Source organism: Dasypus novemcinctus, chromosome 13 (genome assembly GCF_030445035.2).
Source record: "Dasypus novemcinctus isolate mDasNov1 chromosome 13, mDasNov1.1.hap2, whole genome shotgun sequence".
NCBI classification, from domain to species: domain Eukaryota; kingdom Metazoa; phylum Chordata; class Mammalia; order Cingulata; family Dasypodidae; genus Dasypus; species Dasypus novemcinctus.
This window is the reverse complement of record NC_080685.1, coordinates 26,721,759-26,793,847: the sequence shown is the minus strand read 5'-3', so window position 1 is coordinate 26,793,847 and position 72,089 is coordinate 26,721,759. Positions and strand designations below refer to the sequence as shown.

The 72,089-nt window shown below is 39.8% G+C and overlaps 1 protein-coding gene across 1 annotated transcript; it reads left to right on the top strand.

The window, feature by feature from the left end:
- Positions 1-14,103: 14,103 nt before the first annotated feature.
- Positions 14,104-65,991, top strand: TCHHL1 (trichohyalin like 1). The gene is given in 7 exon segments (XM_071207285.1): positions 14,104-14,241; positions 14,813-15,711; positions 15,787-16,469; positions 56,897-57,000; positions 57,351-57,437; positions 60,726-64,077; positions 65,750-65,991. Coding segments are annotated over 7 exon segments (5,505 nt in total).
- The last annotated feature ends 6,098 nt before the right edge of the window (positions 65,992-72,089 follow it).

Here is a 72,089-nt window from a genome sequence, read left to right as displayed (position 1 = left end):
GGTGCCTACGAGTTACCTCCTGAGACCCTCTGGTTGCTCAAATGTGGCCAGTTTTGAAGCCAAACTCAGCATGTAAATGTGTTGCCTTCCCCCCAGCGTGGGACATGACTCCCAGGGATGAGCCTCCCTGGCACCAAGGGATTACTACCAAGTACCAGCTGATGATGTAACTAGAAAATGACCTAGAATAAAAGCATCAACTTGGACCAGCAGAATATCTCAATCTACATATAATACCAGGAGTTAAAAATACTTTTTGACCTGAATCAAAGGGGGAAATGGAAAAGACAAATGAGTTTATATGGCTATGTGTCTCCAAAAAGAGCTGGGAGATTATCAGAGGGGTTGCCCTTATGCACACCTCAGCAGAGTCCCAGAGACAGATAAAGTAGATACAACCCTGGGTATTGGTTCTTCTGAGGGCTACAGAGACCCACAGGTTCTATGGTCATGGCAGATGGAGTTCAGTGCCATGTCAATTGGCCCTACTTTGGAGTTTGTGTTTCTGTGTGATGGAGCTGGACTCAGATGTGATCTTTGTTCACAAGCCTTTCCTGTTACTTTTACTGGAACTGTAGTTGAAGCTGGGGTTTAATATATACCCAGGGGACCTGAATCTCTGGACTGACCATGTAACAGCCAGGCCCTGACCCTCAACAGACTTCAGCTCCTACACTCTGGTTTATTGGGCTTAACCCACTCAGCTAACATGGAGTTGAAGAAGGTCAACCACCACACCAGGGAGCCAAGAATGCCTACAGCTGAAAGCAGGAGGATTGCATCCAGCATCCATGTGGAATCTAAGGCCCCTCTTGATATAGATGTGGAGTGGACACAACCATTCCAAGGTCCACAGGATGGAGGAATAGAATATGGATTAGAGTGGACTTACTGATATGCTATTCATGAACTATTGTGATTAGTAATTGAAGAAAATATGGCATTGTTGTGGAGAAAATGACCATGGCTGCTGGGGGTAGTGAGTGAGAGGGAGAGATGTGATGTGGGGGCATTTTCAGGACTTGGAGCTGTCCTGGGTGGTGCTGCAGGGACAGTTACTGGACATTGTATGTCCTCCCAAGGCCCACTGGGTGGAATGTGGGAGAGTGTGGGCTATGATGTGGACCATTGACCATGAGGTGCAGCGGTGCTCAGAGATGTATTCATCAAGTGCAATGAATGTCTCATGATGATGGATTAGATTGTTGTTAAGGGGGGAGGAGTGGGGTGAGGGGGGGTAGGGGTTTTATGGGGACCTCATTTTTTTAATGTAATATTTAAAAAATAAATAAAGACCAAAAAAGGCAAAAAAAAAAAAAAAGAGGAATTAGGATATATGTCGATACAACATACCAAAACTTATGGGATGCAGCAAAGGCAGTGCTGACAGAGGAATTTATACCTCTAAATGCTTACATTAAAAAATAAGAAAATTTTCAAATCAGAGACTTAACCTCTAAACTTAAAAAAAAATAAAAATTAAGAGCAAGCTATACCCAAAGTAACCAGAAGGAAGGAATACCAATGATTAGAGCAGAAATAAATTAAATAGAGAATTAAAAAAAAAACAATACAGAAAATCAACAAAACCAAAATTTGAGTCTTGAGAAGATCAATAAAATTGACAAACATATAGCTAGACTAAAAAAGAAAAAGAGAGAGAGGAAAAGACCCTGCTGAAATAAGAAGAACATAAGTGGATATTATGAACAACTGTACACCAAAAAATTAGACAACCTAGATTAAGTGACAAATTCTTAAAAACAAATAACTATATACAGACTCAATAAGAAATAGAAGATTTCAACAAATTGATCACTAGTAAAGAACTTGAATCAGTAATCAAAAAGTTCCCAGCAAAGAAAAGCCAAGACCAGATGACTTCACAGGGTAATTTTACCAAACACTCCAGGAATAATTAACACTAGTCCTGCTCAAACTCAAGAAAATTGAAGAGGAGGAAACACTCCCTAATTCATTCTATGAAGCCAACCATCACCTTCATACCAATGCCTAATAAAGATACCACAAGAAAAGAAAATTACAGACCACTATCTCTTATGACTATAGAGGCAAAAATCCTCAACAAAATACTAGTAAATTGATTCCAACAGCATATTTAAAGGTTTATACATTATGATCAAGTGGTATTTATCCCAGGTATGCAAGGGTTGTTCAACTCAGAAAAATCAATTAATGTACTATACCACATTAACAGAATGAAGAGGGGGGAACCACATGATCTTCTCATTTGATTCAGAAAAGGTATTTGACCAAATCCAGTACCTCTTCTTGATAAAAACACTTAGAAAACTAGAAATAAAAAGAAACTTCCTCAGCATGATAAAGGGTATATATGAAAAACCCCTGTTTAGGATCCTACTTAATGGTAGAAGACTGAAAGCTTCCTGTCTAAGATCAGGAACAAGACAAGGATGTCCAATGACACTGCTGTTACTCAACATTGTACTGGACATTCTAGTCAGAGTAATTAGAAAAGAAAAAAAAATAAAAGGCATCCATATTGGAAAGGAAGAAATAAAACTTTCTCTATTTGCAGATGACATAATCCTATACACAGAATACCCTGAAAAATCCACAACAAAGCTCCTACAGCAAAAAACTGAATTCAGCGAAGTGGCAAGATACAAGATCAACACCCAAAAATCAGTAACATTTCTATATACTAGCAATGAACAATCAGAGGTAGAAATTGAGAGGAAAAAAATCAATTTAAAATAGCAACTAAAAGAATCAAATATTTAGGAATAAATCTAACCAAGAATGTAAAGGACTTATACACAGAAAACTGCAAAACATGGCTAAAAGAAATCCAAGAAGAACTAAATAAATGGAAGGATGCTCCATGTTCATGAAGGAAGACTAAATATTGTTACGACATCAATTCTACCAAAAATGATTTACAGATTCACTACAATCCCTATCAAAATTCCAGTGAACTTCTTTGCAGAAATGGAAAAGTCAATCATTAAATTTACATGGTTGTGTAAGGGACCCCAATTTGCCAAACATCTTGAAAAAGGACAAAGTTGGAGGACTCATATTTTCTGATCTTAGAACTTATTACAAAGCCACAGTGATCAAAATAGCATGGTATTTGCACAAAGACAGATATGTAGAAAAATGGAATTGAATTGAGAGCTCAGAAATCAATCCTCACATCTATGACCAACTGATTTTTGACAAGGGGCAAAGACCACTCAATTGTAAAAGAATAGTCTCTTCAACAAATTGTACTAGGAAAACTGGATCTCCATTCATGAAAGAATAAATGTGTACACTTACCTCACATCATATACAAAAATCAACTCAAAATTTTTCAAAGACCCAAATATAAGAGCCAGAACTATAAAGCTCTTAGAAGAAAACATAGGAAAACATTTTCAGGACCTGTGCTAAATAATGGTTTCTTAGACTTTATACTCAGAGCACAAAGCAACAACAGAAAAAATAGATTAATGGGACCTCATCAAAATTAAAGTTTTTCACCTCAAAAGGCTTTATTGTGAAACTAAAATGACAATTTATACAATGGGAGAAAATATTTGGAAACCACGTTTGATAAGTGTTTAATCCAGAATATATAAAGAAATCCTTTAACTCTACAACAAAAAGACAAACAACTTATTTTTTAAATGGGCAAAAGATTTGAATAGACATTTCTTCAAAGATACACAAATGGCCAAAAGCACATGAGAAGATGCTCAATATCATTAGCCACTAGGGAAATGCAAATCAAAACCACAACAGGGGAAGCAGACGTGGCTCAAATATGGGAGGTCCTGGGTTCAAACCCAGAAACTCCTGGCCCATGTGGTGAGCTGGCCCATGCGTGGCACTGCCACATCCAAGGAGTGCCCCACCATGCAAGGGTGAGGAGTGCACCTCATATTGAGCCACCCCACACACACACACAAAAAAAACAGCCTGCCCAGGAGTGGCGCTGCACACACAGAGAGCTGATGCAGCAAGATGATGCAACATGGGAAGTGGACTTGGCCCAGTGGTAAGGGCATCTGTCTACCACATGGGAGGTCTGCAGTTCAAACCCCGGGCCTCCTTGACCCATGTGGAGCTGGCCCCGTGCAGTGCTGATGCACGCAAGGAGTGTCCTGCCACACAGGGGTGCCCCCCGCATAGGGGAGCCCCATGTGCAAGGAGTGCACCCTGTAAGGAGAGCCACCCAGCGTGAAAGAAAGTGCAGCCTGCCCAAGAATGGTGCCACACACAATGAGAGCTGACACAACAAGATGACACAACAAAAAGAGACACAGATTCCCATGCTGCTGACAACAACAGAAGCAGACAAAGAAGAAGATGCAGCAAATAGACACAGAGAACAGACAATCAGGGTGGGGGGGAAGGGGAGAGAAATAAATAAATAAGTCTTTTAAAAAAAAGATGATGCAACAAAAAGAGACACAGATTCCCGATGCCATTGAGAATGCAAGTGGACACAGAAGAACACACAGCGAATGGACACAGAGAGCAGACAATGGTGGGGGGGGGGGAGAAATAATAGAAAATAGAGAGTTAAGATTTAAAATGTACAGAGTTTCTATTTGAAATAATGGAAAAGTTTTGGTAATGGATGGTAGTGATGGTACTACAACATTGTGAACATAGCACATTGAGTTATTTATTTGAATGTGGTTAAAGGGGAAATTTTAGGTTGTATATATGTTACTAAAATAATTTTTTTTAATCTATGGAACTACACAACATGCTGAACCCTAAATTAAACTATGGACAAGTTAATAGTGTCATTATAAAAATTTGCCTTTATCAATTATAATAAATGGATCACACCAATGCAAGGTATTATAATAGGATGGTATATGGGAATCCCGTATATGCATGATGGTTCTGTAAACTCTCAACTTTTCTAATAAAAAAATCTAGTTAGGAAGATAAGTTTAGACATATTAAAAACTTACTACACAAATGTTAATTTGTCCTCTCTATTTTATAATTAGTATGTAAAACAAATTTATTTTATCAAAGTAATTCATAATATAATTGGTAACACATCAAACAGTATCAGGAAACATGTCAAATAAAAGAATCTTCCTGCCCACACCCCTTGAAACCCAGTCCCATTCCCCAGAGGAAAAATCCTATACTTTTTAAATTTAGTTATTCTTGTGGTAGTAATTTCTGAAATTATAATTTTTTTTCTTTTTTTAAAGATTTATTTTCCCCCTTCCCCTCCTCCCAGCCTGCTGTTTTTACTGTCTGTGTTGTCTTCTCTTCTCATTTTCTCTCCTCTAGGATTCACCAGGACTCGAGCCTGGAGACCTGTGATTGGGAGAGAGGTTCCCTGTCAATTGTGCTACCTCAGTTCCTGGTTTCTGTGGTGTTTCACCTTGACTCTCCCCTTGTCTCTCTCTTTCTCTCTCTCTCTTTTTATTATATTTGTCTTTTTTTAAAAAGATATAGAGATCACAAATAATGTTACATTAAAAAATATGAAGTTCCCATATACCCCACAACCTATCCCATCCCACTCCTCCCACATCAACATCTTTCATCATTGTGGCACATTCATTGCATTTGGTGAATACATTTTGGAGCACTGCTGCACCACATGGATTATAGTTTACATTTTTGTTTACACTCTCCCCTAGTCCATTCAGTGGGTTATGGCAGGATATATAATGTCCAGCATCTGTCCCTGCAATATCATTTAGGACAACTCCAAGTCCCAAAAATGCCCCCACATCACATCTCTTCTTCCCTCTCTCTGCCCTCAGCAACTACTGTGGCCACTGTCTCCACATCAATGATACAATTTCTTTCATTGCTAGAGTCACAATAGTTCTATAGTAGAATACCAGTAAGTCCACTCTAATCCATATTTTATTCCTCCATCCTGTGGACCCTGGGTTGGTGGTGTCCATTCCACCTCTAAATTGAGAGGGGGCTTAGATCCCACATGGTTGATGGATGTGATTCTCCTGCTGGGAATTGTTGGTACTCCTGATTCCCTGTTGTGATGTTGACCATCTTCACCTCCCTGTTAGCTGACCTGGGTAAGTCCAACAAACCGGACAGTAAGAGTTGCAACTCTGCTGAGGCTCAGGGCCCAGCTGGCACATGGTCAGTCCAGAGATTCAAGTCTCCTGAGTATAAACCAACCCCAGTGCCAACCACAGGTTCAATAAAAGTGACAGAGAGCCATGCATGGAGAGGTCACATCTGAGTACAACTCCATCACACTCAGGAACACATATTCCAAAGTAGGGCCCACTGACAAAGCACTGAACTACAGGGCCATCTGCCATGACTGTAGAACCTGTGTGCCTCCATAGCACTCAGGAGCACCAGTACCTGGGGTTGTGTCTACTTTGGCTGTCTCTAGGATCCTGCTGAGACATGCATAAGCACAACTACTCTTTTTGAAGTCTCTTAGCCATATAAACTCATTTGTCTTTACCATTTCCTCCTTTTAATCAAGGTCTTTTTCTGGTTGCATCACCAGCTGGTGATTGGTAGTAATCCCTCAGCACCAGGAAGGCTCATCCCCAGGAGTCATGCCCCACACTGGGGGGAAGGTAATGCATTTACATGCTGAGTTTGGCTTAGAGAGTGGCCACATTTGAGCAACATCGAGACTCTCAGGAGGTAACTCTTAGGCACCCTGCAGCTCTAGACCTAGTTGTAATTTCAGGCACACAGGTTCATAAGCATAGTGATCAGTATCAAGGGCTCATCATTGGGCCATCCTTCTTCACTGGTCTTTGCCCTTGCTTTTGGGGAATTATTGTTTTTCCATTGGGGAATGTGACAGAGCTCCCCTGCCTAGGCACTCAGCACTCCCTCAGGTGTCATTTGTAACTCTAACAACTATGACAAAACCCAATGAATATCCAAACATTTTTATATACATTATATACATGTCCTGGAGAACTCCTTCCCAACCATGTGTCCCCCACCAATAACACCCCACACCAGTCTTCCTCCCTACCATAGTTGAACCCCTCTGTGGCCCAAAACGTCTTCAAAAATGAAGCTTAATATACTACCAAATTCAATTAATAGGAAAATTAAATAGCAATGATGGGTTTAAAGATTAGAAATAGAATACAAACTAATTTAGAAAAACTAAAATAAAGTAAAAAACAAATTGGGGTATTAAAAAAATGAAAAATATCATAAAACTTTGTTTTTGACATTTTGCCTTTCATCACTGTAATAGGTGTTGCCCTGTATGTACAGTAGCAAGGCAATTTCTTTCATTCCTTTCTCAGTGTCTACATCCTTTTTTTAAATTCTCATTTTGTCTTCAAAAAAATTTTAGACCACAGTAAAGTCATTTAAATGATACATCCACTGATAGTTGAAGATTTAAATCACTTATGCTACCCTTCTCCTCCCCCTTTCTCAATGTTCGATATTTTCATTACTTTAATTTTTTTATCTGCTACATTTCTATCTAAATAACATTTAATTTTCTTTTTCCATCAGCTTTTCATACTATCGCTTACACTTCTACATTTACAACCACAACCAAATATACCATGCTTTTTCCATAGATACTTAGAAACCAGTAAAAGTCTGCATTTCTGTGTTAAGTACATAGGCATAGGAGTAAGATTGCCTGAGAACAAAAACTGGGTTTACCACTTATTAACTGTGTAGCCTTGGTCAAGATACTTGACCTCTCTTTACCTCATCCTTCATGTTCTGAAATATCCAATGACATATCTAAGTGAACATTTCATAACTGTTTCAAAACCTGAAATCTCTAGGAAATCTTCTTCTATTAATTTTTGAAAATTATATCTCCTCTATTGTTGCCTATTTTACTTTCTGAGTTTCCTATTAGGAAGTAGAAACCCCTGAGTTGATTATGTATGTTTCTTATCTTTTCTCCCATATCTTACCTTTATTTCTCTTTTTTTGCCTTATAAGCTAGGACCACATTGTCTGATAAGGTAACCACTAGCCACATATGGCTATTTTCACTTAAATTTAAATTAATAAGTATTAAGTAAAATTAAAAATTTAGTTCTTCGGGCACACTAGCCCACATTTGAAAGGCTTGAGAGCCACATGTGGCTGGTGGCTATCATATTGGACAGCGAGAATATCTAAAGTTCTGTTCGATAGAACTGTGGTAGAAGAGCTGTTCTGGAAGATTTTGTCACCTTTTTTATGCAATTGAATTTTTAATTTCAAGAATTATTTTTTACCTAAAAGTACTTTTATGCCCTCTTATTGCCTCTTTTCAGATCCTCTGATCTTGTTTCGTTTAATCTTTTGAAGTAAACTAATTAGACTTTCTGACTTCTCTTACGTTTCCTGAACTATATCTATTTTCCTCTGGAGTCGGTTTTTCTGTTTATCTTGTTCTTTCTCTTCTTTCCTACTGAATTATTCATATGTTTGAATAGTTACCAACTGTAGTAATAGAAAAAGTCTGGGACTCTCTTGATTTGTACAAATAGGTCTGTTTCCATACTATGCCTCTTTCCTGGGAGGGAATTTGTGACAGGTGGGGGAGAAGCCTTGTCAATTTGCAAGGAAATCGTGGTCAGCTTTAGAACCTGCCTCCCCTATACCATAATGGAGAGTTTTTCTGTAGCACCAATATCTACCCTTAGCTTTCAATCTGTCTATTAGTCCATCAACAGATATTGACAAAGTACCTACAACAGTGAAGGGACACTTCTAGCTTCTGAGGATAAAGTGAAAAATAAGGCACACAGAATCTTGTCTTCAAGGAGCTTGTTCAATTTCTCCATTGAAGAGCCATTAGGAGATATGCTGGAGCAGAGCAGGGGGCAGGGGTGGACAGTAAATGCCCAGATGCCTTTGTTCTGTGCTCTAATGTGTAGGCGGGAGATAGAATGACAGCTGAGACAATTCTTTGTACAACTCTTCAATTACTTCTGCTTAAAGTCCCACTTCTCACTCGCATTTCCATTATACCTGCTAATTCTGTGCCCACTGCTTCCCCAGGTTCTGATAGTCATATTTGCCTCCATCTCTCTGCTACTCATAGCACATTCCAGACTGTGCCTTTTCCACTTGTTTGCATCTTGAAATTTCCACCAGCCATATTCAATCTTCCATAAATTTATTGTAAGTTCTCACTTGGTTGTGATTCTCTTCCAATTCTGCTCATAGTTATGGTTTATTCTCTTTTCTTTTTTTTTATATCTATACTTTTATTTTAGGGGATCCCAGGAGGGACATGAACAGCATACATTTGCTCAGTCCATCATCTCAAGTAAACCCCTATTACTTTTATGATAAATGAAAAAGATAATTAAAATTTTAATCTAAGCTGAAACCCTCTGCTTTGCTTGTCGAGTCTTCCTTCATTATAGAAGATCATTAAAAATTGTTTTACTGGCCATTCTGCTTCAAATTAGCCATTGCATGGGTTTTATTTGAAATCTTCCTTCAGGACATTAGTTGTGACCTTTGAAGAGTAAGGCTTTTAGACAGTTCTATAGTGATCAATTTCTTTTCCCTTCCTTTCTGTACCATCCTCATACAAAATGAGAGAAAAATGAGCATACCAGATGGACTGTTAGAATAATCTGATTTTTAAAAAATGAATTAAAAAATTTTTTAAAAAAAGAAGACTCTGTTTGGAAGGAGAATAAAGAGTAATCAGCCTCCTTTCCTTAGTGATAGGAAATGTGGCCTATTGCACAGCAATCTCAATAGTTTTGTGGTTTTTTTTTTAAGATTTATTTATTTATTTAATTTCCCCCCCTCCCCTGGTTGTCTGTTCTTGGTGTCTATTTGCTGCGTCTTGTTTCTTTGTCCGCTTCTGTTGTCGTCAGCGGCACGGGAAGTGTGGGCGGCGCCATTCCTGGGCAGGCTGCTCTTTCTTTTCACGCTGGGCGGCTTTCCTCACGGGCGCACTCCTTGAGCGTGGGGCTCCCGCACGCGGGGGACACCCTTGCGTGGCACGGCACTCCTTGCGCGCATCAGCACTGCGCATGGCCAGCTCCACACGGGTCAAGGAGGCCCGGGGTTTGAACCGCGGACCTCCCATATGGTAGACGGACGCCCTAACCACTGGGCCAAAGTCCGTTTCCCTCAATAGTTTTTATAAACACTAGATAGACAGCCATCTCCTACCTGCTGCCATCTTCTGAGTCACTACCACCCAGAAGTATAGGGGTTAATTAAGTGGTCTTGTATAAGCATTTAAAAGGTAAGAAGGCCTGTAAGATACTAGGTAACCAGCCCTCATATTGTTCAGAGGTGAGGCAAGATCCAACTTTGGCTTTCTGAATAACAACTATACCATAAAACCATAGACATTTAAAGTTGGAATAGTCCTTTGTCCTTCACCATAAGCCTCTCCAGCCTTACCTCATCCCATGGGGGGACTCCTCCTATAAACTAGTCAACAGATAATGATTCAGCAACAGATCTAGTGACAGGTATCTCATTGTTAAAGAAGCAGCCCATACCATTTTCCGATAGCTCTACTTTTTAGAAAGTTCTTAATAGGAACCAGAATCTTTTTTTAAACTTTCAACCCTTGGTTCTAGCTCTATTCTCTGGCTTTATGAACAATAAACCAGTAATGGAAAGACCACGGGCTTAGAGACATGTGTTCTTGAGACATTTCAGTTCTAAATCCTGGCTCTGCCATTCACCAACCACATGACTACAGGGGAGTTACTTAACAACTAAGAGTTTCAACTTCCTTATCCCTTAAAAGAGGATAATAACTACCTACAAGGTCTGTGAGAATTAAGTAAGATAACCCATGTAAAGCTCCTGACATGTCATAAGTGTTCAATAAACATTAGCTCTTTTCTCTTCCCCACCCATTTCTTGTCCCCATGAAAACCCTACAAATACTTGAAAACAGCTATTATGTCTCCCCCTAAGTCTTTCTTTTTCCAGCCTTGGACATACCTAGCTTCCTTCAATGATTTCTCATGAGACTGGCCCATGAGCTTCAGGGCACAGGAAGGTCTTAATGTCAAACACCTTGGTGCCTGGCACAGTGTCTGAGAGGTGGTTGGTACTCAGGGGATATTGATTGAGCAGACTTGAGATGACCTTAATATGCCAGCGCCAATTCCCAGCGGGGCCCTTTCCCCTTTGGGGAGGATGCTGAGAAACTGCTTATAGGCAGAAACTATCACTGAAAACTCTTCCCCCCACCCCCCTTCCTCCCCACTCCCCAATATTCAGTTCCCTTGTAGTTGCCTTAATTATTAGGAAGCTCAGAACAAGGCGCTTCCTCAATAGCAATGCTTCCCTCAGCCTCAGTTTTCTCATACAATTTCCCAAATCCCTTTTACCACCACTACCACCCATTAACTTAGTCTCTATCTTTTACACTTGTTTTCATGACAAGGATGTTTTAAAAACATATTCAATTCTCTTTTCAAATATCTAAGGAAAACAACTGAATTTAATTCTCCTGCTAATTAAATATTAAGTATATTAATATACAGTACAGTAATATGGATGCTCATTTCTTTTTTTTTTTTTTTGAGATTTATTTTCTTTATTTCTCTCCCCTTACCCCCCGTTGTCTGCTCTCTGTGTCCATTCACTGTATGGTCTTCTGCATCCGCTTGCATTATCAGGCAGCACTGGGAAATTACATCTCTTTATTGTTGCATCATCTTGCTGCATCAGCTCTCCATGTGTGTGGGGCCACTTTTGGGCAGACTGAGCTTTTTTCATGTGGGGCAGCTCTCCTTGCAGGGCACACACCTTGCGCATAGGGCATCCTTATATGGGGGCACCCCTGTGTGGCACAGTACTCCTTGCACATTACGCACTGCTTGTGGGCCAGTTCACCACATGGGTCAGAAGGCCCTGGGGGTCGAACCCTGGACCCTCCATATGGTAGGCAGACGCACTATCAGTTGAGCCACGTCTGCATCCCATGGATGCTCATTTCTAAACTCCTTAGATTCTTTAAAAAGCAGATATAAATCACACTTTAAAAATAGCACATCTTAGGTAAGTAAGGTTCTACACAACCCACAAGAGATTTTTTTTCATACTGCACCTCTGGATAAGGATAGCAGAACATTGAAACACCTGAATCAACTTGTAGCTCCACTTTGGTCACATGACTAAATGGACGCTTTATTTTTAAATATATGATTGATACCCATCTATCAGGCCTGGGTCAATACTCTCTATCCTAATTGTGGTTGATGGTACAGATGTAAGAGTGTCCCTTGTGAGCTAGAGCAGTGTATGTCACTATTGTGGAGTGGTGGGACTGTGGAGAAGCATGGGAAAATATAACTCTAGGGACCTACGAACTGTGGTTAACAGCAATTCTGTAATATTCATGCATCTATGCTGAAGGTGTATTGTGTTGATGATGGGGGAGTGTGGAAAAAGTGTGCCAATGTACATTATCGACCATGGTTAGTGGTAATAGTCTAATGATATTATCTCATAATCTATAACAAATATTCACCATGGTGCAGTGTGTTGATAGAAGGGTATTGTATGGGAATTTTGCACATGTGCATGATTGTTTTGTAAGCTTACAACTTCTGTAATAAAAATATATTTCAAAAAATAATAATAGGGTAGGTGGGGAAAAAATATACCAAACATAAGATACTTTGGTTAGTAGTAATATTTTGAGAATGTTCTTTCATCATTAGTTAAAAAGGTTTAACAACAATGCAAAGTATTGGTGGCAGGGTGAGGTATGAGAGCCCTGTCTGATGTTATGCATGTTTGTTTTGTAAGTTCACAACTATTACCATACACTTATTGTTTATGTATGTTTATGTATGAGTGATATACTTCACTAAACTCAAAAACATGAAAAAAATAAAATAAGGGAAAAAAATACTCTCTATCCTGTTGGCAAAGAGAGGAATCAGATTACTTCTGAGGTCCCTGACAGCCCTATGATTTGTTAAACACAAGTGTAATTATGTCTTCAGGTTTAAAAAAAAAATGCCAGCACTACCCTGAAGATCCTTCAAAACTAAAACCTGAAAAAGTAACTATGACACAATAGCTCTTCTCCTTCCTCGGGAAGAGTCTGAAGCCAAGATTTACCTAAAGATGCTAAAAGAAAGAAATAAAAATAAGAGAGCCTGACAGCAGAGACGGAAGGGAACTGGGTTTGGTGAAAATGAATCAGATCATTAGACTGGAGGGTGTCTCCTTTCTAACAAGTGCAATTAGGGACTCAATAAAAGGTTTCAGCATCTGCTGTCAGCTCACAGCCCACTGCCCCGCATTCTGCTCTCACTTGTGAACAAGGTAAGACTGCCTTGGGCATGCTTATAATTTCAGTTGTTGCTTTGCTTATGTGTGAGATTGTGGAAGGATCTATCCTTATTAATAATACTAAATCAGGGTCCCCAGCCCCCTCAAATGCATTCCTTACTTATGGAACTTCTTTGAGTATTTTCTTTTTTAAAAAATATACAAACCATTTGGATGACATGGGCATGAGTACTATTTAACAAGACATGGGACTCACCTACATTAAAATGAAAATATAGATCTATTTAAATGATGGGTAATAACGAAGGGGTCGGGACTCTGTCACTGAGCCATGTCTTCTTGAAAAAACATGTTGCTTCCACTTGCATGTGTAAGGGCTGATTTTCTTGGGGTAATTTTCTTTCCTCTGAAGCTTTGCTAATTAAAAAAATTATACTTTTCTAAGCATGGGAGGATGGACTGGGGCAAACCAGGAGGAAAGCAGGTGGACCCTCTCAGTTGAGACAGGAAGGATTGATTCCACTCTGTTGGCTTCATTTGTGCATTTCAATACATCTGCTTGAGTTCTTTTTTCACCCTCCTTTTGCAATAAAGCTTTCTCTTAACACGTGAGTGTCACTGCTTTCTGCAGGGTGAGGTGAACTATCTATTCTGATAACTACCTGTGCTAGATCTGATTATCTCTGAAAAGTCTGATGCAAGATTAAATCACCCCTGAAGTTCAAATATAGTATTTTAGATACAGAAAGGGCAGTTGATGGGAGTGGAGCTGGGGGAGGAAAAGAAAGAAAAACACCTTGGTATCCCCTTCCTGAAGGACCCATCTTGGGAAACGAGTTTGGTTTGTTCTTTCCCATAGTCTCTCCTGAATTTGTAAAGATGCCTCAACTCCTGAGAAGCGCCCTCTGTGTAATCGAGATGTTCCATGAGTATGCCAGGGAGGATGGTGATGGGGCAACACTGACCTGCAGAGAGCTGAAACAACTCCTCCAGGGCGAGTTTGAGGGCATGCTTCAGGTAAGGTGCCCAGAGAATTGGGGAAATCCTTCCCCCAACCGCCTTTCTTCATAAGCTAAGTAAGACGGCGTAAGTGAGCCCTGCCCATTTTATACCTGGTTACCAGTTCTCAGCCCTCATTGACTTTTTTTTATAAGGTACAGTGGATTGAACCCAGGACCTTGTACATGGGAAGCAGGCACTCAACCACTTGAGCTACATCTGCTCCCCCTCGTTGACTTTTGAAAAAGTTTCAGTTTCAGTTCCCCACTCTATCCATTTGCTTAGTTAATCTTATTTTTAAAATGAGGTTTCCATCACTGAGACTATTGCTTCAGCAGAGTAGACTTTTTCGAGGAATCATGAGCCATTATGCATCTAAATACAACTCACTAATGGCACAAAAGCTCCTTCTTAGCCATATCTATCTGATAAAAGATGGCATCAGAACCAATGAATTCTTACTGTTATGAGAAATTTCACCAGTTTCTGAGGATGGAGTCAAAGAAAAAAGATTCTTAGGAGACATATAGGCAGTCAGGACATTTGATCACACATGAATAAGCTGATTTCTCACTGTGTTTTCTTGCAGCCGAACACCATTCATGCTGTGGAGAGAATCCTGAACATTTTGGATATTGACAGTAATGGTACCATCAGTTTTGATGAATTTGTTCTTGCAATCTTCAACTTGTTAAACCTCTGTTATCTTGACATACAATCATTACTAAATTCAGAACCAATACAAGTGTCTAAACCAGAGAATGAAAATCCAGATGATGGGGAATCTCAGGCAACCAGTGGAAATGGGCTGCAGACAGAGAGAACTTCACCTCCTCCAGACAAATTAATGCTTCCTTCAGGAGTGGCATCACCAGCTCAGGACAGCTCTGAAGAAAGAGGATCCATTGAACATAATAGGGAAGACCTACAAAGAGACTCCATGACTGGCAACCTCCCAAGAGAGGCATCTGGACACAATGACCATAAGAATCAATATCTGCAAGGAGATGAACAGAGCCAGGAAGTGACCCAAGATGTACAAGCACTAGGAGACAGTGGAGTCCAACTTGAAACCAACAAGCCAATGATAGAATCAGAAGAAACCACAAAAAGGGAGGAACAGGATAAGGAGATTCCCAGAGCAGGAGATAAGCTCCCAGCCAGTGAGCAAAGTGACACCAGCACCAGATACCAGTTTGGAGAACAGGAAGAGAATCTGGGAACACAGAGTTCTCTACCAAAAGAAACAGCACAGAGACCATCCAAAGATCAAGAAGTTGCAGCAGAAAAGGACGTTAAGGAACACTCTAAAATACAAGACCCATCCCTGCAAGCAGAAGATGAGCCCAGACCAGAGCATACTGTCCTATCAGAACAAGCAGCTACCAGAAAACCTTCTCAGACACAGAAATCAACTGATCCTGAGGGTGATGACAGAATATCTGAGATGCAAGAACCAGGAAAATATGCTAACAGGAAACTATATCAGTCAGAGAAATCAACTGAACCTGAAAATGATGGTAAAACACCTGAAGCCCAAGAACCAGGAAATAATGCTAGCAGGACACCACCTGAGACAAATAACTCAGCTGACCCTAAGGATGATGGTAGAACACCTGAGACCCAAGAACCCCCAATACAAGAAAAAGAACATGAAACACAGGACATGCCAGCACAAGGTGATATAAGGAATGTTTTAGAAACACATTATGTTAGAGCTGAACAGAAAGAAAGGAGAATCCCTAAGGCCCATGGAACAACAGGGCAGAAAGAAAGTGAGAGAAAAAGTCAGACACCAGCCCTAGAAGCCCAAACACATGACGGGAAATATTAGGAACCTCAGGGGTCAAAAGAAAGGCATGCTGCAAAGGAATCTGAGACACAAAATCTAGGCTCAGAAGGAAGAGATCAGAGTCATACTGAAATTGAAGGAGGAGCAGCAGCTCCAAAAGAAGAAGCAAGACATGCTGAAGAAAGCACAGCATATATCTTTGTGAACAGCAAAAATGCTCCTGTGGTTGATGAGACACCAAGAGCAAGAGAAAGAACACAGGAATCAGCACCACTTGAGAGCCAATCTGGAACAAAAAACAGGAGGATCACCAAGATTCAAGACAAGCCAATCAAGGAGAAGAATGGTTACCGGGAGGAGGACCTGGAGCCACCATCCACACACATTGATGAGGGGTCCTCTGAAACCTCCAAGAGCTTGGCTCCAGAACCTGGTGTCAGCAGCTCAGACACAGGTGACTGCAGATTCATTCATTCATCTGTTCATTCAAAATGCTTGTATTAAATCCTGTTCCTTACATAACCTTTTAATAGAGTCTGCTCAGATAGGCAATCAGAATAATTAGCAGAGTAAGAGAGAGAGAATATGAATCTAAAATATGCTTGATTCTGTAAGAAGCTTTTTAACCAGCCATCCAGTAAGTCTCCTAGATGTTCACACAAATGGTTTGCTAAGGGCATTGTGTTAAAATTGAATTTTTTTAAAAAGCCTGGTGATCAATTTATTGTGTTGGTTCTTTTTTCTTCTTCTTCGTTCTCCACCCAGCTTTGAAGAGATTGATCAGAAACAAAAACAATCTTAGTGATTTGTGTTTTCTCAAAAGACTGTAATTAAAGGATGATGCTCTCTGAACTTAGTAATGACCCAGGAAAGGAATAAAATAGTTATAACATAATGTTTCCTGAAGCCAAAAAGCTGTTCAATACCCCATCCTGCATTCTATTCTGCCTTCAAGTTTCAATTTTCTTCCATTCCAACTTACACCTCTTCCAAAACTTAAAACCCACATATATTCCCTCCCCTTCCAACAATTTTATCTCTTTTCATTCTATCTTTAAACATAAATAACCCCATCTAAAAAAATCGTGCCCTTAAATGAGGAAGACATGAGAGACAATTCAAAAAACAGAGAAAATATACTAGATCATAAACTAATCAGCCCTTTTGACAAGAGATTTGGTAATACTTATCAGGATCCATAAAAATGACAAATGATATGAGCCATGAATTTACAAAAGAAGCTATACAGATGACCAGTAAACCTATGAAATCCTTATTAGAATTCAAGAAAATATTATTTTTACTAATCAAATTAATAAAGGTTATTTGTTTTTAGTAATCTTGCAATGAGGTTGAGAATGTGGAGAAAAAGAAGTAGCTGATAAGAAGAGCAATTCGATAATATGCATCAAAAATATTTAAAATACTTCTCAGTATAATAAAGAAATAATCAAGTTCATGTATAAGGATTCATGTATAAAGAAATTAGTCATAGAACATTAAAAATAACAAAAATCAGAAATATTCTAAATATCCATCATTACAGGAATGGTTGACTAAATTAAGGTTATTAAATACAGTAGAATACAAAAAAAATTAGAAGCTATGAGGTAGAACATTATTTGGTTAAATGAAGAAGCATTAATAATATTTGATGGCTAAGAAATGGTAGGTAGAGTATGACATCATATAATAGATGGATAAACAGGCAGAGAGTATGAGACCAAAATCTCAGCAGTGGTTAGTTCTAGGTAGGGCCATTATAAATGATGTTTACTTCCTGTTTTGAGATTTTCTTCATTTTCCAACTGTTCTGTGGTGAAAATATTATAGATTTGCAAGTAGAACAATAAATGCTCTTTTTAGTCAGGTAGTCATATAGCTATTAATTACTAGCAGTGCTATTATATGGGTATGACAGTGGTTGAAAGGGAAAGACTAAGGTCTTGTATATTATTGAAAGGAAAGCTAAAAGTGTTAACAGTGGAACTGTAGAGCATAGTAAAACCTCATATGAAATACGAAATATGGGTAATGTTGCATATATAAGACTGTTTTTCTTTGAAAATGAACAAATGTTATGTATGTTAATGTTACAAGATGCTAAAATCAGGAAAATAAAGTGAAAGAAACGAGACACAAAGTACTACATATTGTGTGATTCCATTTATATAAAATGTAAATATAAATCAATTTATAAAGATGGAATTAGATTAGTGGTTATGAGGATTGGGGAAAGATAGAGGGATTGAGAAGTGACTGCTAAGGGGTGTGGAGTTTTCTTTTTGGAAAAATGAAATTGTTCTAAAATTTTTTCTGGTGATGAATACATAACACTGTAATTATACTAAATGCCATTGATTATATACTTGGGATAGATTTATGGTATGTGAATATATCTCAATAAAACTGCTTTTAAAAAAAGATAGGCGAAAGCAGACTTGGCCCAGTGGTTAAGGCGTCCATCTATTACATGGGAGGTCCGCGGTTCAAACCCCGGACCTCCTTGACCCGTGTGGAGCTGGCCCATACGCAGTGCTGATGCGCACAAGGAGTGCCCTGACACACAGGGGTGTCCCCAAGTAGGGGAGCCCCACACACAAGGAGTGCGCCCTGTAAGGAGAGCTGCCAAGCATGAAAGAAAGTGCAGCCTGCCCAGGAATGGTGCCACACACACGGAGAGCTGACACAACAAGATGACACAACAAAAAGAAACACAGATTCCCATGCCGCTGACAACAACAGAAGCAGACAAAGAAGAACATGCAGCAAATAGACACAGAGAACAGACAACTGGGGGGGGGGGGGGAAGGGGAGAGAAACAAATAAAAAACAAATCTTTAAAAATAAATAAAATTTTAAAAGATAGGGGGAAGTAGTAGTGGCTCAAGTGATTGGGCTCCCATCTACCATATGGGAGTCCCAGGTTTGGTTCCCAGGGCCTCCTGATGAAGGGCCTACACCAGAGAGCTCACCCGCTCCATGAACTGATGCAACAAGATAATGCAATGAAAAAGAGACACAGAGGAAAGACAATGAGAGGCAAAACAAACCAGGGAGCTGAGGTGGCTCAAGCGGTTCGTGCCTCTCTCCCACATCAGAGATCCCAGGATCGTTTCCCAGTGCCTGAAGAGAAGACAAGCAGACATAGAAGAAAATGCAGTGAATGGACTCAGAGAGCAGACAGCAGACAGTGAGTGCAGGTGGGGGGGGGGAGCAATAAATACACTTTTTTAAAAATAAATTTTAAAAAAATAGGGAGAGCAGATGTGGCTCAAGCAGTTGAGTGCCTGCTTCCCACATAAGGTCCCATGTTCCGTTCACCGGTTCCTCCTAGAGACAGGAAAGCAAAAAATGAAAAAGCCAACTCAGGGAGCTTATGTGGCTCAGTGGCTGAGCACCAGCTTCCCACATACGAGGTCTGGGTTCAATCCCCAGCCCCAGTACCTCAAAAAAAAAAAAAAGATAGAAAAGAAAAAAGATAGGGACAAATGGAATATTACATAACAAAAAAAATGTAAAAGTATTGATAGGGTTTTGTGGGAAAATGGTGTTGGACAAACAGGCAGAGCTGCATGCTCTTACAAAAACAATGGTGAAAGAGCAAAAAGCTGTCCAAGGGACCTGCTTTGTGGGTCAGCAGACCAGGACAGTGCTATATAACAACCAGGAGGGTGAAGGACAGAAAGACAAAGAAGCCGAAATGACAAATATGAGTTACTAAGACACATGACAGCCCAGAAGGGCTCCCCTCCCCCAACCCCAAGATATTAAGCTGGGGTGAAACTCCTGGCCCACTGCAGACCACTGAGAAGGGAACAGACATCTTCCTCCCTGACAGCTGTTTCAAGGGAAAAGGGTGGGGAAGTAGGGAGGGAAGGTCAGGGTGCTTTTCTTCAGTGCATTCAGCCAGCAGAGCCTGCTTTGAATCTTGGATCTGGAGATTCAACACAGGTACACAGAAAAGCCAAGACTGAAACACCTCCATGGAAAGGTGCGCTGACTAGTGCCATCTGCTGGCTGGTCTGGAAACTGCATGGATAAAAACTGTTCTCCACACTCGGCATTCAATCCCTGGGAGAAAATCTGCACCCCACTAGTGCAACCCTGGCCCAATTTTGAAAACTTAAGCTGGGCCATTTTTAAGACTGAGAATAAGTTGAACAAAATATCAAAGAAGAGCTGTGGGGGAAAAAAACAATAGGCAAGAGAGCGAAATTAGCCATCAGAGTAAATTCACTAACATACTCAGATGCCTAGACATCAGCAAAAAAAATTATAAGCCATACTAGGACACAGGAAGAGATGGCCCAGCCAAAAGAACAAACCAAATATCCTGAAGAGATACAGGATTTATTACAATTTATCAGTGATAAGCACACAACTCTTTTAAATCACTTCAAAGAATTTAAAGAAACTATAACTAAAGAAATAAAGGATATTAAGAAGACAGTGGGAGTGCATAAAGAACAATTTGAAAGCCTGCAAAGAAAAGTAACAGACCTTATGGGAATGAAAGATATGATGGATGAGATTAAAAATACAGTAGAGGCATATAAGAACAGATTTGAATTGCTTGAAGACAGAATTAGTGATTTCAAAGACAGAACATCTGAACTGGAAAAAACAGGAGAACAGAAAGAAAAGAGAATGGAAAAAATGGAACAGAGTCTCAGGGAATTGAATGACAACATGTAAGGCACAAACATTCGCATTATTGGTATCCAAGAAGGAGAAAAGAATGGAAAGGAGGCAGAAAGAATATTTGAGGAAATAATGCTGAAAACTTCCCAACCCTTATGAAAGACATAAATAACAATATCCAAGAAGGACAACGCACCCCAAACAGAATAAATCCAAATAGACCTACCCCGAGACACCTACTATTTACAGTGACAAATATTAGAGAGAAAGAAAGGATTCTGAAAGCAGCAAGAGAAAATCAAAGCATCACATACAAGGGAAATTTGATAAGATTAAATACCAACCTCTCATCAGAAACCATTGGAGCAGAGAAGAAAGTGGTATGATGTATTTAAGGTACTTACAGAGAAAAACTGCCAGCCAAGAATTCTGTATCCAGCAGAGCTGTCCTTCAAAAGTGAGGGTGAGTTCGAAGTCTTCACAGATAAACAAAAACTGATAGAATATGTTACTAAAAGATCAGACTTGTAAGAGATACTAAAGAGGATACTGCAGCCTAAAAGGAAAATACAAGGATGAGAGATTTGGAGAAGAGTTTCAAAATGAAGATTATTAGGAAGAGTAAACTAAGGAATAAGAAGACAGAAAATAGAATGATATGAAAACAGAAACCTGAAGGACAAAATGGATGAAGTAAATAATGCCTTTACAATAACAACACTGAATGTTAATGGATTGAACTCCCCAATCAAAAGACACAGGCTGATAGAATGTATAAAAAAATATGAGCCGTCTCAATGTTGTCTACAAAAGACCCATCTCAGACATAAGGACACAACCAGGTTAAAAGCGAAAGGTTGAAAAAATGTATTCCATGCAAATAGTAACCAAAAAAGAGCTGGAGTAGACCAGATAAATGTAAAATAACAACATTGTGGTATACGAACAATAATTACTCAGAGCAATTGGCAAATTGTTCCTGTGATCAATATTCTGTAATTTTTTTAAAACAAAATAAACACTTGCTTTTAATTGAGGAGAACTGGAGAAGAGATATATTTTTTGGATACTTCATTTTTCTTTAACCCTTTCTTACTCATACTCTTTAATTAAAATAATCTATCTGGATAAATAATGATTTAGCATTACTACTGTTGAACAAGATTTTGAGTTTTTCTGCCTCATAAAATTATAAGTTGGCAAATTGTTTGCTGCATAACTCATTCCAATAAGACGTGAAGAATTCCCAAATAGGAATTTGATTATCTAGAAAGAATTAGGGCCTAAATGGGAATTAAATAACTAAACCAATAATTTATTTCATTCTTTGAGATTATTATGTCCAATAGTTAAAGCTGTAATACAAAAATTAGAATTATGTTATAATTAATTTCTATTATATTTGAATTATTATTTACATTTATAAAGGTTTGTTGCTATGCTATTTTTTATAGTTGATTATATTAAGTCTAACCTGACCTTGCACTCTCCTTTAAAATTTGTAATTTCTTTCAATCTATTTTTTTATTTATCACAGTTTTACAATAAAGGACTTTTTAACAGCTAAAAAAAAAAGACATTGATTATACACTCTGGCTAGATCATATGATATGTGAACATACCTCAATAAAAACTGCTTAATAAATTTATAAATACTTGTGCAAGAATAGCCAGAAATAGCAGCTATGTACAGCAGGGGAAACAGAGATTGAGTGGTGAGGAATTTTCTTGTTTGTTTGTTTGTTTTTTGTCTATTATTATTGAAATAATGAAAATGCTTTAATAATGATTGAAGTGGTGAATACACAACTATGTGATTATATCAGATACCATTGACTGTACACGTTGGATAAACTGTAGCTTTATTAATATGTATCAATAAAATTTGTTTTTTAAAAAGTAATTAATAACCTTTAACTCTAGTATCAGGAAATTATCTAAAATAGGAAAAAAAATTCCCTCACAAAGATGTTCACCACTATTCATACTAATAGAGAGTAGAGAAAATCAAATTTCTAATAATATGGAAGTAGGTTATGAAAATTATCAAATTCCCCCTTACTGGCTACTATGTATTCTCTAACACGTGTATTTTTGAAGCACCTGCAATCATATGGAAAACTCCTTAGCTGAAAAGCATGATACCATACAGTGTCTACAACAAGCAGCAAAGAGAATGATAGGAAATACACCAAAATATCAACGATATTTATCTCTTGGATACGGGATTATAGGTGACTTTTCTTCTCTCTAGATTTCCATATTTTTGAAATTTTCTGTACTGAGCATATTTTATTTTCCTAATTAAGAAATAATAATAATAGTTTTTTCACTTTTTTCCCCATTCTAATAGCCATCTAACTTTTCTATCCCTCTTTCTACCTATCATCCTATCCCTGCTTTTTGTCACCACCCTCTGAATAGGGCATTGTCCTCCACCTGGCAAGCCAAAAGACCTCGACCTTACATGTACTGCACCTCCTTGTGGGCAGCTAACACTGACGACCGCCCCACGTTACCCCGGCCCTGCCCACCTCTCTCATGGATCCTTCTCATCCGGTTCCCAAGATTGTGGGCTCTTCCCAAAGGCTCTTTTTCGCTTTCTTACTCTGAGAGGCTGGGGCTTGGTCCCACTTTCTGCTGTCTCTCCTACACTGATGAGTTTCAATTCACCTTTTCTCAGACCTGTTGTGCACATCAACCCAGTCCCTGCAAATGCTCACACAATACCGCCCCTGAGGTTGTCACCACTCCCCAGCAAACGGGCTTGTCTTTGCAGCTTCCTTTCTTCTGTCATTTTCCAAATCTCTATTCTACCAGGCTTCAAAGACATAGACTTAGAAATTGTCATTTGCCTTGTCTCTTTTATTCTTCATATCAGAAACCTGTAGCAGATGTTCTTAACCAGAGGTCCATGGGTCCCCAAGGGGTTCGTGAAAAGATTTCAGGGGATCTGTGAGCTTGCATTGAAAAAAAATCAACTTATTATCTTTATTTTCTCTGACCTCCAATTTAAATCTAGCATTTCCTTCACTAATAAATGTATGCAAAAATAAATTGCAGTAGTATTCATTTCACCTGACTGGCGAAGGGGTGCGTGGAACAAAAAATGTTAAGAATCCTTGCACTATAGTATCTAGTAGACTCTTCCTTAAACCCATTCTCCAGATCCATCTTTCAGTCGCCATTCCCTATAGAATGTCAAATACCCTGCACTTAAAAAAAAAAAAAAAAGTCTCTCCCCTTTCACTGAATGTCCAAATTCTGCCCATCCTGTTCCAATTCCAATTCCACTTTATTCATTCATTCTAAATTTTTTTACTGAAAAATCCATGTAAGTGCCAGATACTGGATGAGGCATTGGGTCTGCAGGAGTGACCAAAACAGACAAGTTCTCTTCATTCTTGGAGCTTATATTCTAATGAGAGAGGGGAAAGACAAACAACAACCAAGGAAAACAAAAACAACATAATTCCAGGTAATAAAGCAGAGCAATGTGATAGAGAGGAGGCAGGGGAGCAGCAGAAATGCTGCTGTAGAAGACTATTTTAACCCTTCCTAAGGCCCCCAGCTGAATAGATAATGCCCTCCCCTCAACTCCACGGTCTTTACTTGTGTCCCTTTTTAAAATTTCTCCTTTACTTTATAGGTGTGTTTGTCTTAGCTCTTCTCTCAGACTATACGTGTCTTATTAACAAGGTTCCTAACTTATACCTCTCGATTCTTCATTAGCATGGAGCTCAGCACCAGATGCATACTATGAATTTTTGTTGAATAAATAAATGAAAAACTACATCATTGCAACTGCTGGTTCCCTGTTTCTAGCCTATTTCCTAATTCAATCATTAATGAATTTTACAGAACACCATTTTCATCTCCTCACCTCCCTCCATTCAAGACCCTTCAGTGACACGTTGCACCTTCATACCTACCATCAACTCTAAACTGCTCAGACTCTCTATAATCCATCCCTCTAATTACAACTTATCACCAGTTTCTGTAGAAGTCTTGCTGAGCTTATCAGGTTGGTCACCTAATCGTCTTTTCATGCTAACTGTTCATTTAAACTATATCCTACTACATTTGCAAGGACATTGCTGCATCAAATTCGTGCATTCGTTTTTTTTCTTTATTCATTTTTTAAATATTACATTCAAAAAATATGAGGTCCCCATAAACCCCCAACCACCTCACCCCACTCCTCCCCCCATAGCAACATTCTCCTCCATCATCATGAGACATTCATTGCATTTGGTGAATACATCTCTGAGCATCATTGCACCTCATGGTCAACGGTCCACCTCATAGCCCACACTCTCCCACAATCCATCCACTGGGCCATGGGAGGACATACAATGTCCGGTAACTGTCCCTGCAGCACCACCCAGGACAATTTCAAGTCCCGAAAACGCCCCCACATATCATCTCGTCCTCCCATTCCCCATACCCAGCAGCCACCATGGCCACTTTCTCCACACCAATGCCACATTTTCTTCGATTACTAATCACAGTAGTTCATGAATAGAATATCAGTAAGTCCACTCTAATCCATATTCTATTCCTCCATCCTGTGGGCCTTGGATTGGTTGTGTCCACTCCACATCTATATCAAGAGGGGCCTTATATTCCACATGGATGCTGCATGCAATCCTCCTGCTTTCAGTTGTAGGCACTCTTGGCTCCACGGTGTGGTGGTTGACCTTCTTCAGCTCAATGTTAGCTGAGTGGGGTAAGTCCAATAAACCAGAGTGTAGGAGCTGAAGTCTGTTGAGGCTCAGGACCTGGCTATCATATGGTCAGTCCAGAGATTCAGATCCCCTGGGTATATATTAAACCTGAGCACCAACTACAATTCTTGTAAAGTAACAGGAAAGGCTTGTGAAAAAAAATCACATCTGAGTCCAGCTCCATCACACAGAAACACAAACTCCAAAGAAGGGCCCACTGACATGGCACTGAACTCCATCTGCCATGACCATAGAACCTGTGGGTCTCTGTACCCCTCAGAAGAACCAATACCCAAGGTTGTATCTGCTTTATCTGCCTCTGGGACTCTGCTGGCGTGTGCATAAGGGCGACCCCTCTGATAAACTCCCGGCTCTTTTTTGGAAACTCATAGCCATATAAACTCATTTGTCCTTTCCATTTCCCCCTTGATTCAGGTCAAAAAGCATTTTTAACTCCTGTTATTATATGTAGACTGAGATTGCATTTGTTTTTAAATATTTATTTAGCATCATAGCAGGCACACATGCCTTGGTGAATGGAAGAGTCGTGGTCTTCTCTCTTATGAAGCATTCAGTCTCACAAAAGACAATGCAAGATCTCTGTAAACTACAGAGCTATTCAAAGGCAAGTTGTTACATGTAGTAGTAGTATTTCACCTCCATGCCTTTGCCCTTGTGGTTGACTTTTTCTGAAATGCTTTTACATTTCCTCTCCACTTCCTCATTGTACTTCTCCTTAAAGGCCTGGACTAAATCCTGCCTCCTCCATAAACCTCACACTCATCCTTTAACAACTGTATCATTCATAGCCTGCACCACCCAGATTAATGCTTTACTACTTACTGGCTAGTATTACTCACTAATTGTTCTTTGAGTGTTATTTCCCCAAGTAATAGATTATAAGTCTTTGGAGAAAAGTAATAATTTGTATACTTTAATATCCCACGTTTCCTTGAGCAAATTACTTGACCTCTCTAGACCTCAGTATTTGCCAGTGTAAATGTCATTAAAATTACTCACAGGACTTTTGCAAATGAATAGTATCCAGAGCATACAGGGAATAGCTATACAACAATCAGTACAAGACAATTTAATTTCTTTTTTAAAAAATAAAACACAGGAATAGGTTCTTCAGAAAAGAAGGAATACAAATGCCAATAAATACATGAAAAGGTACTCAACCTCATTAGATACCAGATAAATGCAAATTAAAACCACAGTGGGGGAAACGGACTTTGGCCCAGTGGTTAGGGCGTCCGTCTACCATATGGGAGGTCTGCGGTTCAAACCCCGGGCCTCCTTGACCCGTGTGGAGCTGGCCATGCGCAGTGCTGATGCGCGCAAGGAGTGCCGTACCACGCAAAGGTGTCCCCCACGTGGGGGAGCCCCACGCGCAAGGAGTGCGCCCGTGAGGAAAGCCGCCCAGCGTGAAAAGAAAGAGCAGCCTGCCCAGGAATGGCGCCGCCCACACTTCCCGTGCCGCTGACGACAACAGAAAGCGGACAAAGAAACAAGATGCAGCAAATAGACACCAAGAACAGACAACCAGGGGAGGGGGGAAAATTAAATAAATAAATCTTTAAAAAAAAAAAAAACCACAGTGGGAGCTAGTCATATCTATCAAATGGTTCAAATTTAAAAGACTGATAATACCAAGTGTACACAAAAAATACAACATCTGGAATGCTCACACTGGCAGCTGGAGTTTAGATTGATAAAATAATCATTTTGGAGAGCCATAGGGAACTATCTACTAGAGTGGAACATAAACAAACTCTACGATTAAGTAATTCCATCCCAGGTATATATACACTCAATAGAGATGCATACATATATGCACCAAAGGACATATTCAAAAATGTTCATAGCAGCATTGTGTGTAACAGTACAAAAAAAAACAACCCAAAGGATCATCAAGTGAGAATGGATCAGTTAATTGCTATATTCAAACAATGGATTAATATACAGCAATGAGACTGAAAGAATCTATAGCTACATGCAACATAGATGAATGTTACAAGCATGATATGGAAGAAAATAAGTCATTCACAAAAGAATTCATAATGAATTATTCCATTTATATAGTTCAAAAAGAAACAAAACTAACCTATGGTATTTATATATCAGGACAGTGGTTACAACTAGGAAGAAGGGAGTGGATATATGTTATACTTCAACTAGAAAATTTATTTTGAAAGAAAAATGGAATAATATATATGAAAGTGCTCAGACCTGCCTGGCTTTAGTAAAGGCTTAATACAGATGTGTTCATTATCTATCACTGGACCTAAAATAGTACTAAATACATGGGAAGCACTTTATTCATCTATTAATTCAACAATTGACTACCTACCAAACTATGTATACAGGGTATATAGTGAGGAAAAAAGATATAATTCTTGAGTTCATAGAATATGATGGGTGTTTCAGTTTGCTAAAAGCTCCTGGGAGCAACATACCAGAAATGGGTTGGTTTTTACAATGGGGATTTACTAGGTTAGAATCTTATGGTTCTGAGGCCATGAAAGTGTCCAAATCAAATCATCATCAGGAGATCCTTTCTTCCTGAGCTGTAGCTGTAGGCATATGGTGATGTCTTCTCCTCTCCCTCTCCTCCTGGCCTCCTTGCTTCAGTTTCTGGCCAAAATGGCTTCTCATCTTCTGTGTTCCATCTGATTTCAGCTTCTGGGTTCCTCTCTGTCTCTAGCTTTTTTCTGTGTCTGCAGCTTTTTATCCTTCCATTTATAAAGGACTCCTATAAAAGGATTAAGACCCACTCTGGGTCACACAATCTAATCAAAGGCCCTTAGCTGAAGTAATTTAATCAAAAGTTCCCATCTACAATAGTTTTTTAATAGATTTTTTTTAATTTAAAGATACATAGATCATACAAAATGTTACATTAAAAAATATAAGAGGATCCCATATACCCCCACTCCCCACTCCTCCCACATCACCAAACTCTTTCATCAGTGTGGCACATTCATTGCATTTGATGAATAAATTTTGGAGCACTGCTACACAGCATGGGTTGTAGTTTACATTGTAGTTTACACTCTCTTCCAGTCCATTCAGTGGGTATGGCAGGATATATAATGTCCAGCATCTGTCCCTGCAGTATCATTCAAGACAACTCCAAGTCCTGCAAATGCCCCCATATCACACCTCTTCTTCCTTCTCCCTGCCTTCAGCAACTCCCGTGGCCACTGTCTCAAAGATACAGTTTCTTGCATTGTCAGAGTCACAATTCTATAGTAGAACACCAGTAAGTCCACTCTAATGCATATTTTATTCCTCCATCCTGAGACCCTCTGATGGCAATGTCCATTCTGCCTCTAACTCTGCCACGGGAATGAAAGGCTTGCACACCAAAACTCATATCCAGGGAGGGCTCCGTCCGATAAACAAGAACAGAGCTATTTTTGCTCTGAAGCAAGAACAGATGAGCTTTTATAAATCATTTAACCATGCCCTTGCCAAAGTGGTGGAACTAATCCCCACATCTCCCCCCTTTCTTTTATGAGCAGGTGGTTTTATATGAGTAGCTATATATATGGCGACTGGGTACTCATGACATTGTGTGGTATGCTGCCGTTGTTGGAAGAAACATCGGCATCCTATAAATATAACAAGACAGAAACGAATTAATCCTCCTATTGTTGCCCACCATTTAAAATTTAGATTGGAAAACCATGTTAAAGGGTTTAGTCATTGTAACTGTTAGGCTAAGAATTTTAGTGTGGTTTGTTGAGTTTGATTTTTTAAGTTCCATAAATGTCACTCTAATTGGAGATGGAGAGCCTCCACTTCATTCGATGTATGAGTGGAGAAGGCACTTTAAAGGTGTTTTTTTATTTGGTTCCAATTATGTTGGGTGTCATTCACTTTAAAGGCGTGACACAAATGCTAGAATGCCTCCAGTTAATTTCATTTATTAGTGGCTCTGCAGGAAGAACCCAGTATCCTCCTGTCCATGTTGAATCATTTGAGGATAATGGAGTCTCAGGATTCAACCAGGGGGTGAGAACAAATACAGGTGGATCTGTTATATGGGCCCGATAGGTACAATTAGCAGTGTAGGGGTTAAAAGACATAGGATGAACAATATGTACATTTTCCATGTTCCCACCTTAGCAGAAGCAGAAGTGACTACTGCCAAATAGGCTAAAAAAGTATTTTTAGGCTTTTAGGGTACCTAACTTGTGCCATAAGAGCTCGTGTTTGGTTGCCCAATTTTTTAAGACTCCCCCAAGTAACCAGTTTAGCTCCTTGGGTAGTCCCCAGGGGGATGTTGGTGGATTGCAGGTTGAGTGCTTCCAGGCTCAGTATTGGGTTGTGCTGCAGATTCCACCAGGCCATGGAATGGTTTTACACACTTTGCTGGAAGCCAAGAGGTTTTCCTGGGGAAAGAAAACATGCATACCCTGACCATGTCAATTAGCATTAGCTTCTTGGCCACCTGGGGGTTTGTATAACATTTTAGGATAAATTTTTACAATTGGTATTTGAAAATGTTGTTCTGCTGCTGTATAACCATCCTCATTGCTATTTTAAAAAGTTAAAGTATATAAAGCTATTTGTATGATATCCTTAAACCTAACACTCTATTCCCTCTTTTTTGTTTTGTAAGCATAGTTTTAAGGTGGAATGAGATTATTCTGTTTAAAAAAAATCATTTGTTAACATAATATTATTAATATAATGAAATAGGGTTAAAACTGCAGGTTTTTTATACAGTTAGATTGTTATTAAGCTAGGACAAATGATTGGGTTATGCACACAGTTTTGGGAAAGCACTATAAAATTTACTGTTGACTTGTTCACATGTGAATGCAGGCTGGCTTAACTTGCTTAAGGAGATATTAGAGAAAGCTTTAGTAAGTTTTAAAATAAAGTGATAATGACATAATTGGATATTAATTTTTATAATAAGCTAACAATATTTAGGGTTGTTGCACACAGCACTTGTGTTACTTTAATTTATGATAGCTTAATGTTTTATGTCACCCTGTGGCAGCCTTTAATGTGAATTGGACAAGTATGAGTTAAAGCATCTGCCTTGCAGCAGCTTTCAGTGTAAACCAGATGAGTATGTGTTAAATAAAGCATTTGCTTTTCGATTTTTAGGTAGAGAGGTTGTTTTTATAATATACATTATTTTTAATAATAATTAAAACCATGATTAACAGCATTATATTTTTATTTAATATTATGCTTGAACATTGTTAAATTTCTAGGAATTTTGTATATTTTTTAAGTGTTTACATGAAACTTTTATTCATACAACTTTAACAGAGACTTAAAAACCCTTTTTAATTTTATAATACATTTAAATATTATTCATTTGACTTATAACATACCAAATGAACTTAACTATCTATTACTTTACCTCTTTTAAGGTAAAAGAACAAACCCTTTGTAAAAGCCTGAAATAAAAGATATTTTTTAGGATTTGACTTTAAGAAAGCATATTTGAACATTTAGTTTCTTTAAAAGTGATAAGACTTGCTTCTTTTTAAAGGATAAGGTTAAAGAACAAAAAGTTATCTTAATAAAACAGACTTTCTTTGTATTCCAGTTATTCATGAAAAAAAGCTTTTATAAACTTTTACTAAAACAGATTAATGACTTAAGAAACTTTGAGAAAGAACAAAATTTAATTTTTCATTAGTATACTATTTGATACTAAAGCTCTTAAAACTTAGATAGACCCATCAAATTTTATTTAACTTTAATCATAAAAATTCCTTTCTGCATACCTTCTGTACTTTCTGTAGATTTTGTCCTAAATTTTATTCTTTCTTAATAACTAGTCATTTTATCTTGGGACAAAATTATTTTATGTTTCCTTAATAATAAAAACACATTCTATATACCCTACATACACAAGTTACCAAAATAATTTTGGAAACTGTCTTTCAGCAAACTTCTTACAACATACAATTATCATCAACATTAAACAAATTTGTCAAAATAATCATTTAATTTGGTTATATGCAAATATAACTTTTCTTTATTTCAAATACCTAGTAGCATGCAATATTAGAAACAGTTTTTTCGAAACAAGTTGTCAGGGGGAGGCTGGCTGCTAATAAGTTTTCTTGTTAGGAAGCTACTTTTTCTTAATATTATCAATTCAGTTTAATGACTTTTGGAATTAGCTATTTAAACCCTTTAATTCAAACATTGCTTTCATAAACTTCTTATAATTATTCATAACCACATAGACTATAATTACTTTATTTTAAGACAAATTTTACCTTCACAGAACACAATCTTTTCACTGAATGCTACCACAGTATTTTTTGCAACTTGTCATAAGCATTCAAGTTTTGTCCTGCATATTTCTATATTGATTTTATGAAAACTGCCATTTTATTTTAGAACAAAACACACTTTTTTAAACAAACTTATCAAATTTCAGTTAGCATTCTCACAAACTTTTTACCTTTTTTAATATTCGTTTAAGTTTTACATCCTTCATTTTATCATGTGAAGAAAAATAAACTATTTGTTTCAATTTAGGCAAGAACTATTTTTTATGAAGAAACTTGTAGTAATTTCATTAATCAAGACTTACAATTTTTATTATTATGGAGATCTTATTAGCATTTATACTTATGTATTAATATAAGCACTTATTTACTTATTTATTTATATTACTATCCAGAGGTATTAAAATATACACTGACACTGAACAAACAAACACAAAAACAATTATAACACACCAACAGAAACATAAAGTTTACAATTTGACCTATAATTCTAGGTTGAGAGTTCCCATAATTTAAAATCTAAGGTTCCCTCGTTGGGGAAGTACAGACAAAAGGTCTGTACTGTTTGAAGCAATGTAATATTCTGTGGTTTTTTTCACTATACAATTAGCTGCTTTCAATAGTTGTGAAGTGTGGTGATAGATTTGATAATGTATTTCCCTTATTATACTAGTGTCTGCAGTCAGCTTACCTCTCTCAGGGCGGCTGATGTCCTGTCTGTGCAGGACACATAGTCTGGACCAATCTCACTATGCAGCTATGTTCCTATGATTGAACCCAGTGAGCAGCTTACCTCAGGGGGCTGTGATCACTGGCAGCAACAAACGTCTGAACTGCAGTTACACTGGGTTGTTCCTGGGGGCCATCAAGAAAAACTACCCTCAGCTAGGGGGAAAACCAGCTCCCCCACGTTGGGCGCCAATTGTTGCGGGAATGAAACACTTGCACACCAAACCTCATATCCAGGGAGGGTTCTGTCTGGTTTATGTCTCTTACTTATATACCATGTATTTTTGGATTCAGCCAAGGGCTGTGGTTAAAGTTACATTCTCAAGGATGTTTTGTCTCGGAAAACAGAAACATTATCTCTAGACTCACATCCTATCTAGCTGCAGAAAGGGCAGGAGGAAGCTGTTTTCAAACTTCAAGCAAAAAGCGATAGCTTGTGCAGAGATAAGCAAGGACAGAGCTATTTTTGCTCTGAAGCAAGAACAGATGAGCTTTAATAAATCATTTAACCAAGCCCTTGCCGAGGTGGTAGAACTAATCCCCACATAACTGGAGAGGGAATTAGCTTTAAGAAGAGGATTTTCTGAGGTCCACAAAAGCTTTCAAACTGCCACAATGGGGGAAGAGAATAATTTTAAAAATTAACGGGCAAACAATACATAATTAAAAATGGTGATAAGTGCTATGAAAAGAAACAAAAGGGAGACATCATGTAAACCAAATGTTCATAGAAGGCCTCTCTGGGGAAGTGGCATGTTTTCATGATTGATTATTGAATCCTAGGACAGTAAAATTGGGAGGATTGACACTTGGAGAGGGTCTACTCTCCCTCTTCAAGTGTCTACTAGTTTGTCTATTAGACTAATACACTAGTTGGTCTACTAGTGTCTATTACTAGTATCTCCTAATGGTATCTCCTAATAGTATCTCCTAATAGTTTGTCTATTCAAGATACATTACTCTTACTCATTATTATTGCATTGATGAACAAAATTCTTATGTCTTTTCCAAAACGTCAGGAGAGAAGAAGCTCAGAAGTGGGGAAATGATGAATAAAGGCAGAATGTAGTAGTGGTTAAGAGCACTGGCTCCAGATTGAGACAGTACTCAGGTTAGACTCAGTTCCAGAACTGCCGCTCACTGACAGTGTTTTCTTGGACAAGTTCCTTAAACGTTCTATGCTTTAGTTTCCTCATCTATAAAAATAGAGGTGATAATAGCCCCTACCCGACAGGAATTTTGTGAGGATTAACTTCAGAATATACTAAAGGTGTTGGCAGGCATTTTCTGTAAAGTGTCAGAGAGTAAATATGTTGGGCTTTAGGAGTCATATGGGCTCTGTTGCAACTACTCAGTTCTGCCATGGTAGCACAAAGCAGCCACTAACAATATATAAATGAATGACTGTGACTGTGTTGCAATAAAACTTTATTTATAAAACAGACAGCAGCAATTTTGGTCCATAGGCCATAGTTTGTTGATTCTTGATTCATATACTATGGCATGCTTACAACAGTGTCTGACACATAGTAAGAGCTCAGTACAGTTTATCTGTGATTATTTTGCTTTACACATATTATGGGCTCGCAAAAGATGTGTGGAATAAATGAACATATTTGAAAAGAATGTTGAAAAATAAGGAAATTTGGGAAATATTTGTGGCAAAGTGTTTCCCATGAAATGCCACTTCTAATGTTCTATTTAATAAATTATGTTGATATGCCAGCAAATTAGATAACCTACATGAAATGGACAAATTCCTAGAAATACACAAATTACCTAAATGACTCAAGAAGAAGTATATCTCAACAGACTTTTAACAGTAAGAAACTGGATCAGTAATCAAAAGTCTACCAACAAAGAAAAGTCCAGGACCAGGTGGCTTCAGTGGCAAATTATACCAAACATTCCAAGAATTAACACCAATCCTCAAACTCTTAAGAAGAAGGAACAAGTCCTAACTCATTCTATGAGACCAACATCATCCTAATACCAGAGCCAGATAAAAATATCACAAGAAAAGAAAATTACAGACAAATATCCCATATAAATACGGATGCAAAAATCCTCAACAAAATACTAGCAAACTAAATCCAACAGCACATTAAAGGCATTATACACCATGGCCAAGGGGTGTTTATCCCAGTTATGTAAGGGTGGTTCAACATAAGAAAATTAGCCACCATAATGCACTACAGTAATAAAATGAGGGGGAAAAAAACACCTGAACATCTGAGCTGATACAGAAAAGGCATTTGGCAAAACACTCAGAAAATTAGAAATAGAAGGAAATTTCCTCAACATGGTACAGGTTATATATGAAAAACCCACAGCTAACGTCATACTCAATGGTGAAAGACTGAAAGCTTTCCCCCAAAGATTAGGAACAAAACAAATATACCCACTTTCACCACTGTTGTTCAACTTTGAACTAGAAGTTCTAAGCAGAGCAATTGGGCAAGTAAAAGAAATAAAAGCCCCCTAAATTGGAAAGGACAAAGAAAAACTTTCCCTATGCATATATGACATGATCCTACAGAAAGAACATATCAAAGAATATACCAGAAAGCTACTAGAGGTAATAAATGAATTCATCAAAGTATTGGAGTACAAGATCAACACACAAAAATCAGAGGTGTTTCTATACACCAGCAATAAACAATCTAAAAAGGAAATCAAGGGAATTTTCCATTTGTAATAGCAACTAAAAGAATGAAATATCTGGGAATAAATTTAACAATGTAAAGAATTTGTACAGAAAACAACAAATTATCATTGAAAGAAATTTTAAAAGACCTAAATAAATGGAAGGATATCCTATGTTTATGGATTGGAAATCTTATTATCATTAAGATATCAATACTCCCCAAAGCAATTTACAGATTCAACACAATACCAATCAAAATTCCAGCAGTCTTTTTTGCAGAAGTGGAAAAGCAAATCATCAAATTCATTTAGAAGAACAAGAGGCTTCAAATAATCAAAATCATGTTGAAAAACAAAAACAAAGTTGAAATGGAGAACACACTTCCCCATATCAAAACTTATTACAAAGCTAAAGAAATGAAAATAATGTGACACTGGCACAAACACCAACATATAGAAGAATGGAATCAAATTTAAGAGTTCACAAACTCACATGTAAGAGCCAATTGATTTTTGACAAAAGTACCAAGTCCACTCAATGAGAAAAGAAGAGTCTTCTCAACAAATGGTACTGGGGAAAACTGGATATCCACATGCAAAGAAATGAAGGTGGACCCCTACTTCACACCACATACAAAACTTAGTCCAAAACAGATCATTGACCTAAATGTAAGAGCTAAACTATAAAATCCTTAAAACGAAAACATAGGGAAATATCTTTAAGATCTGTATTAAGCAATGGATTTCTTACACTTTACACCAAAAAGCACATGCAGCAAAAGGAAAAATAGATAAAACGGACTTCATCAAAGTTTAAAACTTTTGTGCGTCAAAGAACATTATTAAGAAAATGAGGGAACAGAGGTGGCTCAAGCCATTGGGTGACTCCCTCCCACATGGGAAGTCCTGGGTTTGATTCCCAATGACTCCTAAAAAAAAAAAAAAAAGATGAGCACACAACAAAGAGACACAGAGAACAGACAGCGAGTGAAAACAACAAAGGAGGGGGAGAAATAAATAAGTAAAAATAAATCATTAAAGAAAAAAAGAAAGTAAAAAGACAAGTGGGAAAAAATATTTGAAAACCATATATCTGATTAAGATGTGATATCAAATTATATAAGGAACTCCTACAACTAAACAACAAAACGACAACCTAATTTTAAAATGGGAAAAAGACTTCTCCAAAGAAGGTCTACAAATGGCCAATAAGTGCATGAAAAGATGCTCAATACCATGAGCCATTAGGGAAATGCAAATCAGAACCACAATGAGATATCACTTCATATCCACTAGAATGACTATTATTTTAAAAACAAAATAACATGTGTTACAAGGATGCAGAGAAATAGAAACCCTCATCCATTGTTGGTGAGAATGCAAAATGGCACAGTCGCTGTGGACAACTGGCTGTTCCTCAGAAAGTTAAGTATAGGATTACCATATGACCTGCCAATCTCACTTTTAGGTATATATCCCAAAAGAATTGAAAACAGGGACTCAGAGATATTTGCACACCAGTGTTCATAACAGCATTATTTACAATTGTCAAAAGATGGAAGCAACCGAAGAGTCTATCAACCAATGAATGGATAAACAAAATACGGTATATATAAATGCAATGGAATATTATTCAGCTGTAAAAAGGAATGAAGTTCTGATACAAGCTTTACAGTATGGATGAACCTTGAAGACATCATGTTAAGTGAAATACACTAGACACAAAAGGACAAATATTGTATGATCTCATTTTCTGAAATAGCTAGAATATACAAATTCATAGAGACAGGGAGTAGATTAGTGCTTCCTAGGAGCCAGGGAAGGGAGAATGGGGAATCAATGACTACAGAGTTTCTATTTGGGGTGATAAGAAATTTTTGGTAATGAATGGTGGCGATAGTAGCACCACATTGTGAATATGTTTAAGGCCACTGAATTGTATGCTTGGAAATGGTTAAAATAGAAGAAGTTATGTTGAGCTGCAGAATAAACATAATTCAGGAACTGAATTTTAAGCCATTCATTCATTGAACAATGATTTATCAAATACTTGTACTAGGCCTTGAGTATACAAGGGTGAGCAACAGCCAGAAAGCTCTCTGCCCTCATTTGTCCTGCTGTTTAATGGGAAACAGAGACATTGATCAAATAATACAAATTAATGAAAAATTGTAATTTTGGTAAATGTTGCAAAGGAGAAGTACATGATCCAATGAGAGCGTCTAATAAGAACTAGAGGAAAGATTGTTCCTGGAGAAAGTGTCCGTAGACATCTAAGGATGAGAAAGAGTTGGCCACACAAAGAGTATGGGGAAAAAAGCATTCCAGAAGAGGGAAATCTGCGCAAAGTTCCTGTGGTACAAAGGAACATGATAAGTTTGCAAGTCTGAAAGGAGAACAGTGTAGCTGGAACCACAGAGAACAAGAACATGAAATCCCAAAGAACATGGGTAAAATTACTAACGACCAGTCACTCAGCTCCTAAGAGGCAGAGCGCAGTGTGGTCCACAGGTCTCTCAAGTCCTCAAACTAGTTCCTTCCAGAATCTCTGAATTTGTCCCCCTGGGCACAGGATACATCAGCTACCTCATTGTTAAATTCCCAGGAGCGTATTCAGGTTTGGGGTCTATAAATCAGATCAGGACACAAACCAAAAGACAAGGAGTAGTTTCAGAGACCTGCTGCAAAATGCTACCTTTTCTTTCCACCCCAGCTTCCCACTCCATGGCCCCAGGAGACCCATGCTGAGTCACTGACTGCCCCAAGTGCTCCAGGAATTCTGAGGGATCAATCAAAGGTGCCTGTGCGCTGAATGGCCTTCTGATCAAAGCCTTCAAAAGGCGGGTGGAGGCGAGTTTCCCAAAGCCAACCAAAGGCAGGTCATAATTAAATCGAATACCAGCTCTACTTGTCCCACTGATTCACATGAAAGTGCACACTGCTTTCTGTCACTACTGACAGCGATTACCTGCGGAATGTGGTTAAGTCACGGATTCTACTAACTGAGAAAGGGCCCTTGTGGCCCACCTCAGTGCAGAGAGGCAGCAGTCTTCCATCCATCTGAGAAGACTGCTTTGGCGCCTCAGTTTCCATGTCACCCTGCCTGGCACCTGCTCCTCTGGTTTTTAGGGTATGAGATTCCCCCTCCACCGCAGTGCAGAGAGTACCAGCAGCTACGCCGGCAGGGAGGAGGAGAGTCTCAACAGTCCCGCTGGGGAGGGGGTATTGGTGTTTTGCTCAAAGCATAAATCCCACACGCACACTCCTCAGGTAGCCTAAACTCTACCCCAGGACGAACTGGTCATCAAAAGTTCCCATTTTAACCTCCTTCAAGTGTACAGTTCAGTAAATTCACATCCTCAGTTTTTGTTAAAACTACATGAAATAGACTGTGAAATTCACCACTGCTTTCCTGTCCACATGCTCTTTAGGACTTCGCCTATTTCATCATGAGGTAATAAAGCTCCACATGAGATAGTCCTCTTAGAATTCATGTCCAAGAAAAGCTCTCTTTCCCCATAAGTGAAAACTGGCAGTTCTCTTGCCTTCTGCTTGTGCGGACCATACAAATGATGGCATTTTCTCTGGGGTCACTGCTGCTGGAAAGCTCAGAGCTCAGTTTGAAGTGTTATAGCATCAATTATGCTGATCCTTCTGGCCCGTGTATTTAAATTCTCCTTTTCCTAGTTCTAATTTTCCACTTCTGTTTTTATTTTACTATTTTTTTGTCTATGTATTTTATTGTAAGCAGCTTCAATTCTATCTGAAGAATGTATTATAAAGGGGAAAAAATCAAGTCCTCTCTCTCAAAGATTACCTTATAGTGAATAAAAACCAACTTTGGTATATAGAACGATACATACTCCTGATTTTACAACCACTCTTACTGACAGGAGTGTGTTTATCAGGATTAGATTAGGATGGAAGAAGGGTGACCCACAGATGTCCAGTCACTGCTTGCCACCGGCCTGCAAGCAGGATCCCTGAATTTCACAAAAAGGACCCATTAGGCTGGCTCCAAGTGTACCTTCCAATAACCAAATCCACCCTGTCCTTCCTGTCAGCTTCACCAGCAGGAGTTGCCACGACTGAGAGTCCAGTCAATATGCAATTATTGACCAAATACCGTGACTCCATCTTTAGCAATCTTTACTCCTTGTTTTGGTATGGATAAACAAATAAGTAATTTCTAAAGGAACCCAGTACCATTTCAAGGGTTAAGTGGTTTAAAATAATAATAAAATTTGTTCTCTACATATAAACAGACTACAGTGAAGTTGGGAGGACTAGACACACTCATGAAACAATTGGAGACCGTGCAGTTAAGAGATAAAGATCTGAATAAAGCATTATCATTCAGTTCTTGCCAAATGCCTCAGTCTAGGCCCAGCTGGACATGGCACCAACAATAAGTGTAGAAATTTTTAGGAGAGGCAAGATGATGGCAGTTAAAGCCATGCATTTGTTCATTCACCAAATAACTCACTGCATGCCTCCTACCTGAGAGGCATTTTCTTAGTGTTGGGAATAGAACATTGAAGAAACAGACCAAGTCCCTGCTTTTGTGGAGCCTACATTCTAAGGGGGGATACTGGGGGAATACCAACAAATAAACAAGGAAATATATAACATGTCAGGAGGAATAAATGTTAGGGAGAGTAATAAAGCAAAGTAAGGGGGTGGGGATGGAGGCGGGGGAAGTGAGGGAGCAAGCCACATGGTGGCTACCTAAGGGAAGGGCAGTCTGGCAGCGGGCACAGCATGTGCGAAGGCACTGAGGCACATGCCCAGCATGATCAAGGGACAGCAAGGAGGGCAGTCTGGTGGGAACAGCGTGGGCCATTATGGGGACAGTGGATGGCAATGAGGTGAAAGACACAGGGTAGACCCTATCAGATTGCCAGGGAAAAGGCTCCAAGAGCAGATGGGGCTTGGTTAGGAGGGAATTCAGGCGGCTCCTTCCAGGCCAGAGGGGATCCCTGAACACAGAAGCCGAGCAGGGAGGAGCATGGGAAGAGCAGAGCGCGGGGTCGCAGAGGGTATGGGGCCATTCGGAGCCCGGAGGTGGGCAGTCAGGCGAGGAGCCTGATGGCGAGCAGGGGCCTGTGGTCGAGGCTCCAGAGCAGCCACATTCCTTCTTTCCTGGGGGCTTTTCAGAAAGCTCGCGGGCAGGAGCAGCAATGTGGCACTGCCCTTCCACGGACCCCTCGGGCCCCACCCCAGTCGTTGTTTTGAGGAAAGAGAAGAAAGCAGAAAGGAAATAGAACCGTGTGATGAAAAGACAGAACTCTCCCAGGCCTGTCCATTTAACACGTGGTGCCTAAAGGGGCTCGGGAGAGCCTTGGGGTTGGCCTGGAGCCTCCAGGAAACACCACGGACATTTTTCCTGCCTTTATTGAAGGAGTCAGGGAAAAGGTTTCCAGAGCCGAAGCTGAGACTGGCTGTCTGGGTACGACTGCCCCTGAAGGAATCGCCACGGAAATGAAAACGGGAGTCTTCTTTCCTGTCCGCTTGTGGGAAAGCGGAGCAAGAGAGAGTCTCTGAGAGGCAAAGGCGATCAGGCGTGAGGCAGATGCAGGGGAACAGAAAGCCGTCTTCAGCGCCAATGGTGGGATTTTTGAAGAGTGTCTGAATAAACGTTGAGTCCTTTGAATCCGGCCTAAAGCTCCAGGTACTTGGTTAAAAGTCACAAGAGAGCACTCTGGTTTCCAGGGCGTGGTTTTGAGCCACAGAGCCTAGGAGTCTTCGGAGCCCTGGTGCTACCTCCCCCCGGTCAAGTATTGTACAACCGTTTCTCTCTAACAAGTTTGCTGCTCCGCCTCCCCTTCCAACCAGGCTTCAAGGTGGAGCCGGGAGGGGTGGAACCAGATCAAGCAGAAGATGCGGTTTCTAGTCTCGAGAATAATACAGCCTAGCTAAGGAGACGAGGCTCCACCACAAGGGAAGGCATGTGGAGACCTGTCCACCTCGGTTTTCTCTAACTGTAAAAATGAAAAGGCAAAGAAAAGATCTGGGGAAAAAAACAAATCAATCCTGATTTGGGACGAGAGAAAAGAGACCAGGAGTGATGGTAGAAGTCTATAATGTTTTAATTTTTTCAATAATTGGGAATTATTTGTAATTAAAGTTACTTTAAGATCTACAATTACATCGATATGATTGAATCACGCGGGTCTTATATAAAATCCTTAACAAACACGATTTCAGAAATAGGTCCTGGTACATAAGGAAAGTCATTTGGTTGCAGAGTTTATTATCTTCTTCCAAAGAAAGACACGAGGGACAAAAATTTTCTGTTTTTCAGTTTCCATTTTTCCAATCAAGAAAAGCTTGACTGAACTGAGCTAGAATGGGTAGGGGCCTCAGAGTCTGCCTCATGCCCCACTTGACTCAGTGACAGCCCTTGCTAATTGTGAAGATGTTTGGGGGGGCAGTCTTAAACTCCTGTAATTACTAACCTGAGTGTACTTAAAGGAGCCTCACTCAGGTGGAACAAATGCTTCCTGTTTAATCATGTTGAACCCCATAATAAACATAATAACTGGGGTTTGGACATTGCTTTTTCTCAGTTGAGCTTAAAACACACCTTGATACATTGTTTCCTTGAGCCTTGCAATGTCCCTGTACACACTAGCATGCGATGCCCACCTGATCTTACTACTGAGACTCAGAGAGATTCTGTAAGTTGCCTGAGGTTGCACAGCAGGCAGAGTCCCAACCAGTGGCTCCTCTATCACCGAGCTTCTCCCACAGAGGATGTGACAACTTGAAATGACCCTGTGGACAGTCTCCAGTAAGCTCCTCCCAGGCAGTGCCACTCACAATGGCCACATCACCTCAAGATGAGTTCTGCAGCAGAACTCATCCTAACCCGCTTTGACCATGGACTTGGTCAGGATAATCCTCTTCACGCAGGCAGTGTGGAAGCATAACGGGAAAAGAACAGAGATGGTTTGAAGATGAGCTTCCCCGCAGTGGACTGTGGCAGGTCTCCAGCAACAGGGGTGGGCAGGTGGACATTCAATAAGTATCACTTTCCCTTCCAAAAGAAAGAACAGGGCACGTCAGTTTAATGTGCTTTGCCTTTATCTTCCCTGATGGAAAATAATAAAATTGTAACCAATGGAACGAAAGAGAAGACCAAAATGAATGAAGATTTCAGATATTCTGAAATAAATGGGATGGACATGGGGAATGGAAGAGACAAAAGGTGAGAAGAGGTGCAGAAAGAAGAGGACAACGAGAAAGAAAGACTGAAAGTTCAAAGGAGGATGACAAAGGGAAGATAAGAAAGAGAATAGACAGGAGTGTACCTGATAATCTCTCCTGCAAAGAAGCGGCTGGGCAGTGTTGGAAATTCTTCGGGACCAGGCTGTTTCAGGATTTTGCAGGGCAAGAGGTATCTGGACATTGATTTGGTGGGAAGGTAACAGAGAAAATTCGTGTATAAGATAAAATTGAGGCTTTATTACACGGAGGTGGGGGCTGTGCGCCGGATGCTCTCTCCTGGGGTGCGCGGAGTCGCAGCACTGGCACCGCAGCGGCAAGTCTTTGAGGCTCTGCAGTACTGGGGAATTCATAAGCCCTGAGCAGGCTATTGGGGGGATAACAGGGCAGGAGGCCTTCACAGACCAATTTGGGGAGACAGACGGGAGCTTTATTGCAAGGCGGGGAATTTTTGAGTGCGGACACAAATAATAGCGCTTCTGACTAGAGCCCCGCCCCCAAGGCCGGCTGCCGATCTGCAGCGGCCGTAAATTGTTCGCAATAAAGAGATGTCACCAGGAGGCTGTTTCAGGGGTTGGCAGGGTGGGAGACGTCTGGAAGCCGATTAGGGGAATATTTTGTAAAGCGTGGGAATTTCGGTTTCGGACTCTGATATCGGAGCTTCTGGCTAGAGCCCCAACCCCTGGGCCTGGCTGCTGATCTGCAGCTTCATAAAATTGGCTGCAGTGTAGAGGCGCCCCCAGGTGGCTGTTTTGGGGGCTTACAAGGCAGGAGGTGTCCTGAAGTCGAATTGGTGATACAGCCACAGAAGAGACCATAGTAAGAGGGTTAATTGCGGGGTTCTGACACATAGGTCAGAGTTTGCGGATGTGACCTCCTCCATGGGGCTGGCACCCAGCTGTGGGGATCCCTGAAGGCTGTGTTGCACTGTGGTGCTCCGGGCTCCCTGTTAACCAGATTTGAGGTTGCCAGGTCTGTGTCCCCTAAACCCTGGTGGCCCACACCCCAGAGACTCACACCTCTTGAGTCTGCAATATCACAGACTTTCCATCCCTGAATCCACCACACCCTGAGGTCCATCTGAGGTCCTTGAATGTCCTAGCCCTCAACATTTGCGTTTTTTCTTTTTTGTTTTCGTTTTGTTTTATTTTGTTTTGTTCTATTTTTATTTAATTTTATTTTTTTATTGTTCTGATTACTAACATTGCATTATCTACTAGTCTTTTGTCCCATTGTATCCCCCAAGGTCTTTTTTTTTTTTTTCAGTTATTTAGGCGGGGTTTTTGTTGTTGCTATTGTGCTTGTTCTATATCTTTTTCCTTTCCCTTACTTGTTCCCCTCCCTTTACCCACCCCCCTTTTTCTTTCTTTCTTTCTTTTCTTTTTTTTTTTTTCTCTCATCCCTCAATTTCTTCTTATTTTATTTTATTTTAATTATACAATAGGTGCTGCAGGGAACAACTCACATTTGCTGGGTTCCTCATCCTCCGTTGCCTCATTTCTGTGTGAATTGATTTTGGCCACCTACACTATCCCCTTTCCCCCACATCTTGATATCCTCCATCATCTACTGTCTCTCCTATATTCCACCTCCCTTTCTTTGATCCCCAAATTGTCTAACTCTTAATTTCTAATACCTTTGTTTTGTTTTCTGTCTTTTATCCACTCTTGAAACTATTGCGTTTCTTTTCTCTTTCCCTCTCTCACGAAAACACTAGCTTTTTAATTCATACCATATTCCACCCATATTCAGTCGACTACCTCATTATAGGTACTCTACCTACTGCTATAAATCTACACAACTTACATGAATGTAATATCCATCCTCCCAGATCTCATATTGTTGCTATGTTAACATTTATTACCAATACTACTTTACACATTTTCCTTTTTACACAATTGACTTACCCTGGCCCTAATACTTTCCTTCAAAGTGAACTCAGCCAGCAATAAGAAATTAGAATAAGAAGAAGAAAGTGACAAAAAGAAGATATAACACTTACACAAAAACAACAGCTAATTAACCTCCAAGACTAGACAAAGAAGCTAAGGAACTGATTAAACCTGTCAAGATAAAATGATGACCAGACAGCAACAAAAATCTACAAACCAAACCAGTAATCAGGAAAACATGGCTGAATCCAATGAACAAACTAAAAACCAAGAAGGGGAACAGAACTTCACACAAGTAATTAAAGATCTCAGAACATATATCACAGACAAATTTAATGAAGTAAAGGAAGAGGTTAACAATATGAAGACAACACTTGGAGGGGAAATTGCAGACATACGCAAAAAGATAACAGATATGATATGGGAATGAACACCACAGTTCAAGATATCAAAAATACATTCACAGCAAATAACAGCAGATTAGAAGAGGCAGAGCAGAGAATTAGTGATGTGGAAGACAGTACATTGGAAATCAAACAGATAGTAGAATTCATCAATAAAAAGATAGAAAAAATCCAGCTAGAATTTAGGGACCTGAATGACAATGCAAAATGCTCAAATATACATATTATAGGCATCCCAGAAGGAGAAGAGAAGGGAAAGGGGTCAGAAGGAGTGTTGCAGGAATTAATGGCTGAAAACTTCCCAAAATACTGAAAGAGACAGATGTACATATCCAAGAAGCACAGTGCACCCCAATCGTCATAAACCCCAACAGGCCCACCCCAAGACATATACTTGTCAAATTATCCAATGCTCAAGACAAAGAGAACATTCTAAAAGCAGCAAGAGAAAAGAAAACCATCACATACAAGGGAAGCTCCATAAGATTAAGTGCTGATTTCTCATCTGAAACCATGGAGGCAAGAAGGCAGTGGTATGATATAGTCAAGGTACTAAAAGAAAAAAATTTCCAACCGAGAATACTCTATCCAGCTAAACTAGCATTCAAAAATGATGGAGAGTTCAAAATATTCACAGATAAACAGAAACTGAAAGAGTATGCCAACAAGAAACCTCCCCTTCAAGAAATTCTAAAGGGAGTTCTGCAGGAAGAAAGGAAAAACAGGACAGGCATAGTTGGAGGAGAGTATAAGAGCAACAAAAAGGACAAAAGGAGAAGAAAAAACAAACAAACAAAATATGACAAACACAAGTCCAATCAAAATATGGCTAACATAAATAATTCCTTGAAAGTAATAACACGGAATGTCAATGGATTAAACTCACCTATCAGAAGATTCAGACTGGGACATTGGATAAGGAAATATGACCCATCTATATGCTGTCTACAAGAGACACATCTTAGACCCAGAGATTCATGGAGGCTGAAAGTGAATGGTTGGAAAACAATCTTACAAGCAAACAATAACCAAAAAAAAAAAGGCAGGATTAGCTATATTAATATCAAACAAAATAGACTTTAAATGCAAAACAATTGTGAGAGAGAAAGAAGGATACTACATTTTAGTAAAAGGGACAATCTGTCAAGAAGAATGAACAATCATAAATATTTATGCTCCTAACAAGGGCGCCTCTAAATACATAAGGCAAATGCTGGAAAAACTAAGTGAAAGAATAGATGCATCTACAATTATAGTGGGGGATTTTAATACACCACTATCAACCCTGGACAGAACATCTCAAAAGAGAATCACTAAAGAAATGAAATATTTGAACAGTATATTAGAGGAGCTGGATCTAATAGACATATACAGATGATTACACCCAAACACAGCAGGATATACATTTTTCTCAAGTGGACATGGATCATTCTCCAAGGTAGACCATATGCTAGGCCACAGAAAGGCTCAATGAATTCAGAAAGAGCGAAATCATACAAAATAATATCTCTGACCACAGTGGAGTGAAGCTGGAAATCTGCAAGGGCCAGAGGCCCAGATTTCACACCAAGATATGGAAATTAAACAGCCCACTCTTAGAAAAACAGTGGGTCAAAGAGGAAATCTCAAAAGAAATCAATGACTACCTTGAAACAAATGATGATAATGATAACACAACGTACCAAAATTTATGGGATGCAGCAAAAGCAGTACTGAGAGGGAAATTTATAGCCATAAATTCATATATCAGAAAAGAAGAAAGAGCAAAAATTGAAGAACAAACTGCACATTTGGAGGAATTAGAAAAAAAGCAACAAAGTAATCCAACAAGAAGAAGGAAGGAAATAACAAAGATAAGAGCAGAACTAGATGAAATAGAAAATAAGAAAGCACTTGAAAAGATAAACAAGACCAAGAGCTGGTTCTTTGAGAAGATCAATAAAATTGACAAACCTTTAGTGAGACTAACAAAGAAAAAAAGAGAGAAGATGCAAATACACAAAATAAGAAATGAGAAAGGAGATATCACCACTGATCCCACAGAAATAAAGACTATCATAAGAGGATACTTTGAAAAACTATATTCCAACAAAAATGACAACTCAGAGGAAATGGACAAATTCCTAGAAACACATAACCAGCCTATATTGACGAAAGAAGAAATTGATGATCTCAACAAACCAATCACAAGTAAAGAGATAGAATCCATCATTAAAAACCTCCCAAATAAGAAGAGCCCAGGGCCAGACAGCTTCACAGGTGAATTCTACAAAACATTCCGGAAAGAACTAACACCGATCCTGCTGAAACTCTTCCAAAAAATCGAAACAGAAGGAACATTGTCTAACTCCTTCTATGATGCCAACATTACCCTAGTACCAAAGCCAAACAACGACACCACAAGAAAGGAAAATTACAGACCAATTTCTCTAATGAACCTAGACGCAAAAATACTTAACAAAATACTTGCTAATCGTATTCAACAACACTTTAAACGAGTTATACACCACGACCAAGTGGGATTCATTCCAGGTATGCAAGGATGGTTCAACATAAGAAAATCAATCAATGTAATACACCATATAAACAGATTGAAGGAAAAAAATCACATGATTATAGCTATAGATGCAGAAAAAGCATTTGACAAAACACAGCACACTTTCTCGATAAAAACACTACAAAAGATCGGAATACAAGGAAATCTTTTGAACATGATAAAAAGTATATATGAAAAACCTACAGCCAACATCATTTACAATGGAGAAATCCTAAAATCCTTCCCTCTAAAGTCAGGAAAAAGTCAAGGATGCCCACTCTCTCCCCTTCTATTTAACATTGTCTTAGAAGTACTTGCTTGAGCACTGAGGCAAGAACCAGATATAAAAGGCATTCAAATTGGAAAGGAAGAAGTCAAAATTTCATTATTTGCAGATGACATGATCCTATACATAGAAAACCCTGAGAGGTCTACAACAAAGCTTCTAGAACTCATAAATGAGTTTAGTAAAGTCACAGGTTATAAGATCAATGCGCAAAAATCAGTAGCATTTCTGTACACCAATAATGAGCAAGCTCAGGAGGAAATCAAGGAACAAATACCATTTACAATAGTAAATTAAAAAATCAAATATTTAGGAATAAATTTAACTAAAGATGTAAAAAACTTATACACCGAGAACTATACAAGACTGTTCAAGGAAATCAAAGAAGACCTAAATAAATGGAAGAATATTCCCCGTTCATGGATAGGAAGACTAAATATTATTAAGATGGTCTATCCTACCAAAACTGATCTACACATTCAATGCAATCCCAAAAAAAATCAACACAGCCTTCTTTAAGGAACTAGAAAAACTAACTATGAAATTTATTTGGAAAGGAAAGAGGCCCCGAATAGCCAAAGACATATTGAAAAAGAAAAACGAAATTGGAGGAATCACACTACCTGACTTCAAAACATGCTACAAAGCTACAGTAGTAAAAACAGCATGGTATTGGCATAAGGAGAGACACAACACCAATGAATCGAATTGAAAGTTCTGATATAGAACCTCATATATATAGCCATATAATATTCGATAAAGCCATCAAACCCTCTCAACTGGGAGAGAATGACCTATTCAACAAATGGTGCCTGGAGAACTGGATATCCATATCTAGAAGAATGAAAGAGGATTACCATCTCACACCCTATACAAAGATCAACTCAAGATGGATCAAAGACCTAAATATAAGAGCCAAAACCATAAAGACCTTGGAAAGCAATGTAGGGAAATATCTACAAGACCTTGTAATAGGAAATGGCTTCATGAACATCACACCAAAAGCACGAGCAGCAAAAGAACAAATAGATAAATGGGACTTCCTCAAAATTAAAGCCTTCTGCACCTCAAAGGAATTTGTCAAGAAAGTAAAAAGGGAACCTACACAATGGGAGAAAATATTTGGCAATCATATATCTGATAAGAGACTTATAACTTGCATATATAAAGAACTCCTATACCTTTTTTTTACTTTTAAGATTTATTTTTTTATTTATTTATTTAATTCCCCTCCCCTCCCCCGGTTGTCTGTTTTCTGTGTCTTTTTGCTGCGTCTTGTTTCTTTGTCCGCTTCTGTTGTCGTCAGCAGCACGGGAAGTGTGGGCGGCGCCATTCCTCGGCAGACTGCTCCCTCCTTCGCGCTGGGCGGCTCTCCTTATGGGTGCACTCCTTGCACGTGGGGCTCCCCTACACGGGGGACACCCCTGTGTGGCACGGCACTCCTTGCGTGCATCAGCACTGCGCATGGGCCAGCTCCACACAGGTCAAGGGGGCCAGGGGCCTAAACCGCGGACCTCCCATGTGGTAGACGGACGCCCTAACCGCTGGGCCAAAGTCCGTTTCCCGAACTCCTATATCTTGAAAATAAAAAGATAAACAACCCATTTAAAAAATGGGAAAAAGATTTAAACAGACACTTCTCCAAAGAAGAGATACAAATGGCTAAAAAAAATGCTCCAAATCTTTAGCTATCAGGGAAATGCAAATCAAAACTACGATGAGATACCACCTTACTCCCATAAGATTGGCAGCTATGAAAAAAACAGAAGACTGCAAATGCTGGAGAGGATGTGAAGAAATGGGAACACTCATCCACTGCTGGTGGGAATGCAGAAGGATCCAACCATTCTGGAGGACAGTTTGGCGGTTTCTCAAAAAAACTAACCATAGATTTGCCATATGACCCAGTAATACCACTGCTGAGTATACCCAGCAGAACTGAAAACAAGGACACAAACCGATATATGCATACTAATGTTCATAGCAGCATTGTTCACTATCGCCAAAAGTTGGAATCAACCCAAATGCCCATCAACAGATGAGTGCATCAATAAAATGTGGTATATACATACAATGGAATACTACTCGGCTTTAAGAACAAAATACACTACAAGCATACATGATAACATGGATGAATCTTGAGAACCTTATGTTGAATGAAGCAACCCAGGCATTGAAGGACAAATACTACATGACCTCAATGATATTAAATAAGCAAGCTGCCTCAGAGAGCTAGAGACTGGAAGATAGGCTTACAGGAAATCAGGGGATAGAGGAAGGATGTAAGCTGACATCTACATGGGTGAAATCTATGATAAGCTGGAGGTAAGTATGTGCACAAGGAAGAGATAAAATGGGGGCATAGGGTTACCTTTGGGTGGGGCTTTGCGGGTTTGAGGGGGCCTAGGGATGGACGGATGGGTTATATTGCCCAAGAAATTGAGGGGAGGGTGGGGCAACATACGAACATAGGAGATTGTCAGGTGTTGGTTGAGAGTATAATGCTGAGAAAACCTTTTCAAAATATAATTAGGAAAGTTACCTGTTTAAGATACTCAAAGGGGATAACCTGACGCAGGACAGACTCCTAGGGAATATCTGAATGCTCATTTTGCCAGAGTGGGTTATACCATTGGGTCAAGACCCATATAATGAGAGTGAAGGTAGACCCACATCCTGGGGAGGACTAATGCCATCAAATAGAGGGAACTGTATCTCTCAAGAGAAAGGGGTGCTTCCCAGAGCATTAGGGCAGTTGAGCAAGTCAAGCCCTCAACACTGTTGCAAGTATCTCTGCACATGGCTCCTCAAGAAATGAAGATTGACTGTCACTGTGGGCCCCAAGGGGAGGGGGAAGTAGATATTGAATAGATGGAACCAAAGTAAATGTGAGGGCAAAAGAAGTGTTTCACAAGAGTACACAAGGATGGATATAAAACATGTAATATTACACCAAAAACATATAGGGGACGACAGACTAATAATATAAACCATAATGTAAAACATAGGATAACTAAAAAATTTAGAAAACTCTATAGCCTAAAGTATAAACCACAATGTAAACACAAATGTCACCTTGTTTGAAAGCTATTGTCTCAATATCTGTACATCAGTTTCAGTAAATATTATATGAATAAGTTAAAAGATTATCGCTGTGGAAGGGAAAAGGTTTTATAATGGGTATGTGGGAGTACTGTATATTGTATATATGAATTACTGTGATCTAAGGCTCTTGTGAAGAGAAGCTCAATAATTAGGAAAAAAGAAAAGAAAAAGATAGGATGTAGAATTTCTCCAAATGAATATGTATTCTATATCTAACCTTTAAACTCATTGCTATATTCCATTTTACTAGTAAGGGAACCTGACATTATATTGGGCTTCACTTTTCAGGAAGTTTTGGATCACAGAGTGGTTCAACAATGGCAGTGGAGGAATACTGGTATGGGATGTTATTGACAGGCCATATATGGTTGACAGGGAGTAATACAGGGCATGTGTCCAGGGTGCATGGAAATGTTTGGATATACTCATAGTGGCCGGGGGGGGGGGGGGGGCTCTGTCGTGGTCCCTAGGGGAGCAGCGGCAGTCCCCCAGGTGCAACGGTAAGGACCAGGAAGGAATGAGGGTCCAACAGTGAGCCCCTGATACTAATGACTATGTTTGTGAGCCTATACACCTGCAATAAGAACAAGGCCTAGAGCAGCACTGTGCCTAAGAGTTCCCTACTGACAGCCTCCATGTTACTCAAATGTGGCCAGTCTCGAAGCCAAACTCAGCATGTAAATGCAATGCCTTCCCCCCAGCATGGGACATGACACCCAGGGATGAGCCTCCCTGGCACCAAGGGATCACTGCCAAGTACCAGCTGATGACATAACTAGAAAATGACCTTGAATTAAAGGTTCAACGCGGACCAGCAGAATATCCCTGTCTACATATAATAACAGGAGTTAAAAATGCTGTTTGACCTAAAATAAGGGGGAAATGGAAAGGACAAATGAGTTTATATGGCTATGAGTCTCTAAAAAAGAGTCTGGAGGTTGTCAGAAAGATTGCCCTTATGCACACCTGAGCAGAGTCTCAGAGACAGATAAAGTAGATACAACCCCAGGTATTGGTCCTTTTGAGGGCTAAGACCCACAGGTTCTATTGTCATGGCAGATGGGGTTCACTGCCATGTCAGTTGGCCCTTCTTTGGAGCTGGTGTTTCTGTGTGATGGAGCTGGACTCAGATGGGATCTCTTTTCACAAGCCTTTCATGCTACTTTACTGGAATTGTAGTTGGTGCTGGGGTTTAAGATATATCTAAGGGATTTGAATCTCTGGACTGACAATATGATAGCCAGGCCCTGAGCCTCAACAGACTTCAGCTCCTACACTCTGATTTATTGGACTTACCCCACTCAGCTAACATGGAGTTGAAGAATGTCAACCACCACACGATGGAGCCTAGAGTGCCTACAACTGAAAGCAGGAGGATTGCATCCAGTATCCATGTGGAATCTAAGCCCCCTCTTGACATAGATGTGGAATGGACACAGCTAAGCCAAGGTCCACAGAAAGGAGGAATACAGTAAGGATTAGAGTGGACTTAATGATATTCTATTCATGAACTATTGTGGTTAATAATCGAGAAAATGTGGCATTGGTGTGGAAAAAGTGGCCATGGTGGCTGCTGGGTGCGGGGAATGGAAGGAAGAGATGAGATGTGGAGGCATTTTCGGGACTTCGAGTTGTCCTGGGTGGTGCTCCAGGGACAATTGCCGGACATTGTATGTCCTCCCATGGCCCACTGGATGGAACATGGAGAGTGTGGGCTATGGTGTGGACCACAGGCCATGGGGTGCAGCGATGCCCAGAGATGTACTCACCAGATGCAATGGATGTGTTCTGATGATAGGGGAGAGTGTTACTGTGGGGGGAGCGGTGGGGTGGAGGTGGTGGGGGTGAATGGGGACCTTGTATTTTTTTAATGTAATATTTTTTTAAAAATGAATAAATTGAGTAGAATTTGAAAAAGAAAAAACAAATAAATGGATAAATAAAATATGGTACATACAAAAAAGAAAAGAAAAGAAAAGAAAGAGAACAGACAGAGACAACCAGAAAATAAAAAGATGAAAGATTGTTTTAAAAAGCCAGAAGATCCCAGGAATTAGGTAAGCCAAACTCCAAGAAGTTCAACAAAACCCATGTATCAGCCACAGCCATCGCTGCCACCCTACACCAGGGCACGGAGGCAGCAGGTCTGGCTGCCAAAGACTCGTTTGCCAAGAGGGTGGGGAGACATTTAAGGAAAGGCAATCCCCCTCAAAGAAAGGTTCTTCAAAGCAAGAATTATAATTATTTACATTACTGTTATTAATCACCCCAATGATAACAACTAATGGCCACAGGGAGCTTATGCACCAGGCCCTTCAGGCACACAGTGACAGGTTTCTCCAGGGTCACACAGGGGAGCAGGAGAACTGGGAATTCAAGCCTCCTCCTTCAGCAGCTAGAAAACATTTCAGCCCACACCCTCAGACCAAGGGCAGGAAAAACATTCCTACAGAAACTCAACAACTACGAAATATTATTAAGTCAAATATCTGGAATACCTCCTTGCAAAAGCTATTTTTGTTTTGTAGTGTTTGTTGTTGTTGTTTGGAAAAGAATATATTTTGAGCATGCTCTGAAAATAAATTGCTCAGGGCCATGGGATGTGCAGGGAAGAAACTGAACAGAGTTGATAATTCAACTCTCAAGGTGTATTTATTGCATACAATTTTGGAAGTCATGTAGGAGACGAGAAAACAAAACAATGAACCAAATTGGAGACAAAATATTTGGGATCCAGGCCTGGGTTCATCTGTGATTCACTGTGTTACTTTGGGAAAACGAACCTCTTGTGGCCTCAGAGCTTCCACTTATGCGATGAAAGTGTCTGCTTGTGGAACTACTCTCAAAATCAATTTGACTAGCTAAAAATCAACTACCACGATCCTGGGAAAATAAATGCATCTATATTCGCCTTGACTGATTTGGTAGTTCTCACCTGTCCGCCATGCCCACAAGGCTATGAGAGGTTTCTCCGGTGCAGTCCCCCTGCTGGCTCTCAGCATGATTATAGAACCAGAGGTCTCTAAGAGAGGTCTACAAAAGGTCTACAATAAAGGGGAGTGGAAATTATTTTTACAGTCATAAAAGATTCTTTGGGGATGCATCTACCTATACATAATTTCTCAGAAACTAAGGAACAATTTTTAAATATGTAAAATTAAAAAGTTTTTAATAATAATAGGGAAAAACTATTTTCTTCTAACTTATGAAAGTTAAGAAGAAAGGGTGTTAGCATGGGAGAGAAGCTGAAATACACTAGAAATATTCTATAAAAGCAGTAAAATTTTAGCAGACACCACTCTGAAGCCCACAGATCCTCTCCTAGGTCCAACTTATTCCTGTTGTGATCATCAAAAAAGAAAAGCCTTTATCTCTAAAGCAGTGTGAGTATCTCATGCTTTGATAGCAAGTGGACACAGGGATAGGGAGGATGGGGTACAGAACCACCAGCCTGGGGAACAGGCCTGATGGGAGTTAAGATAGACCCACATTCGTGGTTATTATCATATCTAAAGGAGGATTGAATGCAATTTGGCACTTCAGCCTCAACATCCAAACAAAGCATGCCATTACAAACTGTGACACAGCTGTTTTAAGGACTGAAATAGCTCAGATCAAGAATGAACTTCTGTAGGTACAACCCCAGGTATTGCTTCTTCTGAGGGCTACAGAGACCCACAGGTTCTATGGTCTTGGCAGATGGAGTTCAGTGCCATGTCAGTTGGCCCTACTTTGGAATTTGTGTTTTTGTGTGATAGAGCTGGACTTAGATGTGATCTTTGTCCACAAGTCTCTCCTGTTACTTTACCAGAACTGTAGTTGGAGCTGGGGTTTAATATATACCCAGGGGACCTGAATCTCTGGATGTGATAGCCAGGCCCTGAGCCGCAACAGACTTGTAACTCCTATACTCTTGTTTATTGGACTTACCCCATTCAACTAACATGGAGGTGAAGAAGGTCAACCACCACACCAGGGAGCCAAGAGTGCCTACAACTGAAAGCAGGAGAATTGCATCCAGCAATTCTTGATATAGATGTGGAGTGGACACAACCATTCTAAGGTCCACAGGATGGAGGAATAGAGTATGGATTAGAGTGGACTTACTGATATGCTATTCATGAACTATTATGATTAGTAATAGAAGAAAATGTGGCATTGGTGTGGAGAAAGTGGCCATGGTGGATGCTGGGGGTAGGGAGTGGGAGGAAGAGATGTGATGTGGAGGCATTTTTGGGACTTGGAGTTGTCCTGGGTGGTGCTGGGGACAGTTACCAGACATTGTACGTCCTCCCATGGCCCACTGGGTGGACTGTGGGAGAGTGTGGGCTATGACGCAGACCATTAACCTTGAGGTGCAGCGGTGCTCAGAGACATATTCACCAAGTGCAATGAATGTCTCATGATGATGGAGGAGGTTGTTGTTATGGGGGAGTGGGGTGAGGGGGGTGGGGGGGTATATGGGGACCTCATATTTTTTTAATGTAACATTAAATAAATAAAGACAAAAAGAAAAAAAAAGAATGAACTTCTGCGAGACAGAGTAAACTACAACATAAACTATAATCCATGCTGTGCAGCAGTACTCCAAAATGTACTCATCAAATGCAATGAATGTACCACACTAATGAAAGAAGTTGTCGATGGCAAGGAGTGGGAGTGTGGGGAGTGGGGTATATGGGAACCTCTTACATTTTTTAATGTAATAATTTGTGTGATCTATTTATCTTTTAAAAATAAAAATAATAATAATAAATGGGGGGGGAGGAAAGAACCAACTTCTCCAGGAAGCAGATGTGCTCAGGTGACTGGGCTCCCATCTACCACATAGGAGGTCCAGGGTTTGATTCCCAGGGCCTCCTGGTGAAGGCAAGCTGGCCTAAGCGGAGTGCTGGCCCACGTGGAGAGCTGGCACAGGAAGATGATGCCACAAAAAGAGACACAGAGGAGAAACAGTAAGAGACACAGCCGACCAGGGAGCTGAGGTGGCACAAGAGATTGAACACCTCTCTCCTACTCCAGAGGGTCCCAGAATCAGTTCCCACTGCCACCTAAAGAGAAGACAAGCAGACACAGAAGAAAACACAGGAAAAGGACACAGAGAACAGGCAGCAAGGGCAAAAAAACAACGGCGGGGGTGGCGGCGGGTGATAAATAAATCCTTTGGGAAATAAAAAAGAATCACCTTGTTTGCTTTCAGAAGGCGAGACTTTTTCTAGGGCACACATAGGCCCACTCTCAACACATTCTGATGGGTCTAGGGCCTGATGTAGCTGTCCCTCCAGGGGCCAGGCTGCAAGTAAGTAAAGTAAAGCTAATACAAAGTAGCAATGGAATTTGAGGAAATGCCAAGTTTAAAAGCCCGCTGGAGAGAAACAGATGAACGGGGCTTAGTTTGCCATGAATCAGTCCATTATACACCTAGGGCGTTGCCTGCAAAAGATGTCTGGTTGAAGGGTGCAATTATAACTCCTATATAAAGGCCAGGATCCCCAGGCCTGTAATTCCACAAGCATTTTGGCCTGAATCCTCCATTTCTCTCGGCAACCTCAGTAAGTCCTCTAAGAAAAGAATTCTATTTGTGTTTGGTATTTTCATAATTGTTTTACTTGCTTGGTACTTTTACATGGACAATTAGATTGTGCAGATGTATTTTTTACTTTCTGGAGAATTCTATGACATTCCTTACACTGACATGTTATTAGAATGCTAATATTTTCAAATATCGTAAGGACAGTATCTAAAGAACTGTTCCTGTCTTAGTCTCCAACCACTACTACATGCTCAGTGTTAAGTTGTCTGCATCTTCTCCACCAGGCTTTGAATTCCTTGAGGGAAAAACCTTTCTTATTCACCTCACATTCCCAGGTACAGCCCAGGGTTCACAAATGCCTGTAGAATTAGTTCATTCATTATTGTTGCCTTCACAGAACCTTCTAGTTGCAAAGGACCTCAGAGGTCAGGTGGTTCTTTAAGCGACATCAGAATCAGCTGGGGAGTTTTTAAAATGTAGATTCCAGGACCTGGCTTCAGACTGACTGAATCAGTATCTATGGAGGTGGGACCTGGGGTCCTTATTTCTCTAAAGGTCCCTCTAGTGAGTCTAAAGTACAGCAAACTTTGAGAACCACTAACCTAATCCAACTTCTCACTCAAACTAGGAACAATTCATTTGTTCATGTACCCATTCATCAAGCCTTTATTAAGCCTCTGTTATATTCTAGGTACTAGGGTAAGTATAAAATAGATAACAAGTTTCCTGGCCCTCACAGAACAATCTCTGAAGGAGATAGATAAGAAACAAGCAATTAATATGCAATGTAACATGTATCATAACAGAGATATGTACGAAGAAAAAGATCATTTGATGCAGATGATCCTCTAGTCCTGCTCTTTACTTTCTGGGCCAGGTAGTTTAGTGTGGACAGCCTTCTGGAATGCTCCACTAGCACTGTCCACAGAGGAACATCTACCTTCAGATGTGGAAGGAGAGATTGTGCTGAACTTACTCCAGGTGAGTCCATATGGTGCATTCGTGGCTATAGAGCTGAAAGGGCCTGTTCAGTTTCTGCAGTCTTCATTTTGAGGATTATGAGTTCTGTTACTGGAAATGAAAGATAAACTGAAAATGTTTTTCTTTCTTTCACAAATGCCAATTGCACGTCTGGCATTACAATTAGGTCAGATCTTTACACTGTAATCTACCTCCAAGAGATGGAGAAAGAATGGATTATAGTAGCAATTCAGGAAAATAAAAGAAGTTGGGTATTCTCAGTTGCATTCCAGGTGCATTTCAGTTGACAAAACAAGATGACTCGCAGTCTTCTGAGGAGCATTATCAGTATCATCACTGTTTTCCACAAGCATGCCAAGAGTGATGGAGACTGTCAGAGGCTGAGCAAGACAGAACTTAAGAAACTTCTCCAACAGGACTGTGAAGTGGCCCTGATGGTAAGAAGGACAGCGATTCACTCTCCTTGCCCATTTACTCTGTGACTTGGGACTTTCCAGTTGGCTCCAATGGTACTACCCTCTCCTGGCTTCCCCTCTCCCTTTCTAAGCAATTTTTTCTCAGGGTTATTTCATGTCCCTCTTCTTCTGTCCATCACTGAGAGTTAGTAGTCTCTGAGATTCTCTTCTCACTCTGTGTATTTCTCCTGGTGATTTCACTGATTCTCTTTTCAACCATTCTCATACACTGATGACTTTCAGAGTCACTTCATCAGCCCAGGTCTTGCTCCTGCACTTCAGACCCATACAGGTAACACCCTGCTGAGCATCTTCCTTGGATATTTCACAAGCATCTCACATTCAACCTGTGTAAATCTCTCCACCTCAGACCTTGTCCTCCTTCTTCATTTTGTGTCTCAGTGAATGCAGCAGTACCATCCACTCATCTGCCCAAGCCAAAAACCCTGGTGGGCATCAGCTTTGACACTTTCCTCTCTTTACTTCTCTCCTCTAATTCAGTCACCAAGTTCTACTTATTCTGACTTCAAATACATATCTTTCTGAGTTGTCCACTTCTCTCCATCCCCACTGCCCCTGCATTGGTCCAGGCCATCATTATCTCTGACCTGGACTACTGCAATAGCCTCCTAAATGGTCTCCCTGCTTCTATCACCACTACCCACAATCTATTAGCCAACTGCAGCCAAAGTGATCCAGTTTAAGTGTTTGCTTTATAAGCTTCCATTTTATCCCTGTGGCAATTATCACAGAATATTACAATTGTCCATTTACCTGTCTCTGAGGGGCAGGGACTATCCACATGCCTGTATGTTTTCCTTTGTATCTCTAGCATTTGGTTCAGTTTCTAGCACATATTCATTTATTCATTCACTTGACCAATATTTTTTTTAAGATTTATGTTTATTTATTTACGCCCCCCCCAATTGTTTGAGCTCACTGTCTGCTCTCTGTGCCCATTTGCTGTGTGCTCTCTGTGTCTGCTTGTCTTCTCTTTAGAAGGCACCAGGAACCGAACCTGGGACCTCCCATGTGGGACAGAGGCGCTCAATTCCTGAACCATCTCAGCTCCCTGGTTTGTTTTGTGTCTCATTGTCTTTCCTCTGTGTCTCTTTTGCTATGTCATCTTGTTGTGTCAATTCATCACACCTGCCCGCCAAGCCAGCTCACCTTCTCCAGGAGATGGGACCTGAACTTGGGGTCTCCCATATGGTAGGCAGAAGCCCAATCACTTGAGCCATATCACTTCCCATCATTCGACCAATATTTATTTGCATCAATTATGTGCCACATATCTTGCTAGCCTCTGAGAAAGACTGACAAGCAAACTAGACGTATATCCTACCTTCAAAAAGCTTATAGACAATAAAAGAATAATTATAAAAATATGTAGTTAAAAACAATGAAAAATGTTAAGTTCTTTTGGGCAGTTAGAGAAGATTCTTTGAGGAAGTGACATTTAAGTCAAGACATGAAGGATCTGTAGAAGTTGAGAGTGTGAAGATTGGAAAGAAGAGTGTCTAGGGAAAAAAAGAAGAATGTGAATAAAGTCCCTGGGTCAAGAAATAGCTTCACATGTTTAAGAAATTCGAAGAAGACCAGTGTGGCTGGCCCAGGAAGATGGCAGAGAAGAGAAAAAAGTGGAGAGTCAGGGACTGACTCACACAGAGCTTTGTACACCATGTTAAAGAATTTAGATGTTTTCCTAAATTTAACAGGAAACAATGGAAGATTTCTAAACAGAGAAATAACAAGTTCTAATTTACAGTTTTTAATTCACTTGACTTCTAGATGGAGAATGGATTGTAAAGGCACAAAAGAAGCAGCAAAGGGATCTTACAGAGGGCTTTTCCAACAGTACAAGTAGGAGATGATGGTAGCTTGGATTGGAATCCAAACAATGGAAAAGAAAAGAAGTAGATGGATTGATGATATGTTTTGGAGCTATAAAGGCTTTAAGATGGGCTGAATTAGAGGGGTAAATGAGAGGAAATAATCAAAGATGGTACCAAGCTCCTAATTTGAGAAACTGGAAGGCTGGTGATACTATTTACTGAGATGGGGAGAACTTAATGAGTAGATGTGGGAGGGTGTCAAAAGTTCAGAGTTCAACATGTTGACTTTCTTCTACCTGTAAGATGTCAAAAAAAAAATGTCACCAAGGCATTTGGATACACAGGTCTGGCACTCAGAAGAGAGATCTAGACAAAAATCTAATTATCATCTGCTAATTGATGGTATGAAGGCATTGGAATGAATGAAAAGATAAAAACTTCGGGTGAGAAAAAGGTCCAAGACCAAATCCTCAGAAACTCCAATATTTTAAGTTGAGTAGAGGAGAAATTAGGATAGAACATGTAAAAAATGAGACCAGAGATATAGGTGGAAAACCAGGAGAGTGGGATGTCATGGAATCTGTGAGAATGTTTCCAAAGGAAGGATTAGCAAATTGTGTCAATTGATAGGTCAAATAAAATGAGGGTTGAAGTATCCATTGTTTTTGGCATTGAGGAGCTCACTTGGTATGGTAGTGAATATGGAAGCCAGAATTACATGGATAAAAGATGGAATAAAGGGTAAAGAACTGGAGACATTTACAGATAACTCTTTCAAGAAGCTTGGCTATAAGTGGTGAGGAGAGATATTGGGTGGTAGGAAAAGAGATGTGGAAATACGGTACAAAGAAGATTTTTAAAATAAGATAGCTAATAAAGCATACTGTAATGCTGTCAGGAATGATCCAGTGAGATTAAAATATTGAGAAGTCAGAAAAAAGGGGAATTATCAGAAACAATTGAGTTTTTCAGAAAGTAAAGGGAAGGGACTCCAGAGCATAAAGAGATGGATTTTTCTTTGATAGAAACAAGTAAATTTCCTCTATTTTTCTAAGGAAGAAGAGTACACATCAAGGAAAGTATGTTCCTTTGCTTGGATAAATGAGAGAGTTCTAGTCTGATGGCCTACATTTTATTTTTGAAATGTGAAACAAGGTTATCAATGACAGTTGATGAAAGAAAGGGGGTATGGATGGTTAATAAATATTTAATAAAATAATTTTATTTTCACTGTGATCTCAAAATATAAAAATATACATAATACTGCCATAGAAAATATTATCCAATTAGATATTCAACAAAAGGAACAAAATGAAATAGGAAAAAGAAATGTTAATCTCCCCTAAGTAATTTTTTAAATAACAAAGGAAACAGAAGAAAAGAAAAACTAACAAATGATTTAAAACTACCTCCTTTCTTAATTTTTTTCTTATAGAAAATAAATTCTGAGACAACAGAAAAAATCCTCCAACAGCTGAATCAAGATGGTGATAAAATGGTTGATTTCAGCGAATTCGTTTTGCTGATGCTCAGAGTGACAAAAGCCTATTACGTATGCATAAAATCTCTCTTCTGCCCTGAATTAAAGGAAAGAGAGAGGGGGTCTGAAATTCAGGAACAACAAGCAACAGAACTAAAAGGCAGGCAACTGGAGAAAGAAAAACACCAAGGGAGAGACCAGAGCCAAGAGTCTCAGAATGTTCAAAGGCATGAAGTGAGAGACCAGATCCCAAAAGCTAGGGATGATGGGTGTCATCGAGTGAGATATCAGAGCCTAAAATCACAGAATGTTAGAAGAAACCAAGTGAGAAACCAGATCCAAATACCAAGGGATGATGGGATTCATAGTGTGAGAGATCAGAGTCTAGAATCCCAGAATGTTGGGAGACAGCAAGCGAGAGGTGAGACCACAACACTAAGACATGATAGAAGTCAAGATAGAGACCAGAGGCAAAACCCACAGAATGATCTGCAATATGAAGTGAGAGACCTGACCCCAGAAAATCAGGATATTCAGAGACATGAAGTGAGAGACCAAATTCCAACATCAAGAGTTGATAAGAGGTGTCAACTGAGAGACCAGAGCCTAGAGTCCCAGGATATTCAGAGATATCGGATAGACCTAAGCCCTGACCTCCAAGATGGTGCAAGGCTCCAAATGAGAGACCTGACGCCAATTCCAAGGCATGATAGGAAGCATCAAGCAAGAGCCCAGCGCCCAGAGCCCCAGGATGTTGGTAGTCATCAAGTGAGAACCCTGAATTCTGAATCCCAGGATGTTGAGAGATACCAAGCGAAAGACTACATCACAAGACCAAAACATAATAGGAATCATCAAGTAAGAGACCATAATGTAGAACTCCAGGATGTTGAGAGATTCCAAGTAAGAGATATGAGTCCTAAATTTCAGGATATAGGGCAATTTCAAGTGAGACACTTAAGCGGTGTGACCTGGGATGTTAGAAAACAAGTCAGAAAACAGATCTTGACATTAAGGAATGAAGACAGTCTTCAAATGAACGATCAGAGGCAATATTTCCAGGATGTTCAAAAACACAAAATCCCAATGGCAAGTGATGATGGAAGACAACAAATGAAGAATCAGACTCTAGAATCCCAGGACTCTGGGACATGCCAACTGAGAGATCATATCCCAACACAAAGTGATTACAGGAATCTTCAAGTGAGAGACCAGAGGCTAGAAAACAAAGACTGTTCAAGACAATCCAGTATGGTGCAGATACTAAAACCAATAGTTGATGAGAGTTACCATATAAGAATCCAGAGCCCAACACCAAGGGATATTGAGAGGCATCAAGTGAGAAAATATAAGACTCTAATATCTAAGGGTGTTGGAATTCGACAAGTGAGAAACCAGGTTCCAACTCCAAATAATGATGGGAGACATTTAGTGCAAGACCACAGAAGAGAATCACAAGATCAGTCAAGGCAAAAAGGTAGTATGCAGACTTTAGATCCAATAGTTGATGAGAGCAATCAAGTGGAGAACCACAGCCCAACACAAATAAATGAAGGCAACTATCAAATAATAGACCAGATTCTCACAAAAGACATTGAATGGTGTCAAGTGAGAAACCAGAGCCCAGAATTCTGGCATAATGCAAAACAACAATATAGAGAGCAAATCCCAACACCAAAAGTTGGTGATCATTACCAAATAAGAAATAAAAGCCCAGAAGTAAGTAATGGTGAGATGCATATTGGTGACCAGAGACCTACACCAACAGAGAATGATATACAAAACATTAGTGATAAGACCATGACACCAAGAAATGATGAGAAAAGATACCAAATGAGTGAACTGAATTCACAACCTGGGTGCAGTGAAGCACAACAAATTAGAAAACAAACACCAGCAGAGAAGGATAATGAGAGACAACAGAAGAGTGCTCAGACTTCAGCACAAATGGATGATGTGAGACATTCAATAAGAGCACAGAGCTCAGAACTGCAAAATAGTGGAAGACAGCAAATTAGAGAACAGAAGTCATATCAAGGAGAGGATGGAAGATTAGGAGTCACTGATAAGACCCCAATACCTCAGAACAATGGGATATACAAAGTGAGGATTGAGTCCTCAGAAACAAAAAATCATTGGAAACAACAAGTAAGAGACCTGAACACAGAACACAGGATTGATGGGAGAGGTCAATTGAGAGACTTAAGCTTAGGAACCATGAAAGATGGAAGCCAAATTAGAGAACAAAGATCAGGTCTAAGACAATATGAAAGACACCAACAAAGACACCAGATTCCCACACCAAGACATGATGAGAGAGGCCAAATGAATGATATGATCCCAGAACTCAGGAATGATGGGGAACACCAAGAAAGGGAGAGGAGACCAGAACTCAGAAATACTGGGAGAAGTCAAGTGAGAGACCAAAGTCCAGAACCCAGAAGTAACAGCAGACAACAAATGAGAGACCTGAGCCCAGAATCCAGGAATAATAGGCAATGTCAAATGACAGAAATGAGGCCAGAGCCAAAAAATGATGGAAGAAGCCAAGTTAGGGAGCAGAACCCAGAATCCAGAAATGGTGAGAGATATCAAGTGAGAGACCTGAGCCCAGTGCCCAGGAATGATGGGAGATGTCAAGTTAGGGAACAGAGGCCAGAAACAAAGGATGATAGAAGATGTCAAGTGAGAGACCTGAGTCCACAGCCCAGAAATGATGGGAGAATCTCAGTTAGGGAGAGCCCTGAACCCAGGAATGATGGGAGATGCCACATTAAGGAACAAAGACCAACTCCATCAGAAAATGAGAGACAACAAGTAAGTGACCGAAGCCCAGCACCAAAGGATGATAGGAGACTTCAAGTGAGAGACCTAAGTCCTGAAGCCAGCAGTGATGGGAAAAGCCAATTTAGGGGGCACAGAACAGGTTCAAGACAGTATGAAAAATTCCAGCATAGAATCCTGATTCCAGCAGCAAGGGATGATGGAGACCAAGTGAGTGATCTGAGTCCAGAACACAGAAATGACATGAGACAACAAGTGAAAGACCTGAGCCCAGAGACCAGGAATGATGGGGGACACAAAGTTAGGGAGCAGAGCCCGGAACCCAGAAATGCTGAGAGATATCAAGTTAGAGACATGAGCCCAGAATCCAGGAATGATGGACACCAAGAAAGGGAGCAGAGGCCAGAACCAAAGGATGATAGAAGACGACAAGTGAGAGACCTAAGTCCACAGCCCAGGAATGATGGGAGACACCAAGTGAGAGTCCTGAGCTCAGAACCCAGAATTGATGGGAAAATCTCAGGTAGGGAGAGTCTAGAACCCAGGAATGATGACAGAGGTCAAGTGAGAGACCTGACCCCAGAACCCAAGATTAATGGGAGATGCCAAGTTAGGGATCAGTGGCCAGTTCCCACAGAAGAGGAGAGACAACAAATGAGAGACCAAATCTCAGCACCAAGAGATGATTGGAGATTCAATGCAAGAGACCTGAGCCCTGAAACTAGAAATGGCATGAGATGGCAAGTGAGAGACCTGAGCCCAGAGACTAGGAATGATAGGGGACAACAAGCTAGGGAACAGAGGCCAGAATCCAGAAATGATGAGAGATATCAAGTGCAAGACCTGAGCCCAGAGCCCAGAAATGATGGAAGATGCCAGGTTAGGGAGCATAGACCAGAACCAAGGGAAAAAAGGAGACACCAAGTGAGACATCTGAACCCAGAGCCCAGAAATGATGAGAAAATCCCAATTAGGGAGAGTCTAGAACCCAGGAATGATGGGAGAAATCAAACGAGAGACATGTGCTCAAAATCCAGGATTGATGAGAGATGCCAAGTTAGGGATCAAGGGCCAGTTCCCACAGAAGATGAGAGACAACAAGTGAGAGAACAAACCTCAGCATCAAAGGATGATTGGAGATTCAAAGTGAGATATCTGAGCCCCAAAATCAGTAATGAAGGGAGAAGACAAATTGAAGAGCAGAGACCAGTTCCAAAACAATGTTCAAGATTCCAATGTAAAAACCAGATCCCAGCACCAAGGGATGATGAGATAAGCCAAATGAGTGACGTATGCTCTCAATCAATGAATGATGCAGGACACCAAGTCATGGAACAGAGATCACATACCAGTATTGATGGGAAAAGCCAAATTAGGGAGCAGAGAACTCCAACAGAAAATGAGAGACACCCAGTAACAAACCAAACTCCAGTACCAAGAGATGAAAGGAGATTCCAAGTGAGAGAACTAAGCCCAGAAATCAGGAATAATGGGAGAAGACATATTAGAGAGCAAAGAGCAGAACCAATGAACATTGACAGATGCCCAGTTGGGGGGGCAGAGATCAGTCTCAACAGAAGATGAGAGACACCAAGTAAGAGACCTACCCCTAGCATCAAGTGATGCTGGGAGTCATCAAATGAGAGACCCGAGCCCTGAATGCAGAAATGATAGAAGAAACCAAATTAAAGAACACAGATCAGAACAAAGAAGACACCAAGTTGGGGAGCAGACACAAGCACCAAGACAATATGAAAGATTCCACAATAGAGACCAGATACCCACACCAAAGGATGATGAGAGAAGTCACATAGGAGACTTGAGTCCACGACCCAGGAATGATGGGAGATGCCAAGTAAAAGATCTGAGCCCAGAATCCTATCATGATGGAGAACACTCAGCTAAGAAGCAGAGAACTGAATCCAGGAATGATGAGAGACAAGAGGTTAGAGAGCAATGGCAGGCTTCAAGAGATAATGAGGATCATCTTTGGAGCAACACTAAGGGAAACTCTAGAAGAGGCATATCTCTGAGAGAACTTGACAATGAAACAGAAAAGCAGCTGGGGAAAGAACAAGATCAGGTGCATTTTACTAGGCAGAAGAAAGCTGAGCTTAGAGTTCTAGATCCTTGGGGATCAGTAGCCAAGAGAAAAATTGGACCAATAACCTGTGAGGTATACTTTTTTCCCAAAGAGAAAGATAACTGGCTATGTTATTGTCTGCATGACCCATCTGTAACAACAAATACAAGAAGCAGCCTTGATTGTACAGGTTTGGGAGTATTTAAGAATCACGACAGTAGAGGAAGCTATGGCTACTACCCAATTTGGGATCCAGAAGAGGAATATTTGTACCAAGACGAGGAAGAAAATTGGGAAGAGTGTGCTGATGAACAGCAGGACAATCCCTATCAAGTTTGTAAATCTGGCCGTTAGAAGTATGAGAAGAGTCGTAGAGTCCCAGAAGATCCCAGCTTCTCTGAGGATGAGTTCTGAAGTCCCTTACATAAAATCTAAGAATTCTTCCTCCCCAGTTCTCTAAGCTGGTTGTTTGGGCATTATTTTCTTCTTCTTCCTTCATGAATTTCTGATGCATCTCCAATCTCTAATAGGTGGAACTCCATCAACTTTTGGTTTCTGGGACTAACATTTTTTTTAGGAATGGCTTATAGTGGAAAGAATAATTAAATATAAAATGTATTCCAATAACTCTGATTTCAACATCAATGAATCCTAACTCTCTCAAGAATAAGCCTGCATGTTCAAATTATAAACCTCATAAAAATCAACAATAAATGATTAGCAAGCATTAACTTCTTCTTGATTTTCTTCTACTCTTGAAATTCATCCCTCTCAAAATGAAAACTGGGATGACACAAAATAGCATCTAGAACAGGGTTAGTTTTTCACTCAGCAAACATATATTCTTTCATCCATTTATTCAAAAATAAATATTCACCTATTGGGGTCTAAAACAAGAAAAACAAGTCCTTCTATGTGCTGCTATGAAAGATACCTTTAAAATAAAAACAGTTTAAAAAGTAAAGAACAAAATAGTGCAAATGCAAACAAATAAAGCAGAGGTTTCAATATTAAGATTAGACCAGGGAAGCAGATGTGGCTCAAGTGATAGGGCTTCCACCTACCATGTAGGAGGACCAGGGTTCTACCCCTGGACCTCCTGGTAAAAAAAAAAAGAGAAAAAGAGAAAAAGAGAAAAAGAGAAAAAGAGAAAGGAAGGAAGGAAAGAAAGAAAGAAAGAAAGAAAGAAAGAAAGAAAGAAAGAAAGAAAGAAGAAAGAAAGAAAGAAAGAAAGAAAGAAAGAAAGAAAGAAAGAAAGAAAGAAAGAAAGAAAGAAAGAAAGAAAGAAAGAAAGAAAGAAAGAAAGAAAGAAAGAAAGAAAGAAAGAAAGAAAGAAAGAAAGAAAGAAAGAAAGAAAGAAAGAAAGAAAGAAAGAAAGAAAGAAAGAGAGAGAGAGAAAGCCTGCTGCATGGCGAGCTGAGTGTCCATGTGGTAAGCCGAGTGCCCGGGTGGTGAGCCAAGCACCCATGGGGTGAGCCAGTGCTGGTACAAGTGAGTCACACAGTAAGATGATGACACAACAAAAAGAGAGACAAGGGGAGAGTCAAGGTGAAGTATAGCAAAAACCAGGAACTGAGGTGGTGCAGGTGACAGGGAACCACTCTCCACATCAGAGGTCACCAGGATCAAATTCCCATGAATCCTAGAGGACAAAAACCAGCAGGGTGGGGGAGGGGAAAATAAATAAATACATCTTTTAAAAAAAGATCAGACCAAGTAAAATTCAATATAAAAGTAATAAATGAATCTATTTTAATGATGAAGGGTTCAATCCAGCATGATTGAAATGAAAAGATAAAACTTTCATTCAATCATTAAACAAATATTTATTGAGCAATTATGAGCCAAGCACTGTCTCAGGTGTTGGGGATACAGTTGCAAACAAGACAAAGCCTCCCACCATGGAGCTTGCATTCTAGTGGGGAAAATCATGTGCCAAATCTGACGAACAACATGGCATCCAAATAAAAAGAAAAACAAGCTGGAAATCTAAGAGAGGACTGACAGAAAAACAGTAGGAGTAGAGACATAACCTCTTCCCACCTTTAGCAGGAAAACAAAACACAAATAACTTCATAGAAAAGAACCCAATCTGGAAAATAATTAAAATGTTTAAGAATGAGAAAAAGATTGTGTAGTGTGTATGTGTATATAATATATATGCCACTTCTTCCTTCCCTCGCTTCATCCCTTCCTCCCTCATTGCCTCTTTTTCTTCCTTCTTTTCTTTCTTCCTCTTTCCTTGCTTTCCTTCCCTCCTTTCTTCCTTTCTTTCTCTTAAAACCAAAAATATTTAACTACAGTACAGAAGAATAGAGTTACAACAAGAAAGATGGGGAAAAAGGGAAAAAAGGCTGGGAAAAAAATGGATAAATGTTCTAGGAAAAGTGATTTCTGAAAAATGTATAACCATAACCATAGAAAAAAATTAAAAATATCATAAAAGAATTACCCTCTCATAGGCAAGATTGTCTCACAGGTGATAATTTTCTAATATTCAAAGAATAAATAATTTCTACATTAAACCATATCAAATAATACAAATATAAAGAAAACTTTACAGTTTTTTTTTGAAAGGTAGCAAAACCCTATTACCAAAATCCCAAAGGCCCCCCAAAACTACAGACTAACCCCATTTATAAACACAGATGAAAGGCCCTAAACAAAATGCAAGTAAACAGCAATAAGGCGAGAGAATAACACCCACCCCCATGAACAGTTCATTTCTGGAAGGTGCAGTTCACAAAGGAAAACCCATTCATAACCTCATCCTAGAACTTGGTAAAAGATCATCTGAGTGAGGGGATGTGGGGTTTTTCTTTAATTCATGTGATTTTTTTTTAATAGTAAAAGGAAAAATCTATTTGAAATCAATAGCTAGAATCATACTTACCAGTGAAGCACAGCATTCCATTAAATCCAGGAAAATTCCTTCATTCTACAAATATTTACAGTGATAGCATCTACTATGTGACAGGCAGTGGCAGGGTGCAGGCTGCACATGAATTAACTTTGCAATTTAGAGCCTAGTAAGGATTACCATAAAATAAGAGCTGGACAGGAAAAGAGCAAGCACTCTAAAATAGAAAATGAGAACCAAATTCAGGTTGGACAAGGGATAAGAGAAAGGCTATCCAAGGAAGTGGACATGTGAACAAGCATGTGTCACATGCCCACAGGGTTTTGCACCAATGCAGGGAGACCAAAACAAAAGAAGTTAGGTATGCATATTAGAAATGAAGAGGCTAAATTATTCTTAATTATTCTATTAATATTTGTACCTAGGAAATCTAAGGGAATTGACTGAAAAGCTATGTTTAGTAACGTGTAGTTAGAGAATAACCACACACACACACACAAAAGAAACCCTAGGAACTTTCTTTTATATCCATAGAATCTGTTGAATAATATAATGGGAAAATCCTGTTCTTTGTAATAATAATAATAATCAAAAACTTAATGTACTCAGGAATAAAGTGAAATGTGCCTATCATGTAAAACTGGTTTAAGGGACATGAAAGAAATTCCAATACACAGAGTCATGTCCTGCTCTTAGATGAGAGAATTTATTTTCCTAAAGATGTCAATTATCGCCTTATTAATCTGTACTTTGAAGAGGAATTGTATAAAAATAGCACTTTTTTATCTGTATAAAAAATTATTCTAAAATTTATCAGGAATCATAATATAGGTACAAGTAGTCAGAAAATTTGGGGGAAAGTATTTTATGAAGAGGCAATGATTTTAAATCAGGAGGGGAAGATATATTAGGACAACTGGCTAACCACTTGGAAAAAATGAAATTAGATCCTATATTAGTTTCCTAGGGCTGCCAAAAAAAAGGTACCACAAAATGGGTAGTTAAATTTGGAAGCAGGTGTAGCTCAGTGGTTGAATGCCTGTTTCCCATGTGTAGGGTCCCAGGCTCAATCCCCAGTATCTTGTAAAAAATAATTTTAAAAAAACAAAACAATTTATTCTCTCCCTGTTTCACTGTTCTGAAGGCCAAAAGTCCAATAGATGCTCTACAAACATTTTTTAAATGAACAAATGGTTATGGCACTTAATCTTCATATTATCTTATAAGGTAGTTACTGTTATCAACCCACTTTGCTGATGAGGAAACTTAAGTACAGAAGGTAGTCATTTGTCCAAGGTCACCAAGCTAATATATGGTAGAGTTAGAATTTGAGCCCAGGCAAAAATGCAAATTAAACTAATAATGATGATTTACTCTTCATCTGTCATTTTCGCAAGAATGAGGAAACTAGTATTCATGTTCACTGTTAGAGTCTCAAGTGACTCAGCTCTTTTGGGAGCAATATGACAATACATGTGTAGTGGAGGCTTCTAGTTCTCCAATATCCATTCTTTTCCACTACCCATTTCCATCTTCTTTATAGAACCCCCAAGTTTTAGCTTGGCACACAGCTACCATCAACGACAACTACATTTCCCAACTCTTTTGCTTCTAGGTGAGGTCAAGTGACTAAGTTCTGGCCAATGGATGTTAGCAAAATGTCATTAAGAGTTTCTTAAGGAAATACAAAGGGAAGGATGCATCTTTCTTCATCCCTTCCTCTTTTTCGGTGGCTGAAATGTGGGACAGACAGCTGGAGCTTATGTAACCATTTTGGAATATGAGGTGGGAGCCACATATTGAGAATGGCAGAGCCATATGCTTCTAGAACCTGGGTCCCTAATGATGAAGGAACTACCAAAAGAACACAGGTCTGCATACTTCCAGACTTTATGTGGACGAGGAAAAAAAAGTCTGTCTTGTTTAAGTCACTGTTGGCTTAATTTGTCTTTAACTCATGGCCAAATCTATTCTTAACTGACTCATATACCAAAAGCCTAAAGATATGCCTTCTCTTCCAGGTTGGATTAGAGAAAGGAAGTGAGTCAAGGTGCAGAAGAGGTCTTACCTGATAGGCACAGTGACAATCTGATGTTGGTAACTTCTGGCTGTGTCAAATGCCCAAGTTGACTCTGCTTCTCATTAGGTGCTTTTGTGGGTTCTTTAGAACCCCTCCTTATCCTGGGCATCTTACCTACAGATCGTCTGGCTGGCCACACACCACTCCCCACTGAGCCCTTGCCTTCTGGAAGTCTGCCTCTGTTGGGTCTCACCACCCTCCACCGAGTCCCCTTGGGCCATCCAAGGCCAGCTCCCTTCCGTGAAGTCCACACCTGGTCTGTAGGAACCATGCAGACATCCCTGCCTTGCCAAACTCTGGATGCACAGATGTCCCAGGGCTCTCCCCAGCTTCCTCTGGTCTGCAGACTTTTAGCCATCAGTCACATGCCCATCTCTGGGTCCCCCAAATTCCAGGGCACACTTACCAAGATCTCTGAGGGCGTACTCACCCAAAGCTATCCTGGACAAGCTAGAGCAGCAGAGTGTGGGGGAAAGGAAAAGGAAAGTGAAAGGGATAAAAAATAATGAAGAAGCAAACCACAACCCTTTTGCCCTCTGAAGTTTTGAGTCTATGTCATATTCAAATTGGTCAGGAAAAGAAATCCTAAATTGGATGTTTGAGGGTTTTTACATGAGATATGACTTCTTACCACCTGAAAAGATGGATCAGTTATTAATAGCCAAGGATGACCATTAAAGCTATGAAACCTGCCCAAGGTTTGTCATTCTACACTTCCTGGTATGTTATTATTATCATTGTCTGACTTACCCATTAAATTCTAAGTTCCATGAGGACAGGAGCTGAGCCTGTGTTGCTCATTGTTGGAGCCCCAAAACCTATGTCTATGGGGACAAAGCAGAGTGAGACTACTTAAATAGCATTTGTTGAAGGAACGAAGGAGATGAGCAAAATAAGAGAAGTTCCCAAAAAGATGAGAGTTTCCAGAGAGGTGGGGGGGCATACCCAGTGAGAGCCGTGTCTGGAAACAAACAAAAAGTCTCTAGAAAGAGGGAATTGTTGAGGGGGTCTCAAACCACAAAGTGGAGTGAGAAAGCCCTTCCTGTTGTCAGATTCCCTCTTCAGCAAGAGTGGCTTGGTGGGGGTAGAAATCATTGTACAGTGGAAGGAAGAGCTTATGAAGGGAAGAAGTGGTGAGGGTACATGCTTGCTCTTTCCAGGAGTTTGCCATGGGAAAGAAATAGCTCTACAGTTAGGGGGTTCCAGAGAGGGCTGGCTGGTTGATTTAAGATTGTTTATTTGGTGAGGAGAAGAAGCCCATAGAGAGTGGAAATTCCAAAAAATGTAGGAAAGAGGGATAACTGATGGAATGGAGTCTCTGAGGAGATAGGGGGGTAGGAGGAGGATTGCCCCTCACCCTGAGGCAGGAGAAGGAAGTGCCAATGGCAAGGGCACAGGTGAGAGTCGATAAATAGAGTAAGAAACAAGGTCATGTGCTGAGGGACAGAGCAGTTGCCTTGAATTGCTTGCTAGTCGCCGCTTGAAAAGGGGAAGATTATCTTAAAGACAAGC